Source organism: Pituophis catenifer, unplaced genomic scaffold, assembly GCF_029215685.1.
Source record: "Pituophis catenifer annectens isolate HBS135680 unplaced genomic scaffold, rPitCat1.0.hap2 SCAF_1, whole genome shotgun sequence".
Taxonomy (NCBI): domain Eukaryota; kingdom Metazoa; phylum Chordata; class Lepidosauria; order Squamata; family Colubridae; genus Pituophis; species Pituophis catenifer.
In genome coordinates, this window is record NW_027256881.1 from 38,353,522 (window position 1) to 38,425,610 (window position 72,089).

General features: G+C 39.8%; 1 protein-coding gene across 3 annotated transcripts; it reads left to right on the top strand.

Moving 5' to 3' along the window:
* Window positions 1-10,183: 10,183 nt before the first annotated feature.
* Window positions 10,184-44,304, top strand: BCL2L11 (BCL2 like 11). Of its 3 annotated transcripts, none has more exons than XM_070948052.1 (4): window positions 10,184-10,240; window positions 11,673-12,102; window positions 26,096-26,208; window positions 43,895-44,304. In XM_070948052.1, exons 2-4 carry the CDS (start codon window positions 11,697-11,699, stop codon window positions 43,982-43,984), a joined length of 609 nt encoding a protein of 202 aa, XP_070804153.1. In that variant the 5' UTR covers window positions 10,184-10,240; window positions 11,673-11,696; the 3' UTR covers window positions 43,985-44,304. The 3 variants fall into 3 exon arrangements, with proteins under 3 accessions (XP_070804153.1, XP_070804162.1, XP_070804171.1); XM_070948061.1 differs by having other exon boundaries at window positions 11,673-12,087; XM_070948070.1 differs by lacking the exon at window positions 43,895-44,304 and adding an exon at window positions 26,529-27,088 and having other exon boundaries at window positions 11,673-12,087.
* The last annotated feature ends 27,785 nt before the right edge of the window (window positions 44,305-72,089 follow it).

The window sequence follows — 72,089 nt, forward strand, 5'->3', positions numbered from 1 at the left end:
CGTGCTATGGGTACTAGTTGGTCATTGTGTGTGAATGGAATCTACAAATTATAGAAGAAAGATGCAGAGAAAACATTGATCAAAATTACTTTTTTGTTCTGGCCCGTTTCCACTTTTATATAAGAATTACAATCTTGTTGACAATTACTTTGGAATAACCCTCAGTAAAAACAGTTGCAAGACACTTTGGAGAAAATAGTATGGCAAGATACTTACTTTGTTTCAAGCTAAAGTATTAATAGTTTATAGAATAGAAAGTTCCCTAGAAGAGAGAAATAAGAGTGGCGATGTTAGACAACAGGAAGCTTAAAACCAAACAATTCCCCATATATTTCATTGTAAGTGCTATACTGCAAGAAACAAATGTTGACTAATAAGTTGTAACTTATTCCAAGAAACTGAATTACTTCCATCCCTTTTTACATTCTGGAAGTCCCTCAAACCTGATTGTTATCAGGCATAGGGCTCTAAGAAACCACAAACATACTTAGACAAGCCCATTGTTAAGGTACTCATTCTTATCCACTCTTTGCCTACGCTTGTATGTTTTTATAATATTTGTCTTTTAATGTAGATTTATATTTTTTATGTTTGTTCTTTTATTCAATTGTTGTATGCTGCCCAGAATTGCTTTTTGTGAGATGGCAGGTACATAAATTTGACATAGAGATAGATGATAGATAAGATAGATAAATAGTCAGATAGTCAGATAGATAGATAGATAGATAGATAGATAGATAGATAGATAGATAGAAAGAAAGAAAGAAAGAAAGAAAGAAAGAAAGAAAGAAAGAAAGAAAGAAAGAAAGAAAGAAAAAATTCCCGGTTATTGAGTATTTGCAGATTCCAGAAGAAGGTGGCTTGAAAGGGATTACCGCTTTTTCATTGTGCTAATTTCTCTGTAGGATTGAATTATTTGGGTGTAGCAGGGTTTTTTTTGTTCTCTTTTATACTCATTCCTAATTTCAGATATGCATGATTTTTTTTCACTCACCCTCACCTTAATGACATAAAATGAATAAGACCTATTCTTTAGTAAATATTGTTCAAGATGAAAAACATTTTGGATTAGGAGGATACTCAAAAACTAAAAATTGGATTATATAGCAGACCGTTGTTGTAGTTAACTACTAAAATAATGAAGAAATAATTGAATAGAGAAAAGTAAAGTCTTACACTTAGGTAAGAAAAAGAAAAAGCACACATATAAACTGGGGGAAACCAGGCTTAATAGCAGTGACTGTGAGAGGGATCTTGGAGTCTTAGTGGACAATCAGCTAATATGAGCCAGCAGTGTGCAGGGCAGCCAAAAAAGCCAATGCAATCCTAAATTGCATTAACAGAGGGATACAATCAAGATCAAGTGAGGTACTAATACCATTCTATAAAGCCCTAGTTAAGACCACACCTAGAGTACTGCATCCAGTTTTGGTCACCACAATATAAAAAGGATGTTGAGACTCTAGAAAAAGTGCAGAGGAGAGCAACCAGGATGATTAGGGGACTGGAGACTAAAACATATGAAGAACGATTACAGGAACTGGGCATGGCTAGTCTAGTGAAGAGACTAGCCAATACTTGAGGGGCTTCCACAGAGAGGAGGGGGTCAAGCTGTTTTCCAAAGCACCTGAAGGCCAGATAAGGAATAATGGATGGAAACTGACCAAGGAGGGATTCAGCCTAGAAATGAGGAGGAACTTTCTGACAGTGAGAACAATAAACCAATGGAACAGCTTGCCTTTGGAAGTTGTGGGAGCTTCATCACTTGAGACTTTCAAGAAAAGATTGGACTGCCATTTGTCAGAAATGGTGTAGGGTCTCCTGCTTGATGGGGGGTTGGACTAGATGTCCTATAAGGTCCCTTCCAACTCTGTTAATCTGTTATCTGAATCTGTGAAAAATAAAACTTTGAATACCTTTGTAAGAAGCCTCCCAGAAAGGCTAATTTATGTATTTATTTATTCCATTTCTGTGGCCACACACCTCAGTCAGTGACTGTGGGTGGCTTGTAAGTCAAAAATATATTACAATTAAAATGCTAAAAACATTTTGAAATATCCAAAATAAATATACATAACAACTGAAAAACTCAGCCAGTTAGCAATACAGCCAGGAAATGGGGCCCTTAACACATTCAGCATCTCAGGCTTGGGAACATAGTCAAGCTTTTAGGTCCTTAAGAAATGCTAACAGGATTAGGGCCATTCTAATCTCAAAGGAAGGATGTCCTTTGAATAGGGCCCACTATGGAAAAAGCCCATCTTGTAGTCTCTGCCAGCCGACACTTTCTGGCTTGTGGGATCTGCAGTATGCCCATTCTGCTAGATTGGATTGTATGGTTAGAGACTCTTGGAAAAAGGCAATCCCTCAGATACCCCAGTTCCAAGCCACAAAGGGATTTAAAGATAAGATCATTGTTCTTGAAGAGATTAATTCAATAATTAACATTCTATCCCTATTCTGGAGATAAAAATTGAATTCCCTTCTTTTAGCATAGGGTCAATTTATCAGATACTTTACAATACCAAACTAGGGGTTTTTCAAACCGGACTACTCACTCCAAGCTACCAGTACTGGGGAATGAAAGAGAGAAATAGACTGATTTTACCTGTTACATCACCTTAAAAAAACTTCCCAGAGCAATTGGGAACAAAAGTTCCTTTCAATGAGAAAGTGGATTGCTCACAAGGTATACTGAGCTTCTAATGTTTAACAACCTGAATTATATTACCTTCAAGCTGGAAATGAGGTTCACTGACACCGAACTAGTTTTGAACCTATTTCTACCAATATTCAAGGCTAATACTATACAACCTATTGTATTCATTCTTAGTTTCTCAATATAGGCATTCTTGGCAATTAGAGAGGGACAGTAGTGGGGAAGTGATGAAATAGATCTAAGAGTACCTCTTGCTTTAATAGCATTAGGCTCTATCTATATGGAATCATTATAGATTTCTATTAATGTTGCCTGAAATATCCATGTTTTTTTAATCTTACATTTTCCTCTGAGAAACAAGTTTGAAAAGTTTGATTTTTAACAGATTAACAGAGTTGGAAGGGATCTTGTAGGTCATCTAGTCCAACCCCTCATCCAAGCAGGAGACCCTACGCCATTTCTGACAAATGACAGTCCGATCTCTTCTTGAAAGTCTCGTGATGAACCTCCCACAACTTCCAAAGGCAAGCTGTTCCATCTGTGGCACTTAACAACTGCATGATTGACTTAACAACTGTGGCAAAAATGATCATAAAATGAGGCACAACTCACTTAACTGGGTTGCTTAGCAGTAGAAATTTTGGGCTCAATTATGATGGTAAGTTGAGGACTACCTGTAACTACTTGATAACAGCAAAACAAAAATATGTGTGCACACCAAATTACTATGAGAATATTTTTATATTACAACACTACAAAACCAGTTTTTAACTTCCTTTAAAATGTACATATCTGTACACAAGTTCATTTTTAGCATTTTCGGTTTGTGCTCTTCAGTTTACTCAGACATCCTGCATGAATTTAAATTCATAATTTTAGAGAATTGGAGAAATAAGAAGGACCCAAAGGCAGGCAGTATGTGCACTTATTTGCTCACAGTTGTCATCCTTACTTAAGAAGATCCTTCCTCAAGAAGAGATTGTCTTGAAAATGTTGTAGGTAGGGGCAGGGGCTGTTGGAGCAGGGGGTTGAGCTAGAAGACCTCCAAGGTCCCTTCCAACTGTGTTATTCTGTTATCCTCAAGTCGCCTCCTTAGACAATGGCAAAAAGAGCTTTTTGCTTACACCGCGTGCGTGCGTATGTGTGTGTGTGTCCGCACGTGCGTTTTTACACGCCACTCCTTCCGTTAGGGCATATAGAAAGCACCACCTCGGGCAAGAGCTTTTCTTGTCCCGACGAGGCAACAATTTACTAATTACTTAGCTCGTTACGCTTGCATTGTCCTGCGAGGGAAGGGGAGGCGCTCGTGAGATTCCTGCCTCAGGTGAGAGGACCACCTTGACTGGGGTGGGGGGGGGAGAAAGGGGGTGACTGCCGCTTATTAGGCAGAGGCAAGTCCCGGGCCAGGCTTTTCGGCTGTCCAAACCAAAAGCCCGACCATGCGAGGGAGAAACTCTGCGCCCCCCGAAAAGGAGCACTTTTTTTCTCGCGAAGAACCGGTGGTGGTGGGGGGACCAGGCGAGGTAAGGCAAAAGCCAGAGCGCCTCGGCGGAAACTTTCGCGCTAACGTCTCCCGAACCCTTGTTATTCCCCCGCCACAGACTCGGCTCATCCGCCCTCGCTCTCGCCTCTTTTTTTTCTCTCTCTCTCTCTACGGACGAGGCTGCTCGCTGAATGATTGGCTACCGAGGCCGGGAGCCAGGCAGGCGGGCAAGTCTCGACCGCAGCTTTTTGTTGCTGTTGTTGTTTTGAGCGCGCGGCGAGGGCTGGGAACAGAGCCAAGCAATCTCTGCAGTTGGGAGTCCCGGCAGCTTGGAAGCCAGGATCTCTCTCCACACCCCACACCCCCACTTTCATCTCCTCCTCCTCCTCCTCTCAGTCCCAAATCCCAAGCAAGGATTGGCCACATTGGGATTGGAGGCGAGTCGCGGTGGTCTGTCTCTTTCTCCCTCCCTCCCTCCCTCCCTCTCGCCGGCTACTGAGGCTCGCGGTGGAGACTTCCCTGCTAGGCGCAGTCGGCCTGAAGCGGAGGAGGGTCAGGGGCCTTTCAAAAGCGTGACATTGCAACGGATGGGGGAGACTTTCAGGAGCTTTGCGGATGAACTGTAGCTCTCCAGATGTTGCTAACGTACAGTAATTTGCAGTGTCGCCCGCGGGATCGATGCTGAGTGAGAGGCGCTGGCATTTCTCCTTGGTCAGAATGTGGTGAATGATCCCAGATCTCTCTAAGGGAGGAAGTTAAAACGATTTGGTAGGTGGATTGATTCTGTTGGTAAAGGGGTGTGTGTGTGTGGGGGGGGGGGAGGTGGAGAAATTTAAGTTCGTTGAAACTTTAACGGCACGTGTGCTGTCCCTGTACGGGACTTCCCTACGATCTTCAAAGCGGGGGAAAAAAATAAAAGTTGGGTAGAGAGAAAAGACCGTTCTTCAAAAGATTGCGTGTGAGACACAGAGGGAGAGAGAGGGTTGTTTACCTTATCTTCTCTGTGCTGCTTTGTGTAGCACTGTGGAAATGTTGGGGTGGAAAGGAGAAGCCTTTTTATTCCAGTTACATGAACTTGTAGTTTTATCGGTAACAATGCAGAAATAATTTGCCATTTCCTTGTAAGATTTTTTAAATTCTTAGCCCAGTCTACATCCTTGTGTTTTCGTGATAGTCTCCTATCCAAATATTAATCAAGTTTGACCTTGCTTAGCTTTTTTGACTTGAACCAAGCAAGTTAGTCTAGGTGCTGCCATCTGCTGTGACACAAGATGTAATAATGGACACCAATTTAAATTATTTCAAGAAGGGATTAAGCACATTCATGAAAAAGAAGGATTCTACCTGTATATTCCAATTGCTGGAAAGCAGTAGTTGAGGAGGACTATCACTTGCATGGCCTATTTGTGAACCAACTAGATATATTGGATTGACTCTGTGTGAGATAGAATATTTGAAGCCAACCCTCAAATTGAACTACAATTCAACCTTGTAGTTGAATTGGGGGGGGGGGTTGTTATTTAACCTGAGTTTTTTATATTGAGAAATAGCACTTCTGGAACTATCTGGGTTATCTATCATGCAAAGCAATATAGGGGTTTGGTGTAATGTGTGAATCAAGTAAATTTTAAATACGTTGTGGAATCGGCACAGCTTGATTTCGTGATTCTGTTTTGTGAAAACAGAATATAAAGTGTGGGGTTCATGCTGTAGGAATTTGGTGGAATACTTTTGTGAAATGAAGTTTGTACTCTTAGTTGTGAGAATGAAATGGAAGACTGATGATGAGGTAAAAGCAAAAGGATTGGAAGAAGGAAAGATGGCATGGTATGACACAAGTCTTCGAGGAGCTTAAATTGGACAGGATGGTAGAAAAGGACACTTTCTGAAGTACTGTATGGCTGAATCTGGACAAGACAGTGTTAGCTGTAGTAGAAGAATGAACGAATGGATTATATAGCTCAGTAAACCACTGTTCAGTTGACTATATGTTAACTTGTTATGTGAACCCAGTTACCATGTAATGTAGTCAATGTGCTAATTGCTGAGATCCTGTTTGGAGATATGAGATGGCTGTTGATACTAGTTGCTGGTGGATAATCAATGCCACCAATGCCAAACAGTCATTTTACTTTTACAGTTGATACAAGTTATGACTTACACAATGTTAAAATCATATTAAAGCAGGGAATAATTAAAAATAAAGTTAAACATTTTAGAATGTAAATCAACATTAAAATATTTATAAATTTCCACATATAGAGAACCTAAAAACAAGTAATATAGGACAAGGAATCCAGCTTTCCTCCCTCCCCCTTTTTTTGATGAAGTGTTTGCTGATCGATGGAGTGATGTAATCTTGGTAAGAATGTCATGTATTAAGATGAATTGAGCTGGGGAGGTTCAGAGAATATGTTAAGACAGAACAGCAAAACTGACAGATGCACCGTATTGAGAGGGAAAAGAATTGGATTGGGTTAGATCATTCCAATCTAACTTAAAATTATCTCAATTAATTTGCTGGATGATTTCTGCTGGGAAGAGGAAGGAAGAGCGTGGCCTTTTGATTGTTGGTTCTCAGTTATTTTTGAAAATATTAACTCTAATATCTTCCAGGAGTGACTCAAGTGAGAATTTGTAGCACTGTAATAAAGGGATTACAGTCTTTTCTGTCAGGCAGCTTCCAAAATAGCAGCAGAACACTGTTGCTCAGCTTGTGGCATTTAAGTTGCATATTGTCTGTTGAAAAAGTCATTCAAAGATTTAGGCCACAATACCGGCAATATTCTGATGACCATTTTTACATTCTCTGTGAATCGGATAAGGCAGAGCAGGGATCCAGAAAGCATGCAGAGGTACTAATGATGAGACATTCCCAGCCTCACAGGTGAGAACATACCCTGCTCTGGATGATCTGCAGTGTCCCAGAAAGAGCAAGAAAGAATTTATTGCTATCCAGCAGCCTGGTTTAAGATGACCTGGACCATGTTGGGTAGGGAGGGCCTCTTAGAAAATAACTGTGGGCTGCTCTGAGGATTATTCAGGCTTTCTAGTAAATAACACGAAATTCACTTCAACTGGACACTGACTGGGCTGGGCAGGTTGAGGTGCATAGGGCACAATCTGGAAGTATGATCTCTGATGAGTTTGAACTGCTGACTATTGAGGAAGTGGATAAGGTTCTCTGTGCTGTCAGCTTGGCTACCTGCTTACTAAATCCAGTCCTCTCTGGGTCATAAAGATGGCCAGGAAGATGACCTGCCATTGGATCCATTCTATGGTATTGCCCTTTTTGTTGAGGGGAGTGATACCTCATGCCTTGAAAGCAGCAGTGGTATGACCCCTCCTCAAGAGGCCATCTGACAACTTTCTAACAAATTTTGAACATATGACCAGTCTACAACTTTTCACCTGGGGAGGGCACTTATTGAGAAGGTAGTCTGTCTGCAGCTGAAGAGAACCTTGGAGGAAATGGATAATCTAAACCTATTTCAATTTGGTTTCAGATCAGGAGTTATTACTGAGACAACCTTGGTTGAACTTGTTTATAACCTGTGGCAGAGATAGGATGGAGGTGGTACATCCATCCTTGTGCTCTTTGACTTCTAAGTCGCTTTCAATACTATTGACCACAGTTTCCTTTTGAACCAGTTCTGTGTGGTTGTCTTCCTTTCTCTGGAGCCAATTCCAGTTGGTCTTGGTTTGAGGGATGAGATCACTTCCTAAGCCCCTTGTGGGTAAAATGCCACAGGATTTTACTCTCTCTCTCTCCTCCTTTTTCATGAAACCATTGAGTGAGCTCAGCTGTTGGTTTGGAATCATCAGTATACTGATAATACTTCACTATATTTTTCAACCATGGGCTGGCCAAATGAGGCTGTCACAGTTCTGTTCCAGGGCCTGGAGGCTGTGAGTTTTGGATGAGGAGGTACTGTCTCCAACTGAATCCTACCAAGACCAGGAGTCTGTAAGTGTTTGGATCACCTAAATCGGGGGTTTATTCCATTTGCACAATAGGTTGCATTTTCCCATTTAAAAACAATGCAAAATCTGGGGGTTGGCCTGGACTCATATCTTCTGCTCAATGAGCAGGTGGCTATGAAGGCCTTTATAATACAACTTAATGTGATGTATCAGTTGTGCCATTTCTTAGATTGGAGACTTTTCAGTCAGTCACTCTTGCTCTGATCACCTCATGGCTTGATTACTGCAATGTATTCTGCATAGGGCTGCTTTGAAAAACATTCAGAGGCTCCAACTGGTCCAGATCACAGCAGCACATTGATATGCCTATAACACCCCTGTTTTGTGACCCATATTTATTGTCAGTTTGTTTCTGAGTGTGATTCAAGATGCTGGTCATAATCTTTAAAGTCCTACATGGCACAGGACCTAGTTATTTGAGGACCACTGTCTCCCATCATACTGCTGGCCAATTCAGTTGAGTAGGATTGGCATGCTTCAATTTCCTTTGATTAAGCAGTGTCATCTAATAAGGACTTCTTTGTAGCAATGCCTACTCTGTGAAATGAGGCTACCCTGAGATCCAGATAGCCTCCACTCTTCTGGTGTTTAGAAGGATTGTAAAGATCCTTTTTTTACCCAGGCCTTTGGTAAGGGAGAGTGAGACTTTGCTTTGTTTCTGTTCAATCTGTTCTTGCTATCCTTTATCTTTCCCTCATCTTCTTTTTAATTGGCTTTATTGTAATTTTCTTGTCTTGGTTGCTGTAAGCCTCCCAGAGTCATTGGGAGTCGGGCAGCGTAGAAATTTGATAAATACATACTGGTACATACTCAGTTCCGCTTTGCTCACCCCAATGTTTTGGAGGCTTCAGCCTGGTTATAGTTTGGTACTGCATGGTCAAAATCACATTCTCAGTGATCTGCCTCTGATGTCTATTTTGGAACCTACCTCAAAATACTGATGCTAATATGTAATGCCTTAAAAATCAGACCTAGATTGGAATTTTTTTCGATATATTCTGCAATAAAGATCATGGTATTGAGAAGTGTGGAGGGGACAAAAGCTCTGGTGCTGTGTTTAGCTGATGCCAGGAAGATGAGGGGCCTATTTGGTGATGGCACCATCATTGCTGCTCAACCTCTCTGTTGAACTCCTCCTGCTTCAACCCTCAAGCATGACTTGTAGTTCATTTCAAAGTCTGCACTTCATTATCCAGATGATTATATTTTTGGCCTCTGATGCCTTTGCTCCTGACTATTTTGCATTGTGCTTTTATTGTGACAAGCTCTTCCCAATGTTTAGGTGATAGTCATCTAAATACAAATCATGTTCATTGGTCATGTCTACTCTTCCACAAGGCTAGAATTCTCTCCCTGGACAGAATGAATCATCTTGGGATGTGAAGCTTCTAAACCAGGGAAGAGGTGGAGTCTAGTGGTTTATTTTATTTTTTTATGAAGCTTGTTGGGGGGGGGGGGAGTAACAAATATCGCGGGGTGCGGCTGCATCTCTGCTTTTGTCAAGCGAAAACGGTTTTCTCTACGGAAACGGTTTGCTAGTTGTCAGCGTCTCGGATTCTTCCCCGTTGTTGCTGGCACGTTTTAAGAAGAGAAGTGGAAGGTGGGCGTCCATAGAGAACGCGAAGCAGAGCCCAGCGTGGCTGCTGCAAGTCAGCAGCCTTTCTCGATCACGACTGCCGTCGTCACCGCGGCGGCTTCAGGAAGCTCCTGAGGACATAAGGAGGGAAGGAGCAGGGCGGGCCGCGGCGCAGCGCAGGGGTTGTGGCAGGCCGCGCGTGTGTGTATGTGTGCCTTCCCTCCGCCCCCCCCCCCCCAAACAAGCATATAAATGTAAACAGTGCCCTCGCGCTGTGGGCGGAGCCGGGCCGCCTCTAACGCGCCCGGATTGGCCCTGCTGCCTTATTTTTTATTGGCGACGGGGAGGGCTTTCTCTCCCTTTCCCCCGGAGAGGCAGAGCGCGGGGATCTTGCTGTCGCTCGGTTGGCTGCTGTTCGGTCCGCGCGGCCAGACGCCAGCAATCTCCGAAAGGCGCGCGAGCGTGTTGCTTACCAGCCGCCCTCGGCGCCCGGGGAAGAGTCCGGCTTGCCTCTGTGATGATTCAGAAACCCTGACGCGTAAGTACGGCCGGCGGGAGGGAGGGAGGGGAGGGGGGCGCAGGGGGCGGGATTGGGGGCCGGGGGTATCTTGGTGTGCTCCCGAGTCTCCACCCTCTCCTCTAGCTGTCCCCTCCCCCTTTGCGTGTCTGTTTCTGGCTCTGTTATTCTCCTGCCTTGCACTCGCGCTCCCTTTGTTGGGCTTTCGGTGGGAAGCGACCTGTCTCTCGCGGCCCCGACCGCAGCTCTCCCCCGGTGTCGTTCAGCAGCGAGGGAGGGGCTTTCCCGAGGCGGATGGGGTGACTTGGCCTTGGATTTCTTTCCAAGTCTCGGCGCGGGGCTGTTTCCCCCGCACCCCCCACTCCCCGCACCATCACCTTTTTTGTTCCCTGCTTGCGATGGTTCCCCAACTTGGTGGTGGATGCTTGGCTTGCGCCGGCCTTTTCTACAACCTGTTGTTGTTGTTGTTGTTGTTTGCGTGAGCGCCTAGTCCAGTCGCGGGACACGGGCGTTTGAACGAAAGTAAATAAAAGGTGAGTTGGAGCGGGGTGGGTGGGAGGCAGGCAGGCTGCGACCCTTGCCTTGCGGCTGGGGTGACCTGTCGTTTCTCGCTCGTGCCTTTTTTTTTTTTTTGCTCTTGATTTCGCCGCTCCCTGAACTTAATGAGTGTGGATTTTCTAAAGGTGCCAAGTGAGACGTTTTTCCCCGCGTGTAGTATAGAGAAGGATTTGATCGTAGCCGTGGAAGGATGAGGGGAGGTGGAGTGAACAGAGGAGCACTTTGCAGTGTACAAACTATTGTGACGCACTTTTACAACTGATTGCTCTTGCCAAACCTTCCAGACTTGCTGTGATCAGCATATTCGATAGAACAATGGAGCGAGAGCCTGGCCGACTTCCCCGTCCTGCACAATCACCGCATCTACTTCTAACATTTCAACACTGTATCTGATCCTCCTGTATAGAACTTGGAGGGCTGGAGGGTGCGGATCCTGAGTTTAAATATTTCACCATCACCCCCCTTTTTTTAAAAAAAAAAAAAAAAGCAAAACAAAGTCAGTTGGCTCCTTTGCCCTTCCCTCTCCAAAGATCAGACCTGGAATATTGCTTAGTTGGCCCCCAGGTTTTGTCTTAGAAAACTTTTGTGACTGTTTTGTTTTCTTTTCAACAACAGCCTTTTTACCCCCTGAGAGATACTGGATTGGATATAGCAAAACACCTTTATCCATTACTAGTCTTTTATTTTCCAAGTTTGACATGGATGGAAGGTTAATTAATAGATTTGAAATCCTGTGGTGAATGTAAAATGTCATGGAATTTGCATTGCTAATATGTTGATAGTGATTTCTATCTATTGCAAGTCATCATCACTGTTATCAAGTTTGAATGAACTTTGTGTAATTTGAGATGTTTTTCTCTTCTCTCCCCCCCCTTTTTTTATTTCCTTCTTCCAGGGTTGGGGGAAAAAGAAAGACCAAATGGCAAAACAATCTTCTGATTTAAATTCTGAATGTGAGAGAGAAGGTGGACAATTGCAGCCTGCTGAAAGGCCAGCTCAGCCTCATCACCTTCGGCCTGGGGCCCCTACCTCCTTACAAACTGAATATCAAGGTAATCATTTGGGTGAACGGGACAGTTCATCACCCGGTAGCCCTCAGGGACCACTGGCACCACCCTCCAGTCCCAGTCCATTTGCTACCAGATCCCCGTTGTTCATGTTTGTAAGAAGATCCCCACTGCTCTCCAGATCCTCCAGTGGGTATTTCTCTTTTGACATCGACAGGAGTCCTGCACCTATGAATTGTGACAAAGCAACACAGACTCCAAGTCCTCCGTGTCAAGCTATCAATCATTATCTAAGTGCAATGGGTAAGCAAGAGCATGGTAAGAAACTTTTACACTCATCTTTGAAATGCAGTCAACACTTCCTACTCCCCTTTGAAGCTGTGTTTGTGGTTTGGAGCTTAGGTCTAAGAAATAATTTGTCTTATGTAGTACTAGAACTCCAGTTTAAGGCGCGCTATACTGATTAAAATGTTGGATAGAGGAGATCCAGGTTTAAATCCCTACCCAGCTTTCAAGCTCATTGGGTGATCCTGATTTCATCATTTTCTTTCCATTTAAGCTTACTTTATAGGCATAAAAATAGGGGAAATAAAAAAAAAAAGAACATGAAACTTTTTGAAGGAAAGGTGGATACAAATGTAATAAATGCTAGCATTTGAAAATTTTGCAACTAACCCTCCCATAATGACGACTAAGGATAAATGTACTGACTAATTTATGGAGTTCTTTTTAAAGGTCACCAGGTAAAATGAAATGTTTTGATAAAATGAAAGTAATTAGAATGAAAATAAAGATAAATTTTCATAAGGATAACTTTTTGTAATATAGAAAAAAAAATGGGGAGAAAATTCAAATGAACCAGAAATTTCAACCAGAATAAACAAGGTTTATAGCTTGTTGAAAATATAATAGTGGTCTTTTGTTTGGAAAGTGTTTTAAATGTTTGTGGTTTTGGAAGAAGTAAGATCTAAATTGTATTACTGCATGCAAATGTCATTTGCAGTGTATGTTTGAAAATGACATAGTAGAATGGAGATAATGGTCAAGGATTAGGACCATAGTACACTCAGAAGTTGATTTTAAATCTTTATTCCTTTATTACAAGTGAAAATCACAGTCTCACAGTTATTATCCCCAGGATGGGAGTTTCCATTGATGCCAAAAAGCACTTCCATCTTAGGGCATATAGCGTTGAGTGTCAATGCTATTATCCAGAGTAGGCCACCTATGCCTATTCATTCCTTTACTGAAAACTAGAAGAAATGGGAAGCAATGTGTTTATGGTCCCTATAGTTTGGCCCTAGATGAGGATTATAACCAAAATGTCCAATGACATTTTCTTGGTCCTTTCTTTGCATCGTTTAGAAACATAGGAGGATATCTCTGCCTTATTCCATGTAGAGATTTTGAATTCCACTCATTCCACTTTCTTCCATGCTTATCCAATGGATTTGTGCTAGTTAAAATGGGCTTTATTTGGCTTCTGAGTGAATAATTGGTTTTCAGAACATTTTTGTATAATTTGAGTAGAGGTGTGTCGAGTAACTGAGTTCTAAATTTTCTTTTATTATAATGAAGGTTTTTTTAAAGTATGCAGTGATCAAGAGCTCTGTATTTCTTTTCCTGAAAAAAATGATGGATGTGTGCTTTCAGATAACTACAATATACAGTTTCTGTACAATATCCAGTTCCTGAATGGGATGCTGAGCCATTGTTGCTTTAAACTGCACCAATCTTCCTCTCCTTTTGAAATAAATAAATTGGTTATATTTTTTTAAAAAAATGAAAATGTTTAATTTTGTTTGCTAAGTATCTTTAGGTCATGTAATAACCTCCCATAAGAGGTTCTAGGAAAAAGAGCATGTTTGTTATGATCGTCCAGTCCAATGGCCTTTTAAGAAGAGGTCTTGTCTAATGAAAAATTAAAAGGTTAACACTATTTAGGTGTTCTGCAAATTGATTCAAGTATGTTCCTACTTGATTCCCATTTGGGGTATATATGCATGAGGTGGTGTAGTGCATCCTATTCCCTGTGGTTCAGCATAGCTGATTTCCTGCTTTGAGTGCAGTGTTTATATAGCACTAAACCAGGAGTAAGAGAAGCTACTTTGCACAGATATGCACTTAAGCCAGTATACCCCCAAGAGCATATATCCTTTTTAAAGTGGCTTAGGCATCTTAGCCTTATATTGCAGGCATGTTTACCTTCCACTTTTTACCATGGAAACTGAAGGTACTTCCTGAAAATTCCACCAATCAGAATCTAGAGAGGAAAAAAAAAATCCCTTGGTTTTTAAAATAGATTCTGTTGGGGCTTAATTTGCCTGGCATATCTGAAAGAATAGAATATTGAATGCATCTCAGGAAATTGTACAGCCTATTGATTAGGTGGTAGATGGTGATAATTGTGTGTGTGTATATATATATATATACATATACATACATACATACATACATACATACATACATACACACATATACATATATATATATACACACACACAATATGTAAACTGTAAAATGAGTGATTTTTTTTCTATTTCAGATAACGTGGTGCAAGCAGTTGTTACCTTGAATTATAGAGGTTTTGCAGCATTTTTAAAATACTGCTTTTTCTGGTGAGGAAATGCAGTAATGGGGAAAATTACACTTACTGAATCTCTGCCTACAGCTGTTAAAACAGAGGAGCTTTGTTTGGGGAGAGATGGCAACAGTAGTAAAGAATGAAGTTAACAAGTAGAAAAGGGGCATTGCATGTTATTGGAGGTCAAATATGTACATTACTGAGTATTTTCAGCAGCCTGCTTGTATTGAATTGGTTAAGCCAGTGGTTCTACTAGAAATGATTGTTTTATTTCATTTGTTGCCCTGTTCCTAGGAGTTTGGACTTTATATAATATGTGAAAGTAACAGAAGAAAATATAATGTATCATTTTAAATTCTGCTAAGAAATGAAATTATATTAAGAAGTATTCATGTAGAAGATTGATTTATCCAATCTCTTGAGGAGAAAAATCCAATCTTAGAGCAGCTATCATTGATGCTATATAATCTTCTTTGTTGCTTAAATGATATAGCCATTCTTCAGTTTTGTTCAGGTACATAGAAAGGTACCATATAGAAGCTGGTCATGAATTAATTTTCGTTCCCACAGAAACTAGATCCAGAAGTAATGGGCATAAATTGTAGATACTTAGCTTTATTTTAATATAAGGAAAAAGCTTTCTGATGGTGAAATAGTATAAATGTGGAATAGTTACTTTGGAGAGCCAGTTTAGTCTGGTGGTTAAGGCACCAGGCTAGAAATCAGGCAGCTGTGAGTTCTGGTTCCGCCTTAGGTGTGAAAGCTGTCTGAGTGATTTTGGGTCAGTCCCTCCAGTACTCTATGTCTGCCTCAGGTGACAAGCTGGTCTGTTGGTTCCTTTCTCAGTTGATTGATCAGCACTCAGCTGATCTGAAAAAAGTGGACCCTGCCAGGAAGAAAGGAGTAGTTTACTGATGGTGTTGTGGGTTCTTCATCCCTGGATGAACCACTCTTATGGATAGTCTAATTGGTTTTCCACCACATTAGGGAGGGTTGAACCACATTAACTCCATAGTTCTATGATTGTATTGTACAAATGGGCTCAGATTTTGTTTAATGAAAAATGCTCTTACACATTTCACAGATGCTAGGGTTGTTAAGTTCAATAGGATGTATGCTGTGGACAGTACACATAGGATTTTTAAGAACGTAAGAGTTTATTTTCTAAGTTGAAAAGTTTGATATTCTTGATAAATTAAGTTACTCCTCTAGAACAGAACATAAACATAGTTTCAGAGAACTATTTGGAAGATACAAAGACTTCCGTGATGTCAAGACCACCTTCTGCAGATATTCTAGAAATAGTGTAGGCAAACAAAAATTAGTGCTTGTTAAAGTTCAGCAGACCAGGTAAATGGCTTTATATCAATATATGATTTATAGAATATGTAAGACCCATATGGGACATAGTTTGGATGGATCCTGACAATCAACAATTTTTCTTCAAATGGATGTTTTAGTTTACAAATTTCTTTAAAAATGAACATGGGCAAATGAGTTTTGAAAACATTAACTGAAAAATAATTGCATCTTTTTATGAAATTCAAAAACTAACTAAATAATTTGAAACTAATGATTACTATAAGCTGGGCAAACTCACCATAGTCTAGTGATTTGTGAAGATTGTCAAGTCTTACAGTGTGGTTTTTAAAAACCTCAAAGGAGATAGTTTAGGAGTACAAAATGACAGATTTGCTCTTGTCCTAGCTTTTATATGTAGTTTTATTACTCAGAGTCAGTTCTTAGGATTTCTTTCCACCTTTAAATCTACAACTTGATTTTTTGTTGTTTTAATGTAAAGTTTTTTTAAAAGTTATCTATGCTAAAAAAAATTTGCAGAAAACCTCCAACAAATGACTTGTGATACCTTAAACACCGTTTATTATTTATTACCTATGTATGAGAAAATATGCAGAATAAACCATTTAGAATTAACTAGCCAAGTTAAGTGCACATCTTCTTTTACTTAAGTAACAGGGATTATGAATTTTAATCATGTTCATTTATGATGAGTTTAAATGAAAAATTTATTCTTGTGTCATTTTTTAAAAAAGTTCTGAAGATCATCTTTTTCTTGCAACTTCAGGCAAAGTTTACATCTGAGTTTAAAATGATGAAGGGGAGGTTTATTTGCATTGTGCAGCTTATATAATCTTTTCATATTTCAGGTTAAACTGATCTTATGTTTGAATTGTTTTAAATATAGACACATTGCTTTCCTATTTTCAGTAGGAAATAGTGCTTCACAATGATGATACTAATTGAGATACAAATATACTATGAGTCAGTTGAATATTGAAAAGTCATTTGAAATGACACAAGAAAGAATAAGTAATGTAGACTAAAAAAAACCTACACAATTATGCTGAAGGTGTAAATTAATTGAGACAAAAAAGGAAGTTTGTGTTTTATATTACTGCCCAGTTGGTTTGTTTTCTGAGATTATTGCAAGTTTAACAAGCTCACTAAAAAGAATGCCTACTTTCACAGAAGGAGCAATTTTAACATCAAGATGACATACTGTTTATGCCAAATTATATCCAACAACTTTGTATGTGATGACCAAGGGAAAAGATACCTTGTTTTTTAAAAAACAGCTATGACATGTACACTATTTACATGTTCTTATTTCTGTAGATTACCTAAATAATATCTGGTGAATACAGATTATATTCTTCAAAAAAAATTGGCACTGAACTTTTTATTTCAAGTGCCCTGAAAAACATGAAAGATACAATATTCTTTTATGTATTTATTCAGCATTCAGTTCTGTGAACAATGGCCAAAGTATTGGCATAGATTTCAAGTTGGTGAAAAATTTACCTATAAATGGTTTTTGCATTATAGATAATCCTTTTGTAATATATGTTTTTTCCCTCATAGTTCTGCTTCTATTAAAAAAAATCATTTTTGCAGTTAAAAGTAATTGCTTCTGGTTTGAATGGGTTATGGCTTGCATAAGGAAAGTCGTGGCAGTGTTTTCCTTTTTCTTTCCCGGGTTGCTGCTGCTACACTTCCTGAAATTCACTAGAGGTCCTTCTGACTCCAATACAGTCTGTGTTGACAATTGGAAGCGCAAACATACTTGCTTTGTGAGTAGTAGCTGAAGAACCTCTGTGCCAACTCTGTTTCTTGAATCGTTTTGTAGAGGTGAAAAATGAGAAGGGATAAAAGAAAAACTGGGTAATTTATTTTACCTGTTTATCTCAGCTGATCTACTTTGACTAATTGACTTGCAAAACAATATAATTATATTCTTACTAGGATTTTCATCCTGTAAAGAAGACGATACTCCGGTTTCTCAAGTTTTTGAAATGACTGGCATTGTATTTGATTTAGATGCTTAATAATGACTTAGAAGTGAACAAAAAGTAAATAGTTATATCTAGCATTTGTGCTTGATTATGGAAGTCTCATAATTATGCTTTTTTGTACAATGTAATTTTCAAATTCAGTATAATAATTAGCTATTTGCTACAGCAATAGTGTTACATAGTAAAATATTTCAAACATTCCAGCCAACATTCAAAACCTGTTTGAATAGTTGAGGAGTTTAATACACCCAATGCTTTTATATGATTACTAGACAATCTTTGACCCTTGGGTCATCGTTCCAAAGATATTTCCTTACCAGATTCCTCAATGCCTTCAACAGTGGCAGAGCTTATAACGTATCTGAAAAATTCTTAAAAGTTTAGGGAGATATTTAGAGATATATCTGTCTTGAAAAACAGTCCATGTTGAATTGTATAGTACAGTCAAACTTCAGGAGTTGACCACAGGAAATACATTATTTTTAATTATGTCATAAAATGTTTAATAAAATTTGCCAAATTTCCATTGCATGGGAATTATGGGTCCTGGATTCTGAACACATTCTGTAAATTAACCCATTTGATATAACCTTGATTTAAAACTCTTATGATGTACTGTTTCATCCAGTTAAAAGTTACATACATGAGAGTTTTAGTAGTATATAGATTAATGTGAAATGAAGTATATGTGGCCATACCTGTAATAAAAGAATCCTTGCAAAGAAACAAAAGAACAATATTTGAACAAATAGTACTTGGCTGGTTATAATTTTTATTTCTTTGCATTATCTTTATATTTGTGATAAAGAATCTGCTTCAAATACAGTAGTGCTGTAGAGGATGCTAATTTCTACTGCTCTGATGAGAGAACATTTCAGAGCAGCTGAAGGCCAGGGAAGCTGTTGTATGAGCATTTTGTTTTCTTCAGACATTGATTCATTCACGATATAGTTCAAACAGACCATTTTATGATACGGATATATTTTAAGAATTTTATCTCTTAGTCCTGTTTGGTATAAAGTGCTTTCTAGTATAGTAGGCTAGTTTCGTATTGATTCTATGCTTTTCATGCTCTCTTTGAAATGAGTCAAATGTGTTTAAAATAATTTTTACATTTAGTTTCCTGTGTTTCTGAATCACTCCACCATATTTTTGGCTCTTAGCGTGTTATTTGGTTGAATGAAAGAATCTGTTTCCTGATAGGAACTTTAAAGCAAAATTTATTAAATATTAATAATATTTTGTGGATATTTTAAAAACTGCTTTTAATGTCCCCTGTATTTTGATTGAAGTATGTTTATGAGATTAAAGTGATGTAAATAACCTGTAAGGGTTGGTAAAAGCAAGTATGCAATTCATTTCCAAAGCATGAAGAGTTCAGCTCCATTTCTCAGATTACTGTGGCATCAAATTCCAGCAGCTGTTCAGTGTGTTGCCTCCGATTAATGCGACTGTTGCCCATATGGGTATAGCAATTCATTATGCTAAGAATGTTGAAAGATTCCTGTCCTCTGTTTTCTCCAAGTTACTTGCATACCTGCATCCTTTCTTTCTTGTTGCGTTCTTAATCGGATTGAGAACTATGTATTTGTATTATTTGTTACATCGAGAGATTGGTTATAAGGATAAACTCTTGATTTTTTGATAAGTTTAGCACAAATAGGTTTTACTGCTTTTCTATTGGGTTTTCTGAGCTTATATTAGCAATGCCTTGTGTGTGTGGAACACCTGTGCTTCTCTGCAGCAGCAGCAGTTTTGGGGGTTTTGTAGGAGGGTGGGAGGAAACAAAGCACTTAAAAAAAATCTCATATGTGGGATCTTCATTTCTTTTCCACCATATTAGTATCAGTATATCAATGAAATCCTAAGCTATTTTCAAAATAAAATATAAATGCTTATAAGCCTCCTAAATTGCTGACATAGGGTATATGTTCCAATTCTAATTTTTGTCATGACTGTAGTTTTTAATTGTATGCAAGTGAGATGATTGCGTATTATCTTCTGCATTTCTCTTGCATGAGATTCGAAGTATTTCAGAAGTATTTCAAGGACCATTTCCTGATCTTTTCAGGAAATTCCTCACTTGACACAGGTTTATATATTATACAGTGCAAATGTTTTTAATTCAAGATACCCGGCACAAAAGTGATTTAGAGATTGGCAGATCAGGAAAGGATTATTGCAGTAGAGAAGATAAACTAGAAATAACCCCTTTAAGTTAATTATGCTTGGCAGAACGGTATGTTAAATTGATGTTTAAATATTGCCAATGCAACATTTATTAAAATTAACCAGAATTTTACTAAAACATTTATTACAATGACAATCTTTATGAGAGTAGTGATATAGACATATTTCAAACTTTTTTTTTTATTGTGGTTATCCTGAGAAATAGCAAGAAGTATATGTATGTAATAGAACAGAGATACATTGTAGTGCATGATGGACATCTTTTACAGTAATGATTGCATTGACATCATATCCATTGTTTAAATGTAGCTTTAGTATTTTGAATGGATATTATGACTTGAAAATGTATTTCTATTTTGCATAACTAAATGACTTGACACTCCTAATCTTTTTGATCTTGCAGCCCCACAGAAAGTCCTTTATGAAAACCTCAGATTGATTTCATGGTTAACCACATGAAACATTTATATTAATTTCTTGACTTACAGAAACTGTCATTTAGAATCAATTAAGGGTTTTATATACCTTTGCAGTCCCATAGGTCCCATTATATGTTTATATGATTTTGGTAGCTAGTTGAACACTTCTGCTTTTGTCTGGTTATGTGAAACTAACATCTTGTCAAATGACATACAAAGCTTAAGCAGGTGGCTCTCAATTTCTGATCCTCCAGGTTCTTGGTATAGTTTGATTTCTGTGTAATATGCAGAAATCTCACTATATAATTGAGGACAGTGTAAATCATTGCCTTTTTTTCCTAATGAAGAACTTCACTGATTAGTTTTTGCCCAAATCTAATGACATTGTTCTTATATTTTAACACTGCATAGTATAACATTTTTAAATTTAATTTTTAACAATTTTGTTCTTTTTGGAGAGTCCTTTCTACCACTTAAATTAGATGCCATGTTAATAAATACAAGGTGATACTATTTTCTTGGTCTAGTTAGTTTGATTTCATCCAGAAATCCCTGAGTTGCTTATAAACAGATCATGGGATGACATTTTTTGAAGCTATACTTTATTTCTCAGACTGCTGAGGCACCTATTACTATACACATTCCCATTGGCAGAAATAGTAGTATTATTTTTGGCCAAGGTTGCTCTAAGATTTGATTCTGCTCTAATTTCTACTTTGCCAATTTTCTGCCTCAGGCATCAAAATATTTTGGCTGGCACTAGATGTCACGTACGTAACTTGAATACTACATTGGTGTTGGAACTTGCTTGAGTGGCATTTTATAGTTTGGGATTTTCTTATACGTAGCTCTGAACTATCAGGGGATGTACTAGTAGATCTGATGTATTTGAGTTAGATTTGGGAAGAATCATTTTTATATATTTTATTAATTCATATGAGAGTAACAGAACTGCAAATAGGATTAATTTTAATGAAGTAATCTGTGATGGTTTCATTAAAAAAAGGGGGGAAATAAAGTGTATACTTAAATAAAACATCATTAATGTTTTCCCCTCCATTTTACATAATCCATTGGTTAAGCATCATAGTGGGAAGTATGAGTTTGTATATGTTGGTATATTTTGTCAGTGTCTGGAGTGTTTTTGTTTAAATAAAATCTTCAAAAGTTTGCATAACATTCAGCCTGTTTCAATAACACCGGTTTGGTTTTTATGAAAGTTTGGCTATTTTATGTGCTGAAACAAAAGCCATTAAGATCTTCAGTATCCTTTCACTTAAGTTCCTATTCTCTGTGCACTTTCATCCAAAAGTCTACTAATGATGTTGTTTGTTTCAATGTGATCTTGAATGGCTCAGCCAACATTTCTTCATTCATAAATAAGGTATTTGTTTGGCTAGTGCAACTGAATACATTCAGAACTTGGAAAAGAATACTCCGAAGTAGTTCAAGGAATACAAGTATTCCATAGGTGTCCCACAGGAGAGGCAAAAAGAATCAGACCCAAAAAAATCCCAGCATTGTATAGTTGTGATGCAAGCTCCACCCCTTTCTACATATGTTGTGATACTGCATGAATCGCAAAATGAGCAGAGCTTGCAGCATTGATGCTGGTTTTTTCATTACATCAAAAGCAGCCTAATCCTGCAAACACTGCTAAATGCTACTTTGGCTTCCTCCACTGTTGAACATACTGAGAATTATTTTGATTTCTATGATGGTACTATTACCGTGTTTCCCTGAAAATAAGACCCTGTCTTATATTTTTTTGCACCCTGATATAAGGACTTGGCCTTATTTTCCGGGAGGTCTTATTATTTTGGGGCATGTGGGGGCTCTTCTTGCCATCTTATCTGATTTCCAGCTCTGTCTCCCTAACTCTAACCAGAGGAAATGGCGAGGGCTGGCTGCACATGCAGTTTAATATTTTCGGGGAGGGCTTATTTTTAGAGGGGGCTTATTTTAGCGCATGCGCTCAAAAGCCCGATTGGGCTTATTATCCAGGGAGGTCTTATTTTAGGGGAAACAGGGTAGTATACAATTACATGTACAGGTATGATGATCAAATTAGAGTTCAGTAGTTTAATTTTAGGCGGAAAAAATGGCATTGTAATATAATTGTAGAAAGCCTTCTTTTCTGATATGATGAATTAAGCTAGTTCTCCTTTAAAATGATTGAAAAATTGAGTCAACTAGTATTGCAAGAGGACTGTTGAATGGATTTCAGCTTACTAAGCAACTAAAATTGAGCCTGATATAAACTTTTATTTTGAAACCTGATAATAATCTTTCTCAACTATAATGTGAAAACAATACATTTGTAGACCAATGAAATGTTAGTTTGGCTCTGAAATAAATTTTCCACCCAGTTTGGAGCCAGGCACATTTGCTTAACATTTTCACTGCTCTGCGAGTGATTGTTGTGAGATTGAGAGTTATAGATATTCCCTTATGATCCTTTTAAAGCTTTTAATGCCAAGTTTGTGGAACAATTTGTATAAAAAGAGTTGTAATATTTCTTGCTTATATTCTCCATTCATTTTTGTTGGCGGAAGACGTTAGACCAGAATCATAGAACTAAGAAGAGTTCAAAGGCATAGAATTGAGTGACATAGGGAGCAAATGACAAGATTTCTCCTCATCCTCCACAGAGCTGAGAGATTGCGTAAAGAGGCTGCCTATCCCTGAGCTGCTTTCTTCTGTGCTGTAGCACATCTCTAAAAAGCGCTAACCACACAGGTTAACAAGCTCAGCTCTGTGATCTTAATTAGTTGATCACAACCTTCAAGCCAATTGAGGCTGTGTCTGACACTAACAGGACTCTTAATCAATTTCATGCTAAAGGCTTTTGTTTGCCTCTTAAGTGGCTGGTGTTTTGCAATCTCAAGAGCGCTACCACATTCCTTTCAATTTCTATTCCACATTGTGTATTTGCTTATTCTGAGGTAATCTTTTCCTCTCCAGTGAATGTATACAGATATTAATTCTCTTCTTGCTAATTATCCCAGCCCCAGGGTGAGCATTCCAAAGGGCAGAGGAAAGAGCTATAAGATTTCCCTTTTACCTGGCTTCCTCATGAGTCAAGTTCTGGAAACCTCCACCACCATTTGGACTCTCCCAGCTGTTTACGAGTTGTATGTTTCCAACACTGCAAAGCAAAGCAAAATAAAGTAAAGAAAGATCATGTGATTTTTCATTTAATGACTGCTTTGCTTAATGATTGAATCATGAACCAATTGCAGTTGCTGAACAAGGATAACTTGTATTGAGCCAAAAAAAGGACCACAGTTAGTGTGATGTATGAACCTAGGAGGAATCTAGTCCTAATACAGTTTTTAAATTATCATGTCAGTTTTTTCTTATCCACATTCTGCACTCAGGAATTTGCAACTACTATGTTATTGGAGTAACAACGTTCCATGTTTCACTGTACATTTTGTGCTGCAATGTGATGTTATGCTGACCACATGACTGCGGAAACATTTTCAGTTAGCCCTGGCTCAATGGCTTAAAGAAGCAGAAATGACCTCCACCCTTTAAAGTCAGCTACGACTAGCGGAGTAATACCCGCAGAGGGTCCTTATATTATAGGAGAAACAAAGGAAGGAGGGGGGAATAAAGCAGAATATATGAGGAGAAATATGCATTATTTTATTATGCATCTTGGCCTTGGCTAATAACTGGGCATAGGAATCAGTGTGTTGTGCCAACCATGTCATAGAAAAGATGAGTTCTGATGGATTTGTAAAGAACAAAACAAATCACGTATATAAGTTTTGATGGTTTGCTTCAGCGTCTATTTGTGAATAAGTTACCTGAGCCTGCATGCTTAAAATAGATGTTTCCTTACACTCAATATGTCTTTAAAAAAGAAAAAGTAATTGCCTCAAGTGGTACTTAGGACTATACTGCCTCCCTTTTTGTTTTGAATACATGTATTCAATGTATCTGTGAGTACAGATTCACAGATAATCCTTGATTTGCAACCTCAGTTGGGATTGGAATTCCCATAAATTGTTGTAATCCTAACTCACCACATGACCAGACCTGATTTTATTACCACTTTACTACAGTTGAGAGTGGAATCATCATAGTCCTGAGTGTGAATCCATCTTAAATAATGGCAGGGTTTTGTTTTTGTTTTTTTGGCTAGAAATCATCAAAAAACTTCCCAAATCGTGATCACATGACTACAGGAGGCTGCAACCAGTTGTAAATGTAAGCTGGTTGCCAAGTGCTCGATCAATATACCAATTGCGATCATATGACCATGGGGACAGTTAAATTCAAATTTAGGTTGTAACTGAATTTTTTTGGAGGCTATCATTACTTCAAATAGTTGTTAAGAAACAAGTAACGACGGTCATAAGTTAAGGACTATATACTGCTTGAGCTGAAACTGCTTGACATCTTCTAAAGTAAATTTACTTGAGAGCAGAAAGCAGCATGCTTCTTGACTTTTGAAAAGAGTGCATTTAAACATAATTTGGAAGACAGCTGTAAACCTGGTTCCAAACATCTCATATTTTGCTAATAATAGGAAGCTATAACAAATCGTAGCTGGTCGCTTATATGCAAGGAATGAAGTTTAGTACATACTAGTGTTTTGATTAATGTGATATGCAGCCCTTTAACAGCATCTCTGCAATGCTGGCTTATATGAGAAATTATTCCTCAGATTTTGCATGATTACAGAGCCTGGTGTCAATATTTATTTCTGTAGCTGCCTATTTCAAACAAGTGGCCATGGGCAGCGAACAATCATAAATTAAATCACAGTCCCCCAATGTTTAATCCAGAGATAATGTTAATATGTGCCGTTTGGAAATTATCAGAGAAATGACAGATAGAAGTGCTACTGTTATTACTAACTTGTGAGGGAATTGGGATATAAATAAGCATGATATCAGAATATAAGATTCCATGTTGTAGATTCATTTCATCATTTGGGGGAGATAATCCTCTGGTATTTTTCTTGTGTTTTAATTGTATGGAATTTTTTTTTTATTGTGATTCTTTATAAGGTAGTCCTGAACTGGCAATAGCTTATTTAGTGACCGTTGAAAGTTACAACAGCACAGAAAAAAGTGATTTATGACTGTTTTTCACGTTTATTGTTGTTGTAGCATCCCTATGCTCACATGATCAATATTCAGATGCTTGGCAACTGACACTCATTTATGATGATTGCAGTGTCCTGGGATCACGTGATCACCTTTTGCATAGTCAAGAGACTTGAAAACCATGTTACTAACTTACCAATTGCAGTGATTCACTTAACAATTGTGGCAAGAAAAGTCATAAAATGAGGCAAAATGTACTTAACTGTCTCATTTAGCAACATAAATTTTGGGCCCAATTGTGGTCCTAAATCGAGGACTATCTGTATACTATTTTATTGGTATTTTAGAGTTTGATTTCCCAGGTAGCTGTTGGAGCACTCTTGAATTGTTTGTAAGAGTCTGATCCTAGCTGAGTGAAAAGTATGTCAAAATCCACAGACATAGCTTCACACAATTTACTACTACTTTAGGTGAAAAAAAATACAATTTAATAGATTCAGTTGATAATAATGAATAAAGGAATACAGAGTTAGATCATGTACTTTAATATAAAATATAATCACAGATACCATGATGACATGTTTAGTGTAATTAGTTTTCTCTCTGTATTTTTATTAAATTATTATTATAGCTTTAAGTGAAATAAGTAGTAAAATCATTGAGTGCATGGGCACTGTGGGGAATGGAGGTGGAAAACCTTTTGGAAATGTAAAAAAAATAAATTGTGTTGTTTTGATACAGCTTCCAGATGGCAGTCACGGCCAATACCTGAGGATATGCAGCCAGAAATATGGATTGCACAGGAATTACGGCGCATTGGAGATGAATTTAATGCTTCCTACTGTCCAAGAAGGGTAACTTTCAACATTTTTATTCTTTTAAATTCTTTTGCTTATTTCAGGGATGTAGCTGTCTACTCAAACAAAAGACAAATGTTAAAGCAAATGTTATGTAAGTATTTCAACATTTGCTAAAATACTGATTACTCAAACATACCTGATTTCAAACATTATTTGAATACTTTGCCTTTTTATATTGAAAGCACACTTAGTTATTTGTAGTCTATTTTTTAATTCAAGGAGCACACACATTTTATACAGTAGGCCTGTGCTCCAGACCTCATGCAAACACAACACCTATCTTCTACCAATTAAAACACCCTTGTCTTGTTTAGGCTTCAGTGGAGACATGAAAAAAGACACTACTTTCAAGCTTACATGGATGCCTGAAAAAGAAAATGGCTCTTTTATGACAGGCTCTGTGTCAGGGGTGAAAACCATCAGGTTCTGGAGAACGGGTAGCAGAAATTTTGAGCAGTTCGGAGAACCGGTAGCGGAAATTTTGAGTATGGAGAACCAGCAAATACCACCTCTGACTGGCCCCAGAGTGGGGTGGGAATGAAGATTTTGCAATATCCTTCCCCTGCCACTCCTACCAAGCCACACCCACCAAGCCACACCACGCCCACCAAACCACACCCACAGAACCGGTAGTAAATGGATTTCACCACTGCTCTGTGTCAATCACTACAGCAAAGATTGATGGTTGGATAGTTGGTTTGATGGATTCATGGATTCTACACTATCAACTAATTTTAATTACATTGTGTGATATATTAATGATGTATACGCAAACCAGTAGTACATATTACTGAACTCTGAACTGGTGAACCTTTTGAAACTGCATACTGCATAATTGTTATATATTCCTGCCTACACAGTTTCTTTTAGAACAGTATAAGGATCTGCACTATTAGTATTTAATTTAACTTTCATCCTCCAGTATTCTTAGCTTGGCATTTATAAGTAGTCCTTGACTTATAATCATTTAATGACAATTTGAAAAAAGATAACTTATGACCAGTTTTCACATTTATGACTGTTGCAGCTTTCCCCATAATCACATGATCAAAATTTAGGGGCTTGAAACTGGTATGTGATTATGACAGTTGCATTGTCCCAGGGTCATGTGATCACCATTTGTAACTTTCCCAGCTATGTTCCAACCAGCAAAATCAATGGGGGAAACCAGATATACTTAACCGCACGATTAACTTAATAACTGCACTTGATTCACTTAACAACTGTGGCAAAAAAGATTGTAAAATAGGACAAAACTCACTTAATAGCTGACTTGCTTAGCAGTGGAAATCTTGGGCTCGATTGTGATCGTAAGTCAAGGACTACTTGTACTTAACTGTTATTTAATGCTAAAACCATACCAAGATTAGCTCAGCAATGGGAACTGACTTTTGTTCCTGCTGGGAATGGAAAGTTAAACCAAGTAGCAGTGGATTTGGCAGGAGATCATGTAGAATTCAGTTCAGGCTACTGAACTAAGGTAAAAGTAAGCTATAGTTTAGAACTTAGGACCACGCTTGGCTTCTTTAAACTCAACTTTATTCAATTTAAAACTGAGAAACTGAGCAACTGTTCAGTCTGGAGACAATGAAAGCTGATTTAAAATATATATTTTTTAAAAAAAAAGATAAATGGCATATCATCTTTTTGGATAATGAGGTAGTGTTTTAGCTTTCTCCCTTTTCTTGGATTTTTGAAATGTTAAAAAACAGATTCTTTTCAAAAAGCACTGAAAACCTGATCTTATTTGAAGTCGTTATAGAAATTTGCAGATTGGACCAAACTAATTTAGAGAGGAGGAGGATGTTGAATCTTTCCTAGGACTGCTTTTTTTGGGTCCCCTAGATATTTTTCCACTCATGAGAGAAAAGCTATAGGGATTTTTTTTTTTCTCTTTTAGGTGGAAAGATTTCTAGGGAATCACAACATCTCTTTGTATTGCAAATTCACAGCCCTCCTTGGCAGCTTTTCTTAGGATTGGGTGTACATGGCTAGTGGCCGTGATGGCCTTATCATAAATCAATGCTCCTAATTTCTATTTTAAACCACTGAAGTCAGTGGTTGTCATCATGTGTTGAAGGAGTGAACCTCACAGTGTAATTCTGTTTTCCAGAACGCTGCTACTACACTCCAGCATAGGGTTAAATCCTCATTTCTGCCAGCAACTGAGAGAACCTTTATTTAAATAACTTCCTACTCTGTGCTCTTACCACGCCCCTTTTGCACTCAATTCCCCAGTCTTTCTCTCAGTTGCTGCCAGATTGAGAGGGTTTTTCTCTGTGCTCCGAGGTAAGCGTTAGGCCTTTGTTTATTTTTGATTAGCCCCTTCTTTATTTTCGGTTTGGTTAGGTTTCCCCTTTCCTTTTTTTTTGTAAATTGGATTGTTTTGCCTCCCTGCCTGCCTGCTGTTAGCTGGGTTCGTGCCTGGGTATCCAGGTCGTCCCAGCCAGCGCCTGCGTGCGCTCACAGCCGCCGGTTTCTGTCCCCTCGGGGCGGATCCGGCTCATTAAAGGCTGCCGGTGGATTCGGCTGAGGACTGCGCTCCCCACCCCCCCCACACCGATTGCTTGGGGAGAGAGCTGAGCGGCGGGGCGTCGCAGACGGCGGTTAGCGGGCGCGCTACCGCCACGGAGCCTCTCAGACGACCGTCCCGTCAGGTGCCTGCGGGCGGCGTCTCGGCCAGCCGCTTGATTGCCGTGTGGGCCCCGTTCCGACATTGATAAGGTTTGCGGAGGGCGCGGCGTGGCTGAACATCGCTCGCCACCCTCCTGCAACTGGGCAAACGGCTGGAGACCCCTTTCCACGTGGCGACCTAGGGAGAGGCGCCAGAGGGGTGCGGCGGAGGCCGTTGGAGAGCGCGTGGGGCCGCAGCATTCCCGCGCTGTAGCCGCGCGGCCGCCATTTTGATTATCGGGCGGCCGCCATCTTGTCTGACCTCGTGGAGCGGTCCGGCTGCCATTAGATTGTTCGCCTTCAGGGGGCCCATTTTGTGGCGTCTAAAGGCGTGTCACCGCTCGCACCTTCTCCCAAGACAGGGAGATTTAATTGGCCCCACCAGCTGTTCCCCCCTGTTGGCTGGGGGGGGGCGACTTAAAGGCTATCTGCCCTGCAAAGCCAGCCTTCCTGCCTGGCCCGGGCTAGGGCTCTGAAGTGACTGAGCTCTGTGTGACCCAAGTTGTGGGTGGTCTATCCAGTCACTTTCTCTGGGAAAAAAAAAAAAAAAAAAAAAAAAAAAAAATTCGCCTCTGTCCTCGATCCAGAGAGTTTTGATTGAATGATTATCTAAAATAAATAAATAAATAAATAAATAAATAAATAAATAAATAAATAAATAAATAAATAAATAAATAAATAAATAATAGCCACGCCCCCTGGTCACATAGGTGGGCGCCTGGCTTTTATGATGGCGGATTCATCATTCTCCTCTGACGTGGAGCAGGAGGCCAGCCCGGTCAGAGCAAGCAGGTCTCGCAAAAAGCAGCCGGCCAAACGGTCCAAGGCGGGAGGCCACAAGTCCCGGTCTTCTAAGTCGTCTTCTTCAGCGAACAAGGACGAGCTCCGTCGTCATAAGGCCTTGGAGAAACAATGCGAGAAGGCCAGGTTGGCTTCTACTTCCTTGTCAAGCCGGGACACGGGGCTCGCGCTTCAGACTTCTTGCGCTCCCCAGGATCCGGAGCGAAGGGCGGTCCAACCCAGACCATTGGCGTTACAGAGGGGCGTGTCCCAGTCGATGCCGGACGTCTCGTTAGTGGGTCGGGATCCCCCACCACCTCCACGATGTCAACCGTCGGCCACTTTCACACCTACGGCTGCGGGGCTTCGCTCTGTGGATCAGCCTCCACCCCCTCCTCAGTATGATTTCCAGTCAATGCTTTCCACCGCTTTGGCATCTATTATGGCGGCTGGCGCTCAAACAGCGGCACTGACTTCCCCTGCGGGGACTGCCTCTGGAGGGTTGGGGACCGCGGGATCTCGCAGGGCCCGCTCCCCGTCCCGTATGGACTCTGATTCGTCTGAGTCTTCGGATCAGGAGGAGGAGGCGCCAGAGGAACTCGAATTTTCGGAGGATGAAGACCTACCTCCTGACTCCCCGGCTTTCACGGGTTTGTTCCGGCCCGCATTATTCAAGTCCCTGCTCCACAAGGCCCGACAAACAACCAATTTGGGGTCGGTGGGGGCTCAACCCCCGGCGTCCCAACCCGAGCCGGGCCCGCATGATGCCTTGTTCAAACAAGTAAAGCAGGAAAAGGACTTTATTCCGTGCCCCCAACTGTTCACGGATGTGTTGCAGGCGCCTTGGGGCCAACCTGGGTCGTCTACCGCGCCCAGTAACCTTGACAAGAAATTGTTCTGTGCGGCACCGGAGTTGGATGCAATGTTGGACTTGCCCACTGTGGATGCCCCTGTCGCTAGTCTCACTTCTCATTCAATGGTTTCGTCTGATCCTCTTGAAGGTCTAAAGTCTGAGGACAGGCGTACCGAACTGGCTTTCCGTAGGTCACATCAAGCAGTTGCTTGGACGGTCAGAACGGCCACGGCTACGTCGTTCTTTAATCGTGCGGCTCTGATTTGGCTGCGACAGCTCCGAGAACGGCTGCCACCAGAGGAACGGCGTATGCTTCATGATATCAATAAGATCATCGCTGCCACGGAATACTCAGCAGACGCCTCGTTGAACTCGGTCAAGTTTGCATCCCGGGCGATGGCAGCTTCCATTACTTCACGTCGTCTGTTCTGGCTTCGCCCGTGGAAGGCGGATATTAAAGCCAAGTGGAAGCTGGCGGCGGCTCCGTATAAAGCCTCCCATCTATTCGGCGCTGCTCTGGATCCGGTCCTGGTGGAGGACAAAGACAAACGCAAAATTATGCCTTCCTCTTCTCGCAAGCAAGACAGGCGCTATACCCCGTACTCGCAGCGTCAGCCCTTTCGGGCTTACTCGGGGCAGGGAGGCCCCTCCAATTACAGACCACCGTTCCAGCAGTCAGAACGTTTCACTGACAGGCAACGATTTAGGGACCGTGGCAGACCTCAACCTGCCTCTAAGCGTCCCTACCGCGGGGCCAACTCCAAGCCCTATCGCAGAGGCAAATGACTCACCGACTCCAGGTCCCGTCGGCGGACGACTTCAATCTTTTCGTCGCCAGTGGGACCAATCCACATCGGACGAGTGGGTTCGTCGCACGATTTCAAACGGACTCTCGATAGAATTCTTGGATCGACCTCCTCGACGCTTCCTGAGATGTCCCGTGCCCCTGTCCATGGACTGTCGCAACCTGATGGAGGAGGAGATCTCACACCTTTTGGAGATCAGGGCGATAGAACCGGTGCCGGTGGATCAACGAGGGACCGGGTTCTATTCGGTCCTGTTTTTGGTGCCAAAATCTTCAGGGGGCGTTCGAGGGATTCTCAACCTCAAAGATTTGAATCGTACGGTACGTTACCGTCGATTCAAAATGCACTCCCTTCACTCGATATTGGCTTCGGTTCGTCCAGGGGACCTGATGCAGTCGGTGGATTTACGAGAGGCCTATCTGCATGTTCCGGTGCTGCCTTCGCATCGTCAATTTCTACGCTTCGAATATGCGGGCGGTCATTACCAATACTGTGCGATGCCGTTCGGTCTTTCTTCGGCTCCCCGTACTTTCACCAAATTGGTGGCGGTGGTGGCGGCAACACTCAGTGCCATTCCAGTCAGAACGCTCTGTTACCTGGACGATGTGCTGGTCCTTTCTTCATCCAGACAACGAGCAGTGCGAGACATGGAGCAGGTGATCTCGGCCTTCAGGGAGCACGGCTTCACTATCAACCTGGACAAGAGCCACCTCATTCCTTCAACCTCGATTTTACATCTAGGGACTGTGATAGACTCCGGGAGGGGGCAGGTCTTCCTGTCAGAAGACAGAGTGGGAAGCATCCTTTCACTCCTGGACCAGATCTTAGCCCAGAGGTCGGTACCACTGCTGACGTTGTCCCGGTTGTTGGGGAAGATGGTGTCGTGCTTCCGCATTGTGCCGTGGGCGCGCAGGCACTCTCGCCCGTTACAATGGCTCCTGCTCCCCTTTCAGAGAGACCGCAGTTCCAATTCGTCAAAAAAAGTGTTGGTCACTCCACGAGTTCGCCTATCGCTACGTTGGTGGAAGTCGACGGCCATTCGGAGGGGATGCAATTTTCTGGAGCCAGACCGGATTGTGATCACCACGGATGCCAGTCTCCATGGTTGGGGAGCCCATCTGGAGGCACAAGTGGCACAGGGACAATGGACTCCGGCGGAGCGCACTCACAGTATCAACTTGCTAGAGCTACGAGCGATCCGCCTCGCTCTGCTACACTTCAAGTCCCGGATTCGCGGCCGTCACGTTCTAATACTCACGGACAACACGTCCGCCAAGGCTCACGTAAACCGCGAAGGAGGGACGAGGTCGCGGAGCCTGATGCTCGAGTCGGAGCGTCTGTTCAGCTGGGCGGAGACTCATTTGGCATCGATCCGAGCAGACCATATTTCCGGGATAGCCAATACTCGGGCGGACTGGCTCAGCAGAGAAGTGATCGATCAGGCCGAGTGGCAGCTCCTTCCCAGTCTGTTTCAGGAAGCATCACTTCGCTTTGGGCGGCCGGTGGTGGACCTCTTCGCCAGTCCGACCAGCGCACAACTTCCGAGGTTCATCTCTCGATTTCCAACGCCGCTCGCAGAGGACACAGATGCACTGAGATGCAGTTGGCCGGCCGGCCTTCTGTACGCCTTCCCGCCAGTGCCATTGATTCAGCGAGTGATCCGGAAGTTGCTGGTGGAGAAGGCGGAGGTGCTGCTGGTGGCGCCGTACTGGCCGCGCAGACAGTGGTTCGCGGACCTCGTGGAACTTTCGGTGTCGGCTCCGTGGCGAATCCCTCCTCATCGGATTGTCTTGCGTCAAGGAGCCATTCAGCACCCCGAGCCCCAGCGGTTCCAGTTGGCCGTTTGGCATTTGAACGTGTTATCCTGAGGAAGGGCCGTTTGCCGGACGAAGTGATTGGGACGATCCAGGCGGCCCGTAGACCTTCTACAACAAGGATTTATGAAGCCTCGTGGAGGGCCTTTTGTTGCTGGTGCGCGGCGGCCCATGTGGATCCGACGTCCGCGACTATTCAGGATGTTTTGGGTTTCCTGCAAGCGGGGTTGGGCAAAGGCCTGGCTCCGGCTACCCTTCGACGTCAGGTGGCGGCCCTGGCCACGGTGCTTTCCTTTCCTCCGTATGCATCACTGTCCCATCACCCGTGGGTGAGGGAGTTTCTTCATGGGGCTACAAACTTGCGGCCGCCCACCGTTCACCGTTATCCCTCTTGGGATTTGGCGCTGGTTTTACAGGCCCTTACTGTTTCACCGTTTGAGCCGCTGGGTTCTATTTCTTTGAAGTTTCTGTCGTTCAAAGTAGCTTTCCTGATAGCTATTACGTCGGCTCGGCGCATATCTGAGCTGTCGGCTTTATCCGTACGGAAGGATTTGTGTATTTTCCACGCTAACACCGTCGTGCTTCGACTTGATCCTGCTTTTACCCCCAAGGTTAACTCTTGGTTTCACCGCTCGCAGGAACTGATTCTTCCTGACTTCTGTCCGTCGCCCAGTCATCACCGTGAGGTTCTTTGGCACACACTGGATGTGCGCAGGGCCCTAAGGCGCTACATTCGCAGAACGGAGTCCTTTCGTAAGACGGAGGCGTTGTTTGTTTCGTTTCATCCAGCTTCTATGGGGAAGAAGGTGTCGTCAGCCACTATTGGTCGTTGGATTAAGGCCTGCATTTCTTCGGCTTACGAGAGGCAGGCGCGCCCTGTGCCCGCGAGAATTCAGTCCCATTCGACCCGGAGTGCTGCCACCTCGGCTGCCTGGGCTACCCAGGCATCGGTGTTGGACATTTGCAGAGCTGCCACATGGACTTCCTTGTCGCCGTTCATTCGGCACTATCGCATTGATGCTTACGCTTCGGCGGAGGCGTCTTTTGGGCGGAGAGTTCTGCAGACTGTGGTTTCTGGCTCCTCTGAGGGGAGCGGGGGTTTGCCCGACCCTGGAAATTAGGCTTGGGTATGTCCCTATGCTGGAGTGTAGTAGCAGCGTTCTGGAAAATGGACGTTGTCTTACCTGAACGTCCCTTTTCGGAACGCTGCGTATACACTCCATTTCCCACCCATTTGTTTTGGTTTTTGTTGGTTTGTGTGTGTTTTGTTTCTGGTTGGTTTAATAAACTTGTTGTGTTTCACACGCTGTGTCTTCGTTCAAGACTGGGGAATTGAGTGCAAAAGGGGCGTGGTAAGAGCACAGAGTAGGAAGTTATTTAAATAAAGGTTCTCTCAGTTGCTGGCAGAAATGAGGATTTAACCCTATGCTGGAGTGTATACGCAGCGTTCCGAAAAGGGACGTTCAGGTAAGACAACGTCCATTTTCTGGTTATTGCTAATTCTATATTGTATGAGATAGTTTGATATGTTTTGTAAATCATTGGCATCTGTAGTGAAAGGAAAAAACAAGGAAAGCTTTCTATAAAAGAAAATATCAAAGATTAATCAACTGTATTATCACAGAAGCATTTATAAATTATATTCACCATCTGATGAATGAAATAAATTCCTATGAGGGAAACCTGAAAGTGCATTAGGTTGGGATATATGTGGAAATACTGGACAGGATTGACCTGGGAGCTGAGTGATATACATACAATAGAGTTGGAAGAGACCTTGGAGGTCTTAAATTATTTTAGATATAAAATAGTTTAAATATTAATAGTAAAAGTAGTGCATTATATCTTGTTAGTTCCATTAAAAAAGAATTGTGTGATCATAATACAATTAATGTTACCAGTAATTGTAACATGAGAAACACTATACATTCAGCAGGATAAATACTATCTGTTTCTGTTGTTGGGGGGTGGGGGGGGGAGCACATTGAGAGTAGTCTTCCATACATGTTTGTGTAAGTGGCTATACTTAGTGTCATAGGAATCAGGAATAATGCACCTTTCCTCATCAAGGCATTGCACCATATTGCCAAAATCTCTTCTGAACATGGAAACTTCAAACGAATGTAAAATAAATGTACCTCTGAAGTAACTTCGTTATTAATCCTTCGTTGAGTGAGGGTCACTTCCCCGCTGCCCTGAAAGAGGCAGTGGTGAGGCCTCTCCTCAAGAAGCCGTCCCTGGATCCGGCAATATTGGCCAACTATCATCCTGTCTCCAACCTTCGCTTTATGGCGAAGGTTGTTGAGAGTGTGGTCGCGCGACAATTTCCGCAATTCCTGGAGGAAACATCTTATCTAGATCCGTTCCAGTCGGGTTTCAGGTCTGGGCACAGCACGGAAACGGCATTGGTCGCGTTGGTTGATGATCTCTGGAGAGCTCGGGACAGGGGTTGCTCCTCTGTTCTGGTCCTATTAGACCTCTCAGCGGCTTTTGATACCATCGACCATGGTATCATGCTGCACTGGCTGGAAGAGTTGGGGGTGGGAGGCACCGTATTACGGTGGTTCTCCTCCTTTCTCTCCGACCGGTCGCAGTTTGTGTTGGCAGGGGGGCAGAGGTCGACCTCGAGGCCTCTCATTTGTGGAGTGCCGCAGGGATCGGTCCTCTCGCCCCTTCTGTTCAACATTTATGTGAAGCCGCTGGATGAGATCATCTGTGGCTTTGGGGTGAGATACCACCAGTACGCTGATGACACCCAGCTGTACATCTCCACCCCAGGCCACCCCAACGATGCCTTGAAGTGATGTCCCAGTGCCTGGAGGCTGTGCGGGTCTGGATGGGGAGGAACAGGCTCAAGCTCAACCCTTCCAAGACTGAGTGGCTGTGGCTCCCGGCATCCCGATATAGTCAGTTGACTCCATCACTGACTATTGGGGGCGAGTCGTTGGCCCCAACAGAGAGGGCTCGCAATCTGGGAGTCCTCCTGGATATGCAGCTGTCCTTGGAGGAACATCTGACGGCTGTAACCAGGGGGACCTTTTGTCAGGTTCGCCTGATTCGCCAGTTGCGGCCTTTTCTTGATCGGGATTCCCTGTGCACAGTCACTCACACCCTCGTCACCTCTCGCCTTGACTACTGCAACGCTCTCTACATGGGGCTCCCCTTGAGGAGCACCCGGAGGCTCCAGCTGGTCCAGAACGCAGCAGCGCGAGTAGTGACGGGAGCAGCATGGCGCTCCCATGTAACACCGCTCCTGCGCGAACTGCACTGGCTCCCGGTGGTCTTCCGGGTGCGCATCAAGGTGCTGGTTATCACCTTCAAAGCGCTCCATGGCATAGGGCCTAGCTATCTTCGAGACCGCCTGCTGCTACCGATGACCTCCCATCGACCCGTGCGCTCCCACAGAGAGGGCCTCCTCGGGGTGCCATCAGCCAAACAGTGTAGGCTGGTGACCCCCAGGGGGAGGGCCTTCTCTGTGGGGGCACCTACCCTCTGGAATCAGCTCCCCCCAGAGGTAAGGAGAATCCAGGACCTCAGTGCCTTCCGTCGTGCCCTTAAAACCCATTTTTTCAAGCAAGCCGGGCTGACTTAAGAAGAAATTTTTAAATGTTTTTTAAATGTTTTAAATGTTTTAATGGGTAGTGAGTTTTAATTGGGCCAAATTTATATATCTTTTAATTGTTTTTTAATATTTGTCCTGCATGTTTTTTAATTCTGGCTGTACACCGCCCTGAGTCCTCAGGGAGAAGGGCGGTATAGAAATTCAATAATAAATAAATAAATAAATAAATAAATAAATAAATAAATAAATAAATAAATAAATAAACTTTAAATTAAAAATGGTAATATGTATTCTGAGATACCTTGAGCTCACAATTTTGCAATTGCATGCACCCATTCCCTCTTTCTGTATAAAATTTAACTGTATTGGGGAAGGGGACAGGGCACCAAAGGACATATGAAATGGAAGATTCTTTTTTTTTTTTTTTGCGCAATATTCTAACAGAAGCCTTACATTATGAAATTAAGCACAAAACGCTTTACTGGTAAAGGAGGTAAAATGATAGGAAATGCTTGAGTTGTAAAATATTAGTAAACTGGATTACAATTAAGGGAGAAAAAGGGCAATTCTGACCAATAAAATGATAAATTCCTTTCAGAAAAAAAACAGAGATAGCATCTTGACAATTGATGCGTGCATTGCATGTCACCTTAAGGCTTGGTGAACTTTGTAAATGGAATAGCTTATGGATCATAATTTTGTGTAATTAAGGGTTTGTGGTGGTTCTAATTGTTTTAAAAATAATGAAAATCAAATAATATATCATAGTTCCATGCATTCTGCCACTATATGGGAAATTTGTATTGTATGTGACAAGTTTGGATAAATAGAAGCTCTGTGTTGCTTTTGGTCATACATAAGTAGATCCTTTTTTGCAATTCAGTGTGTCCAATTTGATATTGTCCAATTACAAATAGTTGCAGCTTGATTCTTTCTGCTGAAATTTTGTGTATGCAATATATGTATGTCTTAAATGTACATATAAACTGCTCATTTTCAACTATACTTTAAATATCTTCTCTGTTTCTATGGCATTCATCCTGTCCTCTTGCTGTCCTTGTATATGGTATGGGTCTTTGGCTTTTAGGTTGACAGACTTAATACTCTTATTGAGAAGTTTTACATACTGTTACCACAAACTAATTTGTGATAGCAACATTGAATAGATTCCTCTTTGGTTTTCCTTCACAAGGTATCTGTGAAGCATTCATAGGTTGCCTATTTAAAGTGAATGCATGAGAAGGGAGAAGGAGAGATTTGCGTAGGAAAGGTGGTGGTGGGCTTGTGATGCTGAATCTTCGTCATAAGGGGCTGCAGCCAAAGGGCAGGGGGAAGGAGGTAAGAAAGAGTTAAGCTTCCTGCTGCCATTTCTCTCCTTTGATCGCCCATGTTGTTTGCATCACTGGTTGAACTTGCCCCAGTGATGTACCAATTTTTTCCAGGCTGCTGTTTTCAGCCTGAGAAATATTTCCTCAATACTGTTTTGCTTCCCATTAGCTATTTGTTTTGGCTAAACTTCTTTGGCTGTTTAGTAGGTTTTATATTTAGCTCCTTCCGGTTTTTCACGCCTTTATTTTGGACTATGTAGCTTTCTTGTTCAGCTGGCAAAGCATCACACACCTGATTTGTCATATACGAAAATAACGTGCAGAAGGGTGTTCTGTAATGAAATGTTATGATGAGTCATTTAGTTTATATGTGAATTGGATTTTAGACAGTTTTTAGTTTCCTCATTCATATCTGGAAACTTGAGTAGAATGTGCAGCTAGCTAAATGTTACAACTGATAACAATAGTAAATTCAGAGGAGACTTCAGAAAGAGCAAGTGGCTGTCAAGGTCTGTTTTTGTTTCCTATGCACCTGCTTCCCTGGATTGAACTTGCAGATTGTTTTGATTTGGATATTTCTTCGTTCCACTGTTGTGCCGATGCAGACACTTGCATTACATCAAGCTTTTGGAAGTGACAAGTGTGCAGAAATTAACCCCTTAGGAAACCACTAAGTTGAGGAAACAAGTACATACTTCCTTGGAATCTCCTAAAACCTGAAGCATCAATAAAGGTCATGTTGTGATGATCTTGACAAAAGCAGCACTGTTCCCAAGATACTGCAATAATACAAAAGTTAATGTCACTCAGTAGTCTCCAAATATAGTTGTACAGTATGTCACATACTGTTCCATGACAGACAAGTGTTTCTAGGACAGAAATCAGATTTCATTGACAGTTTCATTAGAATTTACACCTTGGTCTGTTGTCATTTCCTTGTACATCTTTCTTATTATACCTGCTTATTTCACCTCAATTGCATATTTTGGCCCCTTTTTTGGCCATTTACTTTTACTTCAGTTCAGCCCTTAATCTCATAGCTTTGTTATTTAAAACAATCCAAATATTTTAAAAGGTGTGGCTAGCTGAAGTATTCTACTTAGTTTGGACCAATGTTTGAAGCACACACTTAAGATGAATGACTCTATGCATGTAAGTATTCAAACATCAAGATTTACTTGCTGTTTTGAATGAAATTGCCCAGTAGCTTTAAAGCAGCATCTGGGCTCTGCCCTTTGTTTTGCTATGTTGTAGTCACAAAACAAATGTAAACCAATATGCTTTGGTGAAAGGAAGACGTTTGTCTAGACTTTTTAAACATTTGAATTCAGTCTTTCTTTAAAACTGAGCACTGTATTGTGGTAAATTAGCCTGTCTCTTTTTCTAGAGTTGATGGTCAGTTATTTGTAACAGACAAGAGATATATCCTTTTATCTCCAATCTTAAACCCTGGCTTCTAAGATAAATTTATCTCAGGCCAGTTTCCTAGTTCTTCTACAGGCTAAACAGTTTTGATTCTGTTATTTATATATCAAACTTCTCCCCCACACATGTTTTCTTTTGTGGTTATTTAGGGAAAACATGACGTGCTTTACTATATTTTAATGTTTTTAGAACACAGGCTATGGACACACTAAAGTGGAGCCCTTTTCATTAAACTGAAAAAAGCTACTACATGCAAAACACCCTTCTAGATCTGCTTTAACAAGCCACTGTCAGATGGGGAAAAAATAAAGTATAGAAAATCAATCTCTTACACTGCAGTCATTTTTTACTTACCTTTATTTTTTAAGTAGCTACAATTTCCATCACAGAAATAGAGTCTTGTGTTTTGTAGATTCCATAGAGAGAGCATACCTTTCTTTGTGCATTTCATTATGCATCCCCTAAGCACACCCCAGAAATGTTTCTCTTGTATTCTTCCCTCTCCTTTGAAAAGTTAGATCATACGAATGAGAAGTCTATGCAAAGTGCCAGTGCATATGTGGAATGGAGCAAGGGGCATATCTGCTTCTGTCCTTTCATAGAGACTGCCTGTCATTTCACATCTATATTGGTTCTTGGGGGATTTTGTTGGAGTAGTTTGCTTTTTGTATACTTTATGAATTGATGTTTGTGTCAGGTTTTGGAGACATTGCCATTTTTTGTGGTTTCCCATCTGCTTAACCATAATTAGCAATGGGGAAAAACATAACCCCTGGAACCTATGCATTCTCTCTGTTATGATTGATACTGCTGTTAAGTTTGCCTTGAAAGGCAATACAGTAATTCCTTTAAGCAACAACCTAAAATAAGACTTATTGTTTTGAAAGTAAATTTGTGAAAGGCTAATTTGGGAAGAATACTGTACTTCCAAGATAAAAATCACAAGTTGTTGTTAGAATGCCCTTAGAGAAATTACAGGCATGAATTGATTTGCTCTCATCTTATTATGTAGGGATGGAAGTGCCATAGCCTTACCAGAATCCCATTATGTCAGGTGGATCAAGCAAGAATTTGCTGCTGCTGCTGCCCTTCCCTTGCTTGGTTTTTAGAAATATCAGAAATGTTTTATCTTTGTTTGGCTTGAAAACTGAAGGAAGACGTAAACAGTTCAGATTTTAGGTAAGCTACACCATATGACTTTTTCCAGCTAAAGCAAAGGTAACTGCAGTGGTGCAAGAATCTGGGGGGATAGGACAAAGAAATGACTATAGGCAGCAAACCAATCTTTTTTAAACCTTAATCTGAGTTAAGTGTAGTTATAATTACTTCCCATGAATTTAATAACTTCCCAATTTTGTAATAGCTTTTAGGAGAACCCTTAAATTGTGCATCTCTTCCTATAAAATAATTTACCTTCTTGCTAGATTTAAGATCTTTGAAACAGATTTATGACTGCATTTGACATAATAGGCTTTATTACAGGAAAGCTTATACCACAATAAATCTAAGTCTAAAGTATCCCAAGATATTATATTTACAGATTAACAGAGTTGGAAGGGACCTTGTAGTCCAACCCCCCCCCCCCGCCCAAGCAGGAGACCCTACACCATTTCTGAGAAATGGCAGTCCAATCTCTTCTTGAAAGTCTCAAGTGATGAAGCTCCCACTTCTGAAAGCAAGCTGTTCCATTGGTTGATTGCTCTCACTTTCAGAAAATTTCTCCTTACTCTCTCCTTGTTCAGTTTTCATCCATTATTCCTTGTCTGGCCTACAGGTGCCTTGGAAAGTAGCTTGACCCCTTCTCTCTGTGGCAGCCCCTCAAATGTTGGAAAATTATTATGTCTCCCCTGGTCCTTCTCTTCACTAGACTAGCCATGCCCAGTTCCTGTACTGGAGCTGGTCTTCTGAGACTTTTTAGTGTTTGTTTGATACAGATAAATGAAAATATCTAGTCCATATGCTAATTGTATTTAATTAGTTTAAAACAACCTTTTCTAAACAAAGGGTTGAAAGAGAACTAATTGATTTGATTGTCCCCTGGATTATCTGCCTTATTTCCTCTCGTCAAATGAGACTTATGGACGTTGAAGTCAGGCAGCACACAAATGTATATGTCTTCTTTTTCTTACATGACTGCGTCTTTTCAAATGTATCTGCATGTATTTATACTCAAAAAAAGCAGAGGGTGTTTATACAGGTGGAGTCACTTGAGAATAATTTGGAGGTTCACTAGTTCATTAGCTCTGGCACGGATTGCCAATAGCTTTATTTAGGTTCTTGGCATACATTACACCAAATCACTGGTTTCTCAGATAAATTATAGCTACCAGATTTCATCCTTTGGGAATCTCTGTAACATTTTCAAGAGTCAACAATTTAGACAATGACACAATTATGCTCTGAGAATACCATCCTGGTTTTGGCATCTCCTGTTTCTTTCCCTTTCTGTGTGCTCTACCAGATCTCATAAATTATATACCATTTGTTTCTGGTAACAAACCTCACATTAAGCAGCATAGAACAAGATTAAATATAGTGACAGTTACTCCAAACACTATTAAAGATACAATTCATTCACAAGACTTTCTTTTGCCTTCATTTCTTAGACAACTGGAATCAGAAAACTATGGATTTTGGAGTCTCTCTTCACCTAGAAGGTGAAATGTCAAAAAGCTGCCATTCATGAGGAAAAATAAGCTGTCTATAGAAGCATTTTTTATTATTATTACTTTGTTAATTTCTCGTCTCACAGGAGTTTTAGAGCACGTTAGATAGGCTTGAGTTCTATATACCGTGGTAGGGAGAATCCATTTGAATGAATAAATTACAGTGAGTGTGCAAGCATGATTGAGGCAGACAATGAGGACATCAATCAGTGACAGAAAATGGATATAGGAAAAAGAATTAGCTAGAAATACAAAATGCTATGAGTTAATCATTTTTTTTCATGGTTTGCTGAATGTCCCCAAGTAATTTTGCATCACATTAACACAGCATTAGCAATAGCACTTCTATACCACCCAGTAGCCTATGGAAATTCTCAGTCATCCATGCTCATGGTTGTCGCAAAGGTGCTTTTTCAAGAGGCAACTGGACTTTCTTGTTTTTCTTTGAAGACGTTTTACTTCTCATCCAAGAAGCTTCTTGGATGAGAAGTGAAACATCTTCAAAAAAAAAAAAAAAAAAAAAAAAAAAACCCACACACACAACAGAAAGTCCAGTTGCCTCTTGAAAAAACACCTTTGGCAGAACCACCCCATAATGTTTTACAGTACTCTCTGGGCGGTTACAATGCTAGCATATTGCCTCATCCTCGGAAGGATAGAAGGCTGCAATAACCTCGAGCCCCATAAGAATTGAACTCCAGACTGTGGGCAGTTTGCCTGCAATACTGCATTCTAACCACTTCATATGAATCTTAAATAAAAAATAATAAAATACATGTCTCAGAAAGGATGACTTTAGGATTGAGCTATAATATTGTTGTTTACACTCCATCTTTCTGTAAGGCCAAAAGCAAATATATTCAGTTGAATATGATACACACAATTTAGACTAAGGATTAATAATCTCTTCCAACATATACTCTATAGTATCATTAGTCATGTGTGGAGTTCTGTTTTTACAGCATTTAACCCATGAGCGTTAAAACCAGTTACTATTATTTATTTTTCTCATCCCAGTAAGTAGAGATATAGAAAATGACTGTCTTTTTATTTGAAGAAACTCATTCATAAATAGCAACCATGCATTTGTTTTGCAGCCAATAAACAATGATACTCTCCCTCTGTTGTAACACCAGCTCAGTCAGGCTGTTTGCCCATCCAGTCCTTTTTGTCTTACAGGGGCTTTAGAGGGGCTTAAGCAGACTGGATCTTTCTAGAAGCAAGATCCCTGACATTATGTTCTGATCTCTTCCTTGGAAAATTTTGATTTACACAAATTTGTACTGTGCTAGCAATTATATGGTTAAATTAAAAAAAAAGAGGATTGCCTGCCATGAAAAAGAAAAATTGAAGCATGAAAAAGCATTTTTTTCTTGTTTACATCATTTATTAAAAACAAATGATAGAAAGTATCCATGTATTTATAAACAGAAGTTTAGTGTTCATGCAAAGAACTTCTGATCTAGTAATCTGACAAGCTTTTGTCATTATACACAAATATTTGTTCCCTTTGAGATGTAAAGATACAACTATACTCCATATGATTGCAAAAACCAATAGGAGATCCTGCTTTGTTACAATCCTAGTTCCATCCTAATAGTTGTCTTATTGGCCAGCTTAACACTTTTATCATTTGTGCTTTGCTAAACCTACCCAAAGTACTTCATGTGTTAGTACTGCAATTCCTAAGTTGGCCTATACTATACATTTGATAATCTTTACTGCCTCATATGAAAGGTCCTTGTTTTAAAATAACTTTATTTCTTCTTTCAGGGTTTATTGGATTACCAGGGAGTAAATCATCAGATCATAATTTTGCGTCTTTTGCATTATATCGTCCGCTTCATATGGAGAATGCAGTGACTAGTGCTTCAAGAGGCCATGAAGATTGTTTACTTGGTTCTAACAACAAAGCCCATGAACAATCTCTCTGGATGCAGCTAATAGCCATTCCTGACTTTGGGACATCCAGCAAATTAAAGGAGCAAGAGGACTCCATGTTAGAGAATTAACAAATTGTGATGGATTTTTGGAAATGGGTCAACATTTTTAGAAACAAGATTTCATATGACAGTAGAGCTGACACCATTTTTTGTTGATGAAACTTTTTTTTTTAAAAAAAACCCTGCTTATATAAAGCTTTTAAGAAAAGTAATTGAATTGTGTTCACGTTAGGAAATATGTAGGCTGCTCCTCTACTTTTCAATGGAATTGACTGAGCCAGCTACTTTTGTAAAGCTGCCTTAGTTTTTATATTAAAGACACATTGTACAGCTTTTTTAAGAACAAATCTTCCCAAGTAGTAAGAGGCCAGACTCTAGTATTAGGTCCTCCATTCATTCCAGATGACTTCCATGCAGAAGAGCTCATGATCATTAAATGAAGTTGGTGGAGACAAGATGGAAAGATTGGAATTGATACTTCCGGTTATTCCTCCCCAAATGTCTGCCATTAAAGTCAGCTGCCTTTGTCCGTCTACACCAGAAGAAATTTACACAGAACATGTACCCATCTGCTGTGCAAGTACCAGATTGGATCTTTCTTTTGTGCAGAGCTTCTGCTTCTTGCAGTCCAGAGGAAGAAATACTGAAATTGCTTTGAAAATTGAAATTAAACTGTGAAAGTTTAAATGGTCCAAATAATGACACCAGGTTGCCTTTTATAATTTTCTTCCTATGTTATTTGTATAGAACGTGTATATTCTATAGCATAAGCTGATGTGGGGAGGGGGGGCAATGTAGCAATAAGTTTTTGCATGTGGGTGAAAGCAGTTCCTACACCTGTGCAATATTGCCCCAAGTTGTTAGAACAGGGTCCTACTGCATGATTCCTGGCACTGTTTTGATCCTCATTATGGTATTTACTGTAGTTTAAATCCAGTTTGGGTGTCTGTAGGTTTTTTTAAAAAAAGAAGCACTCTGGATTTAGTTATTGCTGCATTTATTCTTAATGAGTTAGTAACCATAATGTGGAATGTACAAGGACTACTGACTCAGTGCGTGGGTTTGGGAATGATAGCAGCACAGTATTCAAATTGATTCTGAGGGTAAAAATTCCAAAAGAGATGGAAACAATTTTTTTTTTCCTTTTATAAATTTTAACAGCAGAATTTCTGGAACCTTCCCCTCCCCCAAGTGCAGCCTCCATAGCCTCATGTGAGAAAGTAGCTGCATTTGCCTACTATGTTGGTGAGGACTACTTATAGTTTACTTAGGAAAAAAAAAACATTGAACCGATTTCAAAAAGCTGAATTGTGCAACCTTAATAATCAGAACAAAGCAAATTGTTTCTCTGAGCCATAAATAGTAGTAAAGATAGTGATTCCCAAACTGTAGACTGAAGGTCTGTCATATGCCATGGGAGAGATGAAGTGTGTCTGCAAAAGGAGAAACTTGCCATATTTGATGTTGCTTCGTCCCCTTTGTGTGCCTAGAGATGGAAACAAATATCCTTCTCAGGATAAGGGTTCTCTCATAAAGTTCCTGGTTCGGGTTCTCCTCCATTTGCCAGGTACAGTCATAAACATAGGAAGCTGCCTCATTTTGAATCAGAGTACTGGTCTGTTTAAGTTAGTGGTTGTTGGATGGGTCTTTGCCAGGCCTTCTCAGAGATGTACAACACCTATATATATTTGCATACAAGTGTATGCTGGACTACTTACTAATTACCATTCTGTCTCAAAGCCTGATTGACATAGAAGAGGGCATGATGGCAGCAGGTCCAGTTCACTGTGGTATTTTCTGTAGTTGAAAGGAAGATACCTCTTCGTTACTTTAGGCACTGATTGAAAACTAAGTATTTATGAACTGGACCCAGTAAAGACAGAATACATTGTGCTCCAGAGAGAAACCCTTGAAACAATTTAAAAATTTAAACAGACCATTAAGGGGTCTAATGGAAATCTTCTTTAGCTTTCCTTGCCTTTGGTGTTTATGGGAGAGATGATCAAACACTTCTAGTTTTTTTTTTTTTTAATTAGGAAGGGAGTCAGTTGCTTCCAAAAGGATTAAAACAAAGTTCATAATATTGAATTTATAAAATTAATACATTATGACATGCACATAAACTCAATCTTGAATGAAAATGAATCAAAACATAGCAAGTAAATTTCTAATGTAACAGTGGTGGTTAGCAGATATGCATGCTGACTTGTTTTAAAAAGGTTTTTGCTTCTGAGAAATTTTTTGTCACCCATCATACTTTATTAAATATAAAACGTTTGACTCTTCAAATGTCGTAGGTGATAGTAAAATGTAAAATTACAGATATAGCTTGGGAAAACTCAAAACTGAAAACAAGAATGATTTAATAAAAATTAAACGAGCAGTAAAGTTGTACTGCACCACATTATGGTCAGGTAGTTCATATGTCATTTTTAATTGGCCACGTGAGGCAACTGAAATTGAGTATTTGCATAATATCTTCTGTCCCTCTTTCTCTGCCATATAATTTTATCTGGTTCTTGATTAGCTGTGTAGACTGGTACAGACTATAAACATGATTCCAAATACTGTGGCACTTCTGGTTTCACCAGCACCACTGAAAATGTTAACAGGCTTTGACTTCTCTTGAAGCCATCTAAAGTGCATTTGTAGAGTCTAGACTATGATTCTCTGTATTATCAACAACACCTCTGTGTGATTTCTCTGTATTGTTTCATAAATGTTCAATTCTTGTGCCTGTCTGGAATATGTGGAATGTTGGTCCACCTAGTGGAGAATTCACCTATTCCCAGTATGTATTACCGTATTTTTCGGACTATAAGACCTAGCTTTTGGGGAGGAAAAGAAAAAAAAAATCTGCCTCTGCTTCCCAGCAATTTGCCTCCTTACAGCAAATAGCCTGGTCAGCTTCAGCACAGTGTGATTTGGCACGAGCAGCTGATTGGCAGTTGGCCTCCTGGAATACTGCCTATCAGCAGTTCCAGGCTACAGGGATCACCACCACCACCTATTATCTCCATGCACCCCATTTTGGGCCTCTGTGTGTCCCGTTTTTGACGAAAATGGGGCACATGGAAGCCAAAAATGGGACTAGAGGTCAAAAACAGGGTGTGTGGAAGTCGAAAACGGAGCATGCGGAGGCAGCAATAGGCAGTGACAATCCCTGCAGCCTGGAACAGCTGATAGGCGGTATTCCAGGAGGCAAATCCAACCACCAATCAGCTGCTCATGCTAAATGAGGCTGTGCTGAAGCTGACCAGGCTGTTTGCTGCAAGGAGGCAAATTGCTGGGAGGCAGGCCGAAGGTTGGGGATGGCGGGTGGGTGGGGCTTCGGCAACATTTGCTCTATAAGACACACAGACATTTCCACCTACTTGGGGGGGGGTGCGTCTTATACACCGAAAAATACGGTACTTTAACCCATTGTTTCAGAAGTCCATTAAATTAAAACACACACCAAGATATCTCAACAAGCAAAATATACATTCAGGTAAAAGTTGTCTACAAAACTGCCTGGTAGTGGAGACTAAGGACCGAAAGCAGTGAAAGTACTAACCATCTTTTGAAAATGGGGATGTTAAGGGTGTATTATATTAAAGTTCCTTACCCATCGCAACAGGCCAAATGTCTTTCCAAACTGACAGGGTTGATTAGCTGGTGCTGTATGCATTGCTCTCAGTTTTAAGAACAATCTCAAAACTTCATGCCATCCTCTTTTGTCCCATCTTTTATAGGGCTATGCAGCACTTCCGATTCAATTTCAAAAAATGCTTGAGAATGCAGGGGAGAGGAACACTGCCCTTGACTGCAACTCCTTAAAGCAGCTGTCGCCTGTATCGTGTGACAGGTGTGAGATTTCTTGAAAAAGATGCAGATGTCTTCAGGAGTGCAAAGGTGCATTCTCCCGTGCATTCTATAGCACATTTTTAGGAAGAAAGCCATGTTAGTCTATGGTAACAAAAACTTGGAAGAGCTCTAGTAGAAACTTCTGAGAATCACATGTTATTAAAAGACATTGGCTTTCGTGAGCTGCAGTTACTTAATCTGATGCATACAGTGGCTAGATTTAAATTAGGGTGAGGGTGGGAAATTAGGGTGTTTAAATTAGGGTTTAAATTAGGGTGAGGTGGTGGGAAAAGGGGGAAAAACAGTTTAGGTTGAAGCTGTTTTATCTCACAGGTAACCTGTGCATCTGATGAAGTGAACTGCAACTCAGAAGAGCTTATGAGTTTTAATATAACGTGTTAATCAGAAAAGGTGCTATCAGAGCCCTTCTGATTTTTTCAAGCACCATTTGGAATTGTATTTGAAGCACTGCTGACATCCAGTTATAGATTTAGCCAGGGAGGCACACACTGTGTTGCTTTGCATGCTTCGCTTTTGCTGAATCAAGCATTTCTTTGCTAACTCTACAGGAGGGAGATTCCTTGTTTGATAATGTCGGTCCATAACTTTCCTAAATTGATTTGTTATTTTAATTTCAAATAGAAATGACAATGCTGTTAATAGGAATTTGATCTGTATATTTGCATGTTGCTTGCAAAATCTGATTTATTGGAAGAGGAAAGGAAATGGATTTAACAGCTAGCATTGTGCTGCTCAGATTGATTCTGTGCAAAATGCCAGAAATTCTTTTTGTTCCAGTGATGCTGATATACAACATTAGACACCAACTTTTTGATGTTTGTGTTTGCTATTATTCAGTGTGTCATAAGATCCTGTATTTAAATTTGACCATATTTTAAATGGAAATAATTACCAGAAGTATCTTTCAGCACAAACTGGCTTATGTTGGTTGCCAACATGGACCCAGGATAATGTGCCTAGATTTCATCTTTCTTTACTCACCAAAGCATGAATGAAACTTTGCTCCTGCTTCTGTACCTGGAGCACTCCAGTGTTAAAATTAAATCCTTCTGTAGACTTCAACCATGGTTGGGATTTTGGGAGTTCCATACATGCACCTTATGTTGGAAGACTCCTTTGTTCCTTACTTGGATTGGAGCAAATGCTGCTCCTTAGGATACCCTAATTTGAGGAGTGGCTTTCTCTTAGGGATGGGTATGTGGAAATAAGGAGCTGCTGTAGAAAGGGGGGCTTTGAAAAGCCCAGTGCATGAGCAGTGGCGTCTGCTGCCTTTTTGCATCCCTTGTCCTCCCCTCTCCCCCAATTTCTTTAAAGGCTTGGCTGGCCCAGTGCCTTGAGATGTGTACACATCCATATGTGTTAACTGATAGCATGGACACGCAATGAGCTTGCTGCCATGGCTTAAGGCGAGCATTATAAGCCTAATACATATTTTTAAAATTCTGTGAATTATAACATAAACAGTAAATGACACGATATTGGCACTGTGTGGCCCAAACCCAAGCTTTCTTTTTTCCGCAGACATTTATCTATATAGATACCTATATCTAAAAACTAAATCAAATAATACCCATTTGGTTTTCCAGTTCACTGCAGGTTTTGTGCCTTGACAACCCCACTGTGAACTTAGTAAGACTCGTGGGTTTTTAAAATCTTGATGTAATTTAACATATATAACCTTTTTGTCTATTAGAGGATTTAAAAAATAAAATAAAATTCCCTTTTAAATAGTCCTGCCAAAACATTTTTATGAAGAAATTCCTTTGGTTGTGGAGAAACCAGATATAAATTTCTTCCCAGAGAATTACTAAGACTTTCAATGCTTTTATTTTCTTTCAATGATTGTAAATATTTGAATATTTATTAGATTAGAGCAGTTCTTCTCATCTGAGCCAAATGTTACCTGTGTGCAATGTTTCCTCTTTTCTTACTATTTCATGTAAGATTTTTTTTTGTATAGCAGCAGAAATTTCTCTAAACTTCTTTTTGTAAAATTGAACTTGTTAAATACTGTAGGTTCCCCTTTTCTTTGTAATTAATGCACTCTACTGTTTCATAATGCTGTAACTTGTAGAAATGTTGTATATTTATTTTCTGCTTATTTAAGTTCTTGTAAAGTCTTTTTTTTTCTTTAAATTTTACTTAGCATATATGAAAATAGTGATTGATCAGTTTAGAGCACTGTCTACTAGTTTGAGATAGTTGGCGCTATTTTAGATATTAACCCCCTTATTTTCTCTCATTGTTCTTGCTTCCTTCTCTGTCTTGTTACAGCGTTCAAGTATAAAGTGCAAGCAGAGAGTACAATTCCATTGTGTCATTAGGAAAGCTCCATACTCAAGCTTTGAAACATTTGAATACGTTCTTGTGGGGACTGATGGTGGTTTTCAAAGAATTTTTACTAGAGCAACAAGCAGTGCTCTGAATTAGTCTTAAAAAATGATAGACATGATCCAAGGACTTGCATGGGCATGTTGTGTTCAGTGAGAATTCAGATGACCCCAGCACAAAAATCAATGTCTCTGGAAAATTCATGAAATACCAGATGACAACCTTGTTGGTGCTTCCTGTTTCTTTCTTGAATTGTGCTAATATTAAGGGCTGTTAATACTGCATCCCTTGACCTCAGTTTATATAGCACAGGATATGGCTGTTACCTCATGATCAAGAAGTACCTACAATTTATTCAAGAACTATTAAATTTTTAGCAGAAGAGTGAAATTTTGCACCCCGGTTTAAAGACCACTAGTTATTGTAGGACAGACCTCGTCATCAGGTACAAACATCAATGTAGCACTGATCTTGTACTGATTAATCACTAATTTGTTTCATAGAACCCAGCATATGTAGCATTTTTATTGCAGTTTCCCTGGCTTGTGTTTTGCACTGATGAAAATTTGACAGGGTAATTGCCACTTTACTTGTGCAATACTGCTGTAAATAACTGCAGATCTTTTTTTAAGATGCAATCCTTTATGTTCTTAATAATGAATTTTATATGAATAAAACTTTTCAACTACTATTGTGTCCTTTTAAATTTATTTATCAGGAGTTTTCTACACAGATTTGCTTATGTGTACAGTTACATTACATAAATCTGCATACAATTCTATGTCAACATCTCAAAACCATACCTGTAACATAATTCATGAGGCTGGGTAGCAGACTGTCCGGCTAAATAAAATCAGTAATATTATTTCTAAAATGCATAGTATCTAGCTACTGCTAAAGTAGAGGAAGCAGGAAAATGAACAGGGGAGTTAAAACAATTAAGAGTCTCAATCTGAAAAAAGGATATGTTTTTTAAAGCAGAGGTAGGAAAAAGTGAATTAAAAACATAAGAGTGTATTATATTTGCTTTTTCTACGATACCAGATCTTTTTGAGGGAAGATTTTCTAAAATCCAGAAATGTCTTCCTTTTGGGCAAATAACAGGTTAGGACAAATTAGTTAATATAAGTGATATTTCTTTACAAAAGGAATGCTTTAGCAAACCGCTACAGGGAATATTGTTTTATACCCCACCTTCAGAAGCTTACATTTCTCACTGTTTTCTCTTCATTTTAACCTGAATGACTAAATGGAATATGTATATTTAGAATGTTTTTGATTAGTAGGGATTGCTACTATGAGCTACCTGGAGGGAGATACACACTACAGAGCCAAATTTGGAAGCAAAATAATCAACAAGGAAAACATTTTGGAAGATCAGCAAACTGCTTCTAATATCTTTAATATGACTCACATGTTGACCTATTTGTTATTTTTTAATTTAATATATTCTTAAACTCTCTAATACAAAGGGTTGAATCAGTTTAGTAATTCGTTGCTCCTTCATTTTTGGATTTGGGTCCTGGGGTAAAAATTGCCTTATCCCTGCTGCCCTTTAAGAAGGACCTTTTAAGATGGTTCTCCTTTGCCATACTTTTGGATCTTAATTTTTATAGTAATTTTGTTACAATATTTTGCAGTCTGGGTTCATTAATTTTTATTTTTTCATTGTAGTTTTATGCTTTTAAACATTTTTATTGATAAGCCATGCAGAGTTGTGGCATGGGGTGGATAGAAATAGTGTAAAATGAATTATTAAAAGATATACAGGGAGGGTAAAAGTAATTTATGCAAATTTTTATTAGCAGAAGATTCTTGAGATACGTCTTCAAAGTATTTAAAAGTTCAGTTTAAAATATTCTAATGCCAATTCAAAATTAAGAGAAATAAGTTATATCCATAATAAATATAAGTTTAAAGAGTGGGACCATTTAGCCTCACTAGTAGAGCCATACTTTCTGCTATAATGGAAATATGAACTCTGATTCAGTGGGCATGCTGTTGTACTGGCACTGTAAGAGTAGAAAGCAACACATACCTAATTACAGAGTAGTGCAATTTTTTCCATTTGGATTGCTTCCTGTACAACACACTTCTTTGAAGAACTTTCTGGATCATCTTCTTGTTTCAGACACTCAAAATAGTTTCTAGACCTAAGTAGAAAGTCACTATTTTTCACATGACTTTTGGTAAGATCAAACTGTGATTCAGAAATGGGCCAGAGTATGTTAATACATCACTTTTCTACTCTTACTGAATCTGTGGAATGATGACAACTACTTGGGAATGTTCCAGGATCTTAGGAAAAGAGATTCTGGAAGAATCAATTAGTATAAATTGTAAATGTCCAGCCAAATTTTTTATGGATAAAATCTTATTTGCTCTTGGTTGGAAACTGACAAAATATATTGAGATGACAGGGATCCTATCTTATGTTATCATAGATATTTTTAAAGCCTGTAGATGTCAGGGAAATTATCAGAGGTCCTTCTGTTATTTGCATTAGATCTCTACCTGACCTAGCTGGGGAAAGTGGCCAAGAAGACTAATCAATGCTTCTTTGTGGGAATTGGAGACTCCAGCATCATTGAAAGACCTGTTGATTTCCCTGCTTTTCAACAAATCAAGCCTGATTCCAATGGAAATGAGCAAATACTGTATCTTCAATCTTTCCCCCTTGCAGAAGTTTGGTAGGAACATATTCATAGTTATAGCGAGCTTTGGAGAAGCAGATTATCAGGACCTGGAAGTCTGGATTTTCATTTTTAAGCCTTTACCTACACATCAAGGAACCAAAATTCAGCAACTTAAGTTTTAATACCAAGAATTAGTAGTGTTTTAAGACTTGAGTTAGGAACCCTTCAACCCTCTTATTAATTCATTAAGACATGGTCTCTTTGAAGCTTTGGAATTTCTTTCCCAGTTTGTTTGCATGACAAACTAAGAGAATCGTATTAGATAAATCTGTAATAGGATGCCTCATTTGCTGAATGCCCATACTACTTTCTTGGCTTCAACTTCTTACAAATGACCATCGGTGAGACTTGTATTAAGGAAGGACAACTATTCTTGTCCTAGATATTTGATGCTTTTCATCTCAGTATCCTGGACTGCCTACAAAGATTGGGAGTTGGTGGCACTGTTATGATGATTCTGCTACAATCTAGGTGGCTAGAGGAACTATCCTTAGACACAGGTCTATTTTGAGATGCTACAGAGTTTGGTCTTCTCTATCACATCTAAATTTGCATGGAGAGGAAATCCATTTGTTTGGGATGAGACATCAATATACTGTTGTATAGCTTTACTTCAGGTCAGATAGGAGATGCAATAAAAGTTCTAACCTGGTCTGTAAACTGGATGAGAAGAAACAGGTTCAGATTCCAGCTGAACAATGCAAAATGACTTTAATATTAATTCAGAAGCCAACAGATTCCAAGACTATACTATTTTCTAATCTGAATGGGATTGTGGTTCCTCAGAGTAACCAAGTTTACAATCTAGGAATTCTCTGAGACTCTCTTCTTTTGCTAGAGGAGGACGTAAAGGACATGACCAGGAGGGCTTTTCCCCAGATTTGGCCAGTATACAAGTTCTGGTCTTATCTAGAAGAGAATATGCTGAGAAGTTGCTTATGACTTTATCAACTCTTGCTTAAATGATTCCAATTCACTCTTCAATTTATAATGGAGTCCTTGAAGATTTGGAAATTCCAATTGGTCCAAAATGCAACAGCCTGCATGCTTAGTGGCCAGTCTCTATATTGCCATATTATATCACTCTTGTGGGAGCAAGGTCAATACATCTACTGCTTTATCTGAGTGACAAAAAATGAACCAATGAGTCTTTGGATTCTCTAATACAGAGGTGTCAAACTCGTGTCGTCATAGCAGCATCACGTGACGTATCACGACTTCCCCCCCTTCCCTAAACCGGGTGTGGGCAGCGTGTGACACATCTGGCCCACGTGCCAGGAATCTGACACCCCTGCTCTAATAAGAATGTCCATTTATGTCCTCTGTAAATCTACTTGGACACAGCAAAGATATTATCAATCCATCCTCTAAAATTGAAGAACATTATTGGATATTTATATCCAAAACCTGCTGCCCTAGACTAAAAAGTCTATTTAATCCAGTCATTGCTTGAAGGCAAATATGTGCTGCTGCTGAATTTCTAGATGTGGACACACTGATAAACAGTCTGCCTTTCCAAGCAGCTGCATTTTGATGGGGAAACAGAAAGTGATAAGGTTTCAATCAGCTTGTGCATGCTGTGCTGAATCAGCAGGCTGCCTGAATTCTGGCACTGTGCCTTCATTGAAGGGCCTCTATGGCTCCCTTAGCCCTTGTGCAACCTGCCAGGCAGCCCTGCTTCAGATCCCAAGGGTGAAAATATGGCCAGGTGAAAGCATGAGCCTGGATATTTTAAGTCAAAAAGATAATTTATAATGATACAAAGTTATTTCAGCACATCTAAAGGGAGAAATTTCTGTATAGAATTCATAACCAAACCCAAAATGTGCTTGGTATTGAGCATGCACTCTGGGTCAGCTGTCTACTGGTAATTATAAGTAAATGGAGTGTGTTTGTACATGAGACTTTTACAGGTAATGTAATATGCAAATATGGGGACAACATCCCATTTAGCTGGAACAGTCTTGGGAAAAAAATTCCATTGGGTCAACATTTGACTTGAGAGGTTCTACTTTTTAAGACATTTCAAATTAATAAGACTCCTAAACCTCAGATCATCTCAGAGAAATCAGGGCTGGAGCCACCGAGACCATTTGTAGAAATTGCAGTTCCATGGTCTGACATTACAGTGACACTGATGGAAAAGGAGACAATATCTGATCTAGTCATGGAACTCATCTTCCCAATAATAATACTGATAGGACACCAAAAAGGCTCCCTCCAATGGACTCTCCATTTTCATATTAGCTTTAATTTTTGAATGGGTTGCTTGAAATTGTACAGGGCATCATGGAACATGCTACCATTCATGGTACCATGCTACCTATAAAGAGGATCAGGCCAGCCTAGCCAATTCAGGAATAATCCAGTGCTCCCTGTAACCACTTGATCAGTTTTACATGTTAGCTAAATTAGCACATTTTTTCCTGATTAATTCCAAATTGGATATAGGAGGAGGAAGGATGATCATTACAATGTATCTTGTAAATTACATATCCTGATTCAATTCTCTCTTTTGCTGTAGGCTTTACACCTAGTGAGAAGCAGACAGAAGAAATCATATTCAGAGTGGGTTAATTTAACCTTCCTCACTTAAAAAGGGAGGGGGGGAAACTATGCAAAATCATCTTAGCAAAATCATCTTAGCATACTTGAATTTCAGCGGAAAACTTGGTTATAAGCTGTGCTGTGTTTTATCTAAACTGCAGTGGCTCCTTAAAAAGTATCGTGTAATCATAAAACACTTCAGTTGAGGTGCAATGTAATAGGGCAGCCCCTCCTGATGTGGGCCATATATACAGCCATCTATTCTTTGGACAGTTGTAATAACAGCATTTGTATTCCATTAAGCCCTGTCAAGAGTGATTTCATGACCCAGCACTGCTACAGTTAGCTACAACAGTCACAACAGCTGTGGTGCAGAGTGGAGATGTCTTTCCAAGCCCAAAGCAACTCATATCCCACAGGTGCTAAGGAAACAGTAACTGTTTATACAATCCAGGAGCTCTCATTACATTTCAGATGCTATGGTACCAATAAATAGACCTCTCTCTAACTGTGCAGGCAAAGAACAATTTCAACCAGTGTTTCTCAAACTTGGCAACTTTAAGATATGTGGATTTCAATTCCAGCTAAAAGTGAGATCCTGACCGTGAGACTTGCAGATCCTGAATCTGATACCCAAAGGAGGGTCTGCTGACATGCAGATATTTCTAACTACATATATCTATTAAAGGACCAACTTAGCTAGATACCACTCTACAACATTTAACAAAGCATTTTTGGTTGTGGGTTCACATTTATGCAAGAGTAATAGCTCTTATAGAGGCACTGGGTTGTGTTGTTTTGTTTTTTTTAGAAAAAGGTAAACATTTATTTCTTGTTATGGGAGTTGTAACTGCTGCACTTTTATAGTGATGAGAAATTTGTGGATTCCACTATTGGAATTACTAGCATTAAGGTGAACCACATTTAATCATGCTTAAAATAACCTAGGCCAAATTTAGGCTTTAATTCATTAAGACTTGTGTGCAAATTACTCATACTGACTTTGGCAACTTGCAACTAGCACAAAGTTTTTAAAGTTTCAGTTTCTACCCTCACTATTGTTTTCCATCACAATTCTTCTGGACTGAAAAGTAGATTATAATTTTCAAATAAATAATATTATAAATGTGAGTAGATATAAATTGTGGAAACAGAACTGGTCTCTTTTCAGCATCCACCCAAAACCTCAAAATGCTCCTCTCCTGAAATTCTTAAGTGGAGACAGTATTTAAATTTGCCATATGGAATAATTATTGGCTACCACTTCATTACAGAAACATGTGAATTAAGCCACATGATTTCCAGGAAAGTGTTATGAATTATATCTTCACAAGTTCTTGGGCTGATGAAATCTGGGGTCCTTCATAATGTTTGCTATAGGACAGTGGTGGGTTCCAACCGGTGTTACCACGGGTTCTCTTCGTGCACGTGCTTTGCACGCAATCGCTTTGCTCGCACACGCGCCAAACTTGCACTCCGTGCAAGCACATTAGATTTCTGCCCAGCTGAGGAGCAGCAATCCACTCTGCTGCACCTATCAGCTGGGATAAAAAACAACAAATAAAGGTAGGTATAATGCGGGGGCCGGCGGGAGGGCCCAGCTCACAGTCATAGAGAACCGGTTCGCTGACGTCACATCATCACCACTACCGGCTCGCCCAAACCAGCCCAAACCGGGAGCAACCCACCACTGCTATAGGATGAATTTAAGAATCAAGTCAGTGCATAGCCCAAGGATCCACAACAGTAACATGAAAAGAGTACACATCCTCTCTAAGAACTACAGTGTGAAAATACTTTGGCATAAAGGAGAAGCAAGGAAAAGTTCTAACATCAGAATTTCAAAACTGATGGGTTTTTGGTTATTCCATTAGAGAGCTTCTTAGAATTACATATGGGTTGCATGCACCATCAGTCACTTTCTTAGCATCCCTGAATTGCTCATTGAAATATGTACTAAGGCTAGATATTTTTGATTTAATTTTTTTTTTAAATAAATCTTCTGATTTGATTTGATTTTTAAATCCCATCCTATCCCAAATTTAAAATGAAGAGAATTCCGATTCTACTTTTATGGAACATCATTGCATGACCATACTTTCCTAAAAGATTATAACAAAAAATTGCTACTCTTATCCTAGATTGAATTTCTTGCTCCAACTAAATGGCAACATTTAACTGACTTTGGCTGAAGTTAAACAAGGACAGTTCAAATAAGTAAATAACATCCTGAAGGAAGGCAATAGCAACCAGTTTTATATTGTTCCAAAAAAACAACAGAGATCACCTACCAGAAGTTAAAGTTGACTTGAAGAGGATTTTCTTATATCTTTGTGAAGTATAACTAATAACTGCTATATAATTTAACACATTTGTTATCCAAACATGGAATGTTCAAAATACCAACTCACTTTACTGTCGTGGAATCCTTGATATAGAATCATGGGTGTTAAACTCACCGTGTCATGCCATCATGTGACATTTTGCAATGTTTTTTCCTTCATGGAACTGGAGTGGGCGTGGCCTGTGTGTGACCCATCCAGCCCGCGGGCTGCCAGTTTGACACCCCTGAATTATAGAAGTATAAAAATCTAAGAACAATTAAGCAGAATCCAGGTCTTTTATCTTCTTTGTGCTGTGTTTTCTTTTTATACTAATCAGATGTATTTTTAAATGCAAAGCATAGGTTCTATTTTGTTTTAACCTATGCCGTGAGGGACTTCTGGCTTACAGTTCACTGTAACTTCTGTGCAGCTGCAGAAAGTGCAGGTTCTGATAGTAATGAAAAAGTAGGATTGAAGTTTACAAGTAAAACTTCTAAAGAGGAAAAACAACTTTTCAGCACAGTGTGCCCAGCCCAAAGCCCCTTTCCACCAAGAGAGGCCCCTGCGATCCCTCCCTCCCTCCCACCCGCCTGAATGAGCCTGGCTGCGGGCAGTCCCCAGCACTTCATCAAGAGAGGTCAGGAGGGGAAGGGTAGCTTGCCCTTGCGTTTGTTCCTATTATAAAGCTATATTTAAACAAGAGCAAGAGAATTTCTTCTGGATTTGTTAACAGCAGGAGCAACTCTGTTCTACTTTTAAAACCCTGGAATGGCTAATCTGTTCTCTAAATTTATCATAAAGAGATACTGCCAGCCTTTAAAATCCTCTTTCCTTAACACAGAAAAGCTAAGTTGTCTGCAGATTCAGCTACTTTTCATTTATTCGGTATAATTATATTTATATAATGAAACAGATATTTGTGGGTGCCTATTTTATACTATTTGCCACTGTATTTGAAGCAATTAATACACAGCAATATGCACTATAACAAGAAGTTAAAAACAATATAACAATAATGTATTGATGTAAAAAGACTGAAGGATTTCATATTAATTCAATAAAACATTCTAAATAAGTTATTTTAAACAACACTGGTAATCCTCGACTTACGATCACAACTGGGACCAGAATTTCCAAAGCTAAGCAAGATGGTTGTTAAGTGAGTCATGCCCATTTTTACAACCTTTTTGTGTTGGTTATTAAACGAATCACTGCAGTTGTTAAGTGAATCACATGGTTGTCAAGAAAATCTGCCTTCCACAAATTATTTTACTTTTCAGAAGCCAGCTGGGGAGGTCGCACATGGGGAGCATGTGATCCTGGGATATTGGAACCGTCATAAGTGCAAGGATTGATCCTAAGTTACTTTTAATGCCATTGTAACTTTGAATGATCACTAAATCACAAGGTTGTAAATCAAGGACTGCCTGTATAAGCAGTCATTTGGATAATCTGAACCTCACAGATGTTTAAGCAGTGCTGAAAAAGCCAACCATCTACTTGCAGAAACACAATGCTAAATTTACCCCATCAGTAATTCATATATTAATAGGTAACTATGTTTTATGGAGTATTTTTGAATTGTCCACAAATATCATAGCGCTTCTCATGCCACTAGCTAGCGCTTATTGAACTTCAACATTAAAAAAAAACCTCAAAACTTATTTAAAATTAACTATTCTGTATCAGTCACAGCTTTTCTACAGGTCTTTAATCAAAATTTGAAACCTCCAAAGTGTAAGAAAACCGTAATGAGGCTATCATGTCTCGGAAAGGGCAGACAGTATTTTTATTTATTTATTAAATGTATTGGTTGCCCATCTTACGTCTTTGATTCTGGGTGGCTTACAATGGTTAAAAAGAATAAAACAATGCAAAATCTGTGTATGCAATACAAATGAAATACTATAAAAATTCAAATTCTCAACCCTAACTAAAAGATGGGAAGGGAGGGAGTAGGAGGGGCAAGGAGGAGGTGGGATCTATTATTAATCTATCAATCACCTCCAATACAAAGCTCCAGTATTGGGGCCCCAAGCCAACTGGCAGAGAAAAGTGCTTAAGCTCTTGTGGAAGGTCAGGAGGACTGGAGCCAACCTCACTCCAGGCAGCTTTGAGATGTTTCAAAGGGCAGGAGCAGAGAAGGCTCTTCTCCTGGATCCCGCCAGCCACAACACCCTGGCCAATGAGGCCCACAGATTGCTGCCTCTGTCAGCATGGGTGGGGTACGCCAATCCCCTTGGGATGAGACAATCCCTCAAGTAATCTAAACCCATGTCATGAAGTGCTTTAAGGATGATTATCAGCACCTTGAATTGCACCCCAAGCCAAAATGGCAGCCAGGAAAGCTCGCAGAATGGCGGTGTTTCATGGGCCACTCTTGAAGCCCCAAAGCTACCTGTGTAGCCTTGCTCTGCACCAGCTGTAGTTTCCAAATGCTCTTCAAGGGTAACCCCATGTAGAGTGGATTGCAATAGTCCAAATGTGTAATGACTAGGTGTGAGGGAATGACTGAATGCAGGGACTATGGATCCAGGAAAGGCTACAACTTTCTGTAGTAGTTGGTAGACAGTAGTTTGTGACTGAGGTTGAATGTTCCAGATATTAACAAACATTTTGCAGATTTTTAATTTTAAATACGTTCATAGCATTCTTGATGTCCCCCCTCATTGGACCTTGGCATTGACAACCGGAGAGAATATTGTGACCAAAATTTGTTTCCTTTTGTCCCTAGTAAGAGTACTGACATAGTTAAATCAAGGGGGCGTTTGTAAATCACCATGAGAAGCATTTCAGTACATTTGCATACAAAGGTATTAAAATGATAAAAACGCTACCCAGATCTGTTAGAATCACTCTCTCCTGGCTTAACCCCTTCAAGTTCCATTTTGCCATGAGCAGTTCCATTCTTTCCTTCAAGAGGAAGGAAACTATTTTGTTCACTCCTGTGTTTCATGCTTAGTTTGAGGTAAAGGCTTAAACTCTCCAGTTCATTTCTTGTCTAATAGTAAAAAAACCTCAGTCCTTCAGTGCTAATTAGGGGAGCTGAATTGACGCTCATTTCTGGTGTGCAGGAATTGGCTGCCATATTACAGATCCCCAAAGGCAAATCCCAAAAATACTTGGCACTGAATTTAGAGTGGTTGAGCAGGAGGATCCAATATATGGTAGCCACCTGTCACAAAATAGAAGCAAATAATGGCTCTCAAGTGCCAGAGAGGATGGGCAGAGGAATGCGGCTGGCACCAGTAGAAAGCAACCCAATTCTTGGGTAGGACAGGAAATCATCAGTGTTTGGCTGTGCACAGTTATTTGAAACAGAGAAGCATTAACCATTTTCACATGAGAGCGCAATCATATTCCAAAAGAAAAAAAAAGAAAAGTCTGGTAGAATTTCTCACATGTGCATAAAAGGACAAAATGTCCACAATTGCTTCCAACTTGAATTAAGGAAAAAGGGATATCTCTGCTTGAATCCCGCATAAGCATGTGTGATTCGGCACTGAGCAAAAATGATATATTTTGGACTAAATGGAACATGAAATTTAATTAGGATTGTATTGCAGCATCAGGTAACAGGATATTTCTGAGGCAACATTATATATTCTTCAACAAGAATAAGGCTTGTCTCCCTCTTAGGGTAACCAAAATTGGTCACTGCTCAATAAATATTCTACATCTTAGGTTATCGTCTAATTTACCTGAATATCTTATATAGAACGCTTTGATATATCTATGCATAAATTGCCAGAATCTGAAAGACACTTGGTGATTTACAACTTTAAAATCAAATAAAAAGAATTCATGCTAAAAGCACAAAAACAATAGAAAATAAGGTATAATAATTACATTATTAATAATATCATCCAGCATGAGGTGATATCAACTTCCAAAAGCCTTATTTGAAGGCATTTCGACAATCATCAGAAATATCCCCAATCTAACTTCAAGGGAAGGCTATTCTGTACAGCAGGAGCTATTCATACCGTGATGGCGCAGTGGTTAGAATGCAGTATTTCTGCTGACCGCCAGCAGTTCGATCCTGACCAGCTCAAGGTTGACTCAGCTTTCCATCCTTCCGAGGTTGGTAAAATGAGGACCCATATTGTTGGGGGCAATATGCTGACTCTGTAAACTGCTTACAGAGGGCTGTAAAGCAATATGAAATGGTATATAAGTCTAAGTGCTGTTGCTATTGCTATCATTGAAAAGACTGTCACAGTCCCCACTAGACTCATCCCACATGGACTGGGAAGAGGTCACAGCCCCATCTGAGCTGAGCAGACAGGATGGGTCACCTCTACCTGAAGGAGGCAATCCCTCAGATGCCAAGGGCTCAAGCTATTAAAGGTTTTAAAGATCAAAAACAATACTCAGAATTGTATCAAAAGCATTTACACAGCAACTAAGGCATCTGCAATGCAGGTGCTACTCCTCTTATAATAGGTTTCGCCCATCAGAACACAGGCAGCCCCAAGTTATAATAAGAATTGCAGCTTTTGAGGACTTCAAAGCAGGGGTGAAATGCTACCGCTTTGGGCCGGTCCGCCTGAACTGGTAGTAAAAAATGCTACTGGTTCACCGAACCGGTAGTAAAAAACTGTAAAATAAAAAAAAAGTTCCAACGATCAGCTGAGCAATGCGCGATTGACGGAACTTTTTTTTTTTTTTTTTTACTTTTTAAGCATTTTTGTACTACCGGTTCAGGCAAATAGGTAGTAAAAAAATGCTTTAAAAAGTTTTTAAAAAAAGGTTCTGACATTCACGCAGCACAGCTGTGATCATTGAACCTTTTTTTTTTTTTTTTACTTTTTTAAATCATTTTTTACTACCTATTCGCCCGAACTGGTAGTAAAAAATGCTTTAAAACAGTTTTTAAAAAGGTTCCCAAGATCCTGCGCCACAGTTGATTCTCCCCCCCCTCGCTGTTCTACTTACCTTCCCAAGCCTACTTTTGGCGCGTAATGTGCATGCAGCGCACGTTTGGTGCGAACAGTGCATGCGCACACGTAGTGCACTTGGCACGCAGCGCGCATGCGTGGCCAGTGAACCGTTAGCAAATCGGTTCAGATTTCACCACTGCCTCAAAGATACAGATTGCCAAAGTTACCTATTTGAGGATTGGGGTGGTGGTGAAGAGGACATGAGTTATAGAGGGGAAATTTATTTATTTATTTATTTATTTTATTGGATTTCTATACCGCCCTACTCCCGAAGGACTCAGGGCGGTGAACAGCCGCAGAATAAAATACATAAATACAAAAATTTAAAATAGAATAAAAATGAATTAAATAATTTGGCTGAGACAAATTTAAAATACCCAATAATTTAAAAACAAATTAAAATTTACATTTAAAAGGGGAAATGTATGCAGTTATCACAGCAATATACCCCAATCAACAGCATTTTTAAATTATTTGCTCCTGTTATGATATATAGCTTTCCCGATGAAACATTAATAAAACTCCTTAAAACATTAACTTCATTATATCAATGTGTATTAAAGCAAGGTGGCACAACAGTTAGCCTTTTGAATTAGGACTGGAGTGACTACTTAGACTTAAATCCCCACCGGGGCTAACTATACAATACATAAAACAAGCATTGTGCCACTGCCCTTCTGGCTTTTATGTTTCCCCGTTCTGTCACACAAATACACAATGGCCTGATCCAAATCAGGGCTACTTCAAAAGGAAAGCATCCTCTTTCCCGCCAGCTTCTTTGTTTATAAACATTCCAACAGCGTCCTGGCACAGGCCAAGAATTATTTTAAAAAAGTAAGAAAATCCACTTGTGCCAGTAATCGTTTGGAAAAAGAGCTGAGCTCATGCAGGTGACAGTAGAGGCAGTAGATGTTTTATAAGCAAAGCTTATAAAACAGAGCAGTGTTCCCCCACCTTGGCCAATTTAAGATATGTGAACTTCAACTCCCAGAATTCCCCAACGAAAGTCTTGGCTGTTTCAAGTCCACATATTACTTAAACTGGCCAAGTGGGAGAAGCACTGCCTTGGAGGAAATGAAAGATGAAAAGGAGCTGCATGACACACATTTTACATATCAGGCAGTTTACTTGTACGGGTAGTCCTCGACTTAACAACCGTTTATTTAGCGACCGTTCAAAGGCACTGAACAAAGAGCCGAGGTGGGACAGTGGTTAGGGTGCAGTACTGCAGCTACTTCAGCTGACTGCTAGCTCAGCAGATCAGTGGATCAAATCTCACCGGCTCAAGGTTGACTCAGCCTTCAATCCTTCCGAGGTGGATAAAATGAGGACCCAGATTGTTGGGGGCAATATGCTATTTAGTATACTGTCTTTGGTGTAAGCCGCCCAGAGTCCTCGGAGAGTGGGCGGCATAGAAATATGAATAATAAAATAAAGTGATTTGTGACCATTTTTCACACTTACGACCGTTGCAGCATCCCCATGGTCACGTGATCAAAATTCAGATCTTGGCCATTGGCTCATATTTATGACAGTTACAGTGTCCCGGGTCATGTGATCACCTTTTGCAATCTTCTTACAAGGCAAAGTCACGGGGGAAGCTTAATTTCACTTAACAATTGTGTTGCTAATTTAACAACTGCAGTGATTCACTTAACAAACGTTTCGCTTAGCAATGGAAATGTTGGGCTCAATTTATTTATTATTTATTTTATTATTAAAATTTATATGCCGCCCTTCTCCTGAAGGACTCGGGGCGGCTCACACAAATAAAAACAACAACAATAACACCTAAAACCAATATGAAAATTAAAATCCCCAAGATTAAAACCTCGTAGTTGATCAGGGATTGTGGTAGTCAGTCAAGAACTACCTGTATAAGGCTCGCTGGACCGACAGTCTGTTTTCTCAGCCTAATTTATCCCACAGGATCATTTTTTGCAATACACATACTACCTTGGAGAAGAGCAAGAAACCCTAATCAGAGAAGAGAGAAAAGACAGAAAGCTCCATTCCCTTCTTGGAGGCCCCTTTCACTGAGAGAGGCCCCTCCACTGACTCCCTCCTTCCCTCCTGCTTGAATGGGTCTGGCTGCAGGCAAATTCCCAGCACTCCAAGCAGGGTCATGAGGGGAAGGGTAGCTTGCCCTTGCCTTTGTTCTTATTACTGGGCTACATTTAAACAAACATTTATTCTGGGTTTATGGAGAGCAGGAAGAGTAACTCTGATGATGCTTTACACAAAAAAACCCCAAAGTAATAAATTATTCTCTGGAATAGCAACTTGCAAGTCTGCCTTTTCCTTTTCTCTTCTTTCCTCTTAACCCAGCAAAGACCTTCTCTGAGCATTAGATTAATTAGATTGGCTAAACCGAGTGGTGGTGTGTGGTGCTTGGAGTGGGATATTCCGTGTGCTATTTGTGTTATCTACGTGGCTTCTTCCATTATTTCCAATCCAGTAGCAGGTTGGAAAGAAAGAGGTGTGTGGGGTGCCTATTCCTCTGTTAGTCAATTCATGAACAGGATAACTCTTCAAAAACAGAACAGGATCAAATTTGGTGTGTTAGAAACAGTCAACAAACGAGATTTGGGGTTCAAAAAAATGGACTTGATCCAGCTTGTAGCTGTGGAGAAAAATACTTCCGGAAAAAAAAAAAACTCCCTAATATGGCTTCCATTCTAATCCCCACCCCTTTCTTAGTCATGTGGCCCAGACTGGAATGTACCCAGACCACCTGCACACATACCCACAAATACATATAGATGCAACATAGAGCAGAAACATGCCCACACCTAAAAACAACTCAAAAATAAAATAAAGATGCCTCCTCTGGCTATTTCTGGTAAAAGGGCCTGGAAAGAATTCCAGAAGCCATGCTCTGCATACTTTCTCTATCTTATTTTGGTGATGGCATATTTTCAGGAGCATCAATGATGTTCCCTGCTAGAGCATCAGGATAATTAAAGAACTGTCTTCTGTTCTTTTGAGTGAAATATTTACAAGACTTTCACGTTTTACTATTGTTTATGATACAGAAGTACAAACAGCCTTTCCCAACTGAATGTTTTTTAGAAGTGTTAGACCACACAATCCAGAATTCCACTTAAGCCTTCATAAGGTCCAGGAAATGATGGCACAGAATGAGTCAGAGAATGAGGAAAACAAGCAGAAACAGGGTAGCTATTCTTCCCTAACCCCTCTCACTCCAGCAGTTGAAATGGTGGCCATGAGAGCTTTTCTGCATTTATAATACAGGTGGTCAGCACTTAACAACTACTTATTCAGTCACTAAATTTACGATAGTTCCAGCCATCGCAAAAAGCAGTATTGAGTCCAATACACCTACATCCTGTAAACATAACTACAGTATGTGATCTCATTAATACTGTACTTTTTGCAATGCTTTGAATATTTTAGATTTTAAGATGCGTGGGCTTCAATTCCCAGAATTTCTCACTCAACATGCTGGGAGTTGAAGTCTACATGCCTTTAAGTTGCTAAATATGAAAAACATTGCTTTAAAGAACTGGCCATGAATCTTCGGATCTTGTAACTCAGTTAGAGAAGAGAGTTTGCTCACAATTGCCCCAATAAAATTTGCATTAAAACTGCCCATCTTACCCTGTATTGCCATAGTTAGAGAGTTCCTCAATGTATGACCACAATTGAGCCCCAAATTTAGGTTGTTAAGTAAGACATCTGTTAACTGAGTTTTGCCCCATTTTATGACGTTTCTTGCTACAGTTCAGTGGTGGGTTGACCCCGGTTTGCACCGGTTCTATAGAACCAGTAGTAAAACCGCCGGGAGGCTCCGCCCACCAACCACGACATCATCAGAACACTTCTGCGCATGCGGCCCCATTGCGAACCGGTAGTAAAGGTAAGTAGAACCCACCCCTGCTACAGTTGTCAAGTCAATCACTGCAGTTGTTAAGTTAGTAACCAACATGGTTGTGAAATGAATTTGGCTTCCTCGTTGACTTTCCTTGTCAGAAGATCACAAAAGATGGTCACATGACTGCGAGATACTGCTATCGTCATAAATATGAGTCAGTTGCCAGGCATCTGAATTTTGATCATGTGACCATGGGGATGCGGCAACAATCATAAGTGTGAAAAACAGTCATAAATCACTTTTTTCAGTGCCATTGTAAGTCTGAATGGTCACTAAATGAACTGTTGCAAATCGAGGATTACCTGTATGCTGCAGCTTTAACTGGCTCTGCCAATTACATTATATGAATGTAGCCTATATGTCTGTTTGTATGCATGCCTGTGAATGTGGCCATGAGTAGGTATTATGGTGAGATCCTATACCTCAACATGTACATTATTAATCCCATCCATTAATTAATCAGATCACCAGCATTTCTAGGCAGAAGGCAGTCTACAGACTATATGTACAGAACTTCAATTTTATAATTAAAATATTGTCATGCAAAAAACAAAAAACCCTTCTATAAATAAAAATCTTATTGTTTTGCAACTGTCTGTCTGATCTCCTTCTTAACTACAGTATTTTCTTTCCTGCATGGGGAATAATGCAAACATATGGCTGAGAGTTAGAAGAACAGACTCTACTGGGAACTGGGAAATGTTCTTCTTGTATTGGGAGGAGCAAAGAATGATCGACTCCCTTCAGAAGCTGGGGAGGGGGAAAGTAATATTTTAGTGAAACCAGCAGCCATTCCATCAAGACCTATTCACATTTCAGATCTATCTGCATGCAAGCCTCAGACTCAGAGTGCAGGTCTGGACAGAAATGGTCAGTAATGAGCCATATACTGATAAGCATCATTTTACCTAGCAGCTCCATTCATTTGGTAGGCATTTCACTAGTGATATTGTTTATAATTTCTGTTTTAAACACTATCACCCGTCTGTCTGTCTGTCTGTCTGTCTGTCTGTCTGTCATCTATCTATCTATCTATCTATCTATCTATCTATCTATCTATCTATCTATCTATCTATCTATCTATCTATATCTCCATCCATCCATCCATCCATCCATCCATCCATCCATCCATCCATCCATCCATTGATCTTTCCATCATCTATCAGTACTGAAATAATGTGTTTCATTATTTAAAAGCAAATATGCTTTTCCTTTTTAGCTGCACCGGAGAGATTAGTCAATTAGCTCTAAACCTAGTTGCAAGTAAACAAAAAGGAGCAAAACAAGACATAGTTTCATTTTTCACCTCAAAAACAAAGAAAACCACCCCCGTTTTCTACTCACTAACTCCCAAGAGTGCTCCTATAAACAGCTGTGAGTTAAACAGCCGTGAGTCTATGACCTCTGTCACATTTTCGTCTGCCCCATTGTGTCTACCTCCGAGTGCCTCAGACCCCATTGTGTTTGATTTCCCCCTCAATAGTTTCACTGGTTTATGGAAAATCACTGGAGAAGAGCGAAAATAAACTAATAGGTAAAAATAGCTCCAAATCTAATATTTTTGTTTAAGATCAGAGGAAACTCTTCCCTAAAGTATTTATCCAAATAAAAATGTGTGTGATGCTCACCTAATATAAAATATAAATTAGATGGTACCATGGGAGGAAGGGGGTCTGTTTTTGTACCAGCCTACTAACAATTTTTAAAAGGGCAACATAAGGCTTGGTAGGTATTTGTGACTTGTTTTAAAATTCAAGCACTGAATCAACCCCCAAAGTGGCTGATACGTGAAGAATCCTGACTTACACGCAACGTAAAATGATCAGGAGTTTGAAGACATTCATGTGTTATCCAAGAAATTCCTATGATACTGTAAGCTTGGCAGCATTAACTTCCACAGAGCCAGCTGAGGGGGCAGAGAAAGGAACTTGGCAAAGGCTAATTAAGGGACTTAATAGACTTAATGAACAAGACATTTCTGCATTCCTGCTTTACAATTTAGTAACTGTTACTGTATCTATGATTGGGTGACTTAAAACCAAGATACACAGCCCATCAAATTATATGGCACAGTCCTTGACTGAAAGATAGGATATTCAACTGGAGCCGCATGTCTCTTAATTGTTTTGTTAAGTGTTGCATGCAAAAATTTAAGAAAGGTTTTTGCTCATCCCCTGTCTGTGGCTCACAGTGAGACTAGAAAAGATAGTAGAAACTGTTTAAATTCAGGCTCATCCTGATTACACATAAACTAGAGGTGGTTTTGAAATCAACAGAAACCTGTGGGTGAACACTTTAAGCCTTCCTTTCACTATTTAACTCCCTCCAGTATGTTCCTTGGGTGTTTTTCTCCAGGGTTAAACTCCAATATCAAGGCAAGGCTGAGAGAAAAATGCAGAGAAAAAAAACTTCAAGAAGATCCTTCTCACTCTAGAACTTGTATTCAAGATCATTTTATGGGATCTTTGGTCTCTTCTCCTTCAGCCATGCCACCTCTCAGGATTAGTATGAGCAAAAAAGGGGGCAATTGATTAGGAAAAATCATGGCACCCTCAGAGGTTTGGAGGAGGAATGGGATGTAAATAAAAGTTACATAAAAATGTTTAAAATCTCTGACATCTGCTTAACATTTGCCGATTTTTTTCAGTATAAAAACTATCTGCAAAACCACCCATTTTCAGTCTGATTAAATATGAAACTATATCCTCCTAATTCTTTCTTGATTACCAGTGCACTTAAACCTGTACTATGCAGATTTTATTTTTATTCTGAAAACACACTCGTTGTTTATTTAAAAGCATGGCAAATATTTTCAATCTAACAATAGTAAAGTACAAAGCCAAAGGATGCATTAATAGAAGGACTGATACCATGAGAGGAGTCTCTATGAAGAGTCTCAATCATCCAGGTCATGGTTGTCCCAAAGGAGCTCTTCAAAAGGCAACTGGATTTTCCTGTTGTTTTTTTTCCCCTTTGAAAACGTTTTGCTTCTCATCCAAGAAGTTCCTGAAGAAGCTTCTTGGATGAGAAGCAAAACATTTTCAAAGAAAAAAAAGCCCAAGAAAGCCCAGTTGCCTTTTGAAAAGCCCCTTTGGGACATGAGATGAGTGGTTTAGGAAAGACAGTGATTATTCCAATCTGTTTTGTATGTCACATTGAGCTCCTTAAGAAAAGGTGGCACAGACATTCAGCAAACAAATACGGCTTTATACAGTAACATATATGTATTACATGTTATTTGTTCAACTGTTTTGTTTTAAGCCATTTTTTAATTTTAAACCTGTTTTTGGAGTACCCTAAGAAGTAGAAATCAGTAAAATAATAACATTTATGCTCTTCATGCTTAAAACATGCTTACATGGCTGTTCTGTTCTAGGGGAAGGTATCACAGGTACCAAACTAGAACTCAGTTCTTGCTATTTCTCCCCAGAATAGCAACAGAACAGTCTATGTAAAAGTTCATTGCTTTGCTTTCTTAAGACACTTATGAAAAATATAACTCACATCATATGTAGGGAACACTAGAATAAAGATTTGAATTTTATTTAGACTTGAGGAACTATGGAAGGTATAATTCTCCACGTTTGGGAAAACTAAGCAGGAAAACTTAAGATAACTTGATGAAATCTTGATGAAATATAATAAGCGATCAGGAATACAGACAAAGGTATATGATGCTTCTAAGAGAGATGATTCTTACTACATATGAATAATAAAAATACCATTCTTGTAAGAAAATGCCCCTATACTATTTAATATTAAACAAACTCAATATCTGCTATGGCAGCTTGAGATTTCCATAAATACAGTGAAGAGTTCATAAGTTCTTTGTAAATTGTCCCTGCCTTAGTCCATTGATTTTGATATTTCTTCTTTCATCTGTCTGAAGAACAAATAACCAGGTCATGATTCCTGTGATGGGTGAATTCGCATGTATTTATTCTTATTTAACAGCACATCACACAGATTTAATATGAAAATATGTCTTTTATTTACTGCAATACTGGAATTGTTGCCAATTCATATCTACAGAAATATTCTGAAGAAATTTTATAGCAACTGCCATTGTTTGACTCTTGGGTCAAAATCTTCCTGTACAAAATATAGTTCACATAAGTTTGAGTTTGGAAAGAGTTGAAGAGAACAGTTTGGAAGCTGCTGGTACAAGAGATTCTGAAAGGGTCTGAATTCTGTAACAAAATGCAACAGACCCGAGGGATTGCTTAATGTTAAAATAATTAACATACAAAAGGACAGAAACCAGGGCAGGAAAGGAAACCAGTTCATCATTTTGATCTTTGTCTCTGTTTTTCTTATGCCTCTCACGCAAGTCATTTTTCTATTTCAGTCATCTATGTTCCTCATTTCCACCTTAGCAGGTTAAGCCTTGATTCTCTCTCTAGTGTGCAGCAATAAGAACTAGATCTGCAGTTTCATGGTATAATTCATGGTAAGTACCAAAAAGGCATACAAGATATTAGATTATTTTGAGTTCTGGTCTCTTACTACTCATGCCCTTTCTGCCTCCTCAGATCACAGATGGTAGCAGACAGCTGATAATACCAATTTAGGATTTGGGGAAATGTTCTGTTGAGATTTCTAATATAAGTATTAAAATATTATGGCCAAATTAAGTGGCTGTTATAACTAGCAATTCAATTAAACGGAAGTACAGTTTAAATGGCATAATGAGGGGGCTGAAATGATCATAGAATGATATAGCTGAGCAATTATTCCACATGACTAAAAAAAGAACCCTCTATATTTTGCAGAATGCTTGCATGAGATGCACGAAATTCTATCCTTAGAATAAAATAAACTCTGTATGATAACAGTTCTTGGTTTCAGGTTTCAAATAAATTAGGACCATTTGGCACAAACAAGCAAAAGAGAAGAGCTGGAAGGAAAGAAAGATAATGGAGACTGGAAATATGTGGATAAGGGGCTCAACTGGGGGAAAGGAACATTTCACATGTTGCAAAGTTTATAGGGACAAAACAATTACGCATAGAACAAAGCAAAGTCCCCTTTGCTTAAATTATGATGGGCAATGAAACACACATGAAAAAGGACCATTTTAGGCTTACTTTAATTGGCCAGGGCAAATTTTATTCAGTGAACTTGAGAAATTAGAAAAGAGCCCCTCTCCTATCCAAGAATCATCAAAGGCAAAATAAAATATTAAAGAGAATATTTATTATGCACATAATTAACCCAATTCTACACAGAACAATATCACTTTTTCTTTTTTCTTCTTGTCCCCTGCACATCTCTAGTTGTTCATCCAACTCTGCTGCTCTTCTGGACCATGCAAATTGCATATTTGGGATTGGTGAACTGGACTCTGGGAATGGTAGCATTTCTTTTTGGGCAATGCAACCCTGTACTGAAGTCAAAGAGCTTCTCCAACATTCTGCTGATT

What these genes read in the sequence shown, in the direction of transcription:
- BCL2L11 (XM_070948052.1), top strand. Translation starts at nt 11,697, where the DNA reads ATGGCAAAACAATCTTCTGATTTAAATTCTGAATGTGAGAGAGAAGGT. An exon ending in AATGGGTAAGCAAGAGCATG is followed by an intron (nt 12,103 to 26,095) that starts GTAAGAAACTTT and finishes GTTTTGATACAG; the next exon opens with CTTCCAGATGGCAGTCACGG. An exon ending in CTTCCTACTGTCCAAGAAGG is followed by an intron (nt 26,209 to 43,894) that starts GTAACTTTCAAC and finishes TTCTTCTTTCAG; the next exon opens with GGTTTATTGGATTACCAGGG.